The sequence below is a fragment of the Porites lutea genome, chromosome 1 (assembly GCF_958299795.1).
Source record: "Porites lutea chromosome 1, jaPorLute2.1, whole genome shotgun sequence".
Classification (NCBI taxonomy): Eukaryota; Metazoa; Cnidaria; class Anthozoa; order Scleractinia; family Poritidae; genus Porites; species Porites lutea.
In genome coordinates, this window is record NC_133201.1 from 6,815,916 (window position 1) to 6,888,004 (window position 72,089).

General features: G+C 39.3%; 3 protein-coding genes and 1 pseudogene across 3 annotated transcripts; 1 reads left to right on the plus strand and 3 right to left on the minus strand.

Moving 5' to 3' along the window:
• Window positions 1-7,016: 7,016 nt before the first annotated feature.
• Window positions 7,017-13,706, minus strand: LOC140943807 (uncharacterized). The gene is made up of 7 exons (XM_073392923.1): window positions 12,885-13,706; window positions 11,796-12,226; window positions 10,256-11,686; window positions 9,350-9,477; window positions 8,454-8,574; window positions 7,918-8,000; window positions 7,017-7,193 (listed from the first exon to the last, which is right to left on the minus strand). Exons 1-7 carry the CDS (start codon window positions 12,901-12,903, stop codon window positions 7,142-7,144), a joined length of 2,265 nt encoding a protein of 754 aa, XP_073249024.1. The 5' UTR covers window positions 12,904-13,706; the 3' UTR covers window positions 7,017-7,141.
• Window positions 13,707-32,288: 18,582 nt separating this feature from the next.
• LOC140943847 (uncharacterized) lies at window positions 32,289-41,585 on the minus strand. Its single transcript, XM_073392966.1, has 4 exons — window positions 41,365-41,585; window positions 38,914-39,015; window positions 35,980-36,068; window positions 32,289-32,382 (listed from the first exon to the last, which is right to left on the minus strand). Exons 1-4 carry the CDS (start codon window positions 41,557-41,559, stop codon window positions 32,328-32,330), a joined length of 441 nt encoding a protein of 146 aa, XP_073249067.1. The 5' UTR covers window positions 41,560-41,585; the 3' UTR covers window positions 32,289-32,327.
• On the plus strand, window positions 33,599-34,611 carry LOC140947745 (uncharacterized; annotated as a pseudogene).
• A 6,325-nt stretch (window positions 41,586-47,910) lies between the features above and the next one.
• LOC140943819 (uncharacterized) lies at window positions 47,911-63,482 on the minus strand. The gene is made up of 5 exons (XM_073392934.1): window positions 62,633-63,482; window positions 59,629-61,866; window positions 56,198-56,299; window positions 53,730-53,818; window positions 47,911-50,335 (listed from the first exon to the last, which is right to left on the minus strand). The coding sequence occupies exons 2-5, from the start codon at window positions 60,478-60,480 to the stop codon at window positions 50,281-50,283; spliced, it is 1,098 nt and encodes a 365-aa protein (XP_073249035.1). The 5' UTR covers window positions 60,481-61,866; window positions 62,633-63,482; the 3' UTR covers window positions 47,911-50,280.
• Between the last annotated feature and the right edge of the window lie 8,607 nt (window positions 63,483-72,089).

Sequence of the window (72,089 nt, forward strand, 5' to 3'; positions counted from 1 at the left end):
GAGTAAAAAGTTCCAGAAAAGACCAATATTTCATTTCCAAAGTGACCCGGTCTGGCCGGCCAGTTCTGACTCTTGGAAAGCGCCTTTAGTATAGCAACCGGCTCTTATTCCCTCGCAATTTGATGACGTAGTGTCTTGGCGATGCAGTTTATTTGACAATCATAACACCAATCGTACATGCCGATTGGCTGAAATAATGAGGTGTTCGTTATTCTATCTTCCTTCGATCGTGATCTTTCGTTATCTTATTGTCTTATTTCATTTTTACTCGTCAAAAAGGGGCCTTATTCACCATTCGCATGTCACCCATAATACACCTCCTTCCCCCTACTTTTTTCCCGGGTATTATAGTCGTCCCAAGAGAAAGTGAAGATATTGCTTATGTAAAATTTTGGCGGACAAACAAGGTGTATAATGGGAGGGTTGCAAATGTGGAATTTCATTGTTCCAACTCAAAAATGTTTGATATTCCATCATTCCACTACAAATGAAGATCATTGTTCCATTGTTTGAACCCGAAAACTCCCGTTATTTCTGTTCCAATAGTACTCTTAAGCAGTTGAGCTTAATCAAGCTGCTTAGAAAGGGAAGTGCAGGCAAAAATATACTGAGAATTATCACTGAAAAAGCCAAGCTAGTTTAGGCGAATGCTATTTATTAATACTCGGATTACTTATCGCGTGTAATCAACTAGTTCCAGGATCTTCTACTTCCTGCTCGCTGGTTAGGATTAGAGGAGGATCCTGGGAACGAGGTTGGCGAGTCATGAGGTTTCTGTGACATTTTCCACAGTCTTTTTATTAGCGCTAGCGATACAACAGTTAACTTTAAATACTTGGACATACTACTAAAACAATGAAAAAAATGGCATAATTTATTAAATCAAATAAGCTATTATAAAAACTCGAAAACTCGGCAAATGTCCATAACTATGTCATAGCTATAACAAAATTCTCAAAATGATGGGCTGACAATGTAGAAGGACAGTATGCATCATGCCTAGAAGGCACGCGCCATCGCGCGTGTACATCAATGATTTGTTTTTACTTTAGGGAAAAACTCAGAACATGTTATGTTTTCATTTCAAATAGGCTTAAAATATCCCATATTTTGTTATAGTTATTATTAATTGATAAAAGAGTATGCAGTCGTCCAATTCGGTCTGTAATTATACTCGTTATTAGGGGAATCGGCCTTCCGCTACACGGACGTTCAATTTTGTATGATTACGCTATCACGATTTAAGACCGAATTGGACCCCAATAAGCCTTATTTAATACCATTCTAATTTTTTTTTTAGCTACAATAGGATAATAAGCTTTATTATTCAGTCAAAATATTTCCCCGATTCCGGTTGGCTAAAAGCACACGCATAATTCACCATAACCAGCGACTGATGACCAAATTTGGAAGAATTTTTGCAGGTTAATGAAACGTTAACCGAGAAGACCTGGGGACGAGGTTAAGTTGTTTTGGTTGTGAAAACAAAAATGGCAGACTATAAACTAGTTTCAAGAGTAAGAACTAGGCGAAAGAACAGCTAAAAACATGGCAAGAACAGCAAGAAGACAACTCGAAGGGCGACATCTGCTATTCGGAGAATATTTGCGGAGCTGAACAACCCTAAACGTGCACTATCGAAGATGAACGTAACATCGATGGATCGATGGAGGTAAGCATGTTTTTAAAATAGGAATTATTTTGAAAGAATAATAAAACAATTATTGAATTCGGCTTTCGTATCATATGAAGAATTATGGAGATCTCGCAGGGCGTTGTCGGCCTCGACGCATAACACCCATAATTCTTCATAAGATACTCAGCCTCATTCATTAATTTTTAAATAACCTGATTATCCCACACGCAAAGTTTCATAATGTAATAAAAATCCACCATACAACTACTTGACTGTAACATAAGTGCTTTGATTAACATGTAGTGTTTCCTAGGTGATAAGTCAGCCCTACGTTTCTTGTTAAGAGAATGCCACTGAGATACAAACGTTAAAGGGAACCTCCACTTCAACAAAAAGATAACTTTAAATCACAGGAAATAACTGTTACAGTCAAGTCAATCTAAAATATTTTTAAAGAAAGCGTTTGTATCTTAAAGAAATAACTTTTAGATTCGCCTATTTTTGTTTTCAAATTTTGCGGGCGTCGCCATCTTGAATAATTGTGAAGTGTTACGGTTGCCCTATTGTTATTAAACAAAAGCTCTTTGTGTCAGAACAATAGAGCAACCGTAACACGTCACAATTATTAAAGATGGCGGCGCCCGCGAAATTTGAAAGTGAAAATAAGCGATTTTAATTTCGAACAAATTTGTTTATCAACATAATTTTATTCGATTTAAACTTATTCGGTAGTAAGAGTGGAGGTTCCCTTTAAAAAACAGGCTCCAGGTGCATAAAGCAACTTAAAATTTAGAAGGAGATTTTCGCAACCGTTTGTCGTGTTAAAAAGAGTTTCTAGTTCTATATTTATGTTTCATGTTCTCCTTAATCTACCTCCGCCCGAGTTATCCGAAAAACCTTGCGAGGGAAAAGGTTGCAGAAAATTCCAGTTGCTCTAAGCCACCAGGCATATCCTAATTTAAGATATTTCTTAACAACAGCTTATTCGTATGTTATGCGACTTAGGAATGCTTAAGATACATCTAAGTTAGATAGCTACGTAAATCCGGTGTTCACAGAAAGGGAACTGTTGGGTGCTGGCAGAACTCAGACATTTTTTAAAATCATAGTTAGGGAAGGTACGTTTTTTCTTGGGGGGGGGGAGGGCTGGGGAATTTTGGTATTTTTTCCAAAAGAAAGTGTTGGCCCTCCCTCACGTTTTGATTAAAAAACTCCTGACCCCCCACTTTTAGGTGACTGACAAAAGTGTGACCCTCCCCTCACTACCACATGGTATGCTCCATGCCATAGAAACCTCAGAGCATTTTGCTTGTAAACGCAAAATGTTTGAATATGAATAAATCACGATATTGAATATGTGCGCGCTGAAACAAGAAAATGCGAACGATCAGTGTGGGATCCCGGCTTTACTTTTTTTTATATAGATGAAGTTTGAATATGGAAGTATAAATTTCGAGGAATTAAAAATTTTTGACAGTGACAGTGACAGCGACAGGGTAGAGGGCATTGTTGGATCTTCTAGTAACTCTTCAGAGCTTAATGACTCAGGAGATCAGGCAGCGGATAGACAACAGCTGGAACAAGAAACCATACCTGAGTCAAGTACGTCACGACACGGACGGAAAAGGACACGAGTACTCCGAGAAAATTATGTGCCATGGAATAATATACATGTAGAAACCCAGTAACCTTGTAAAACTAGTACCTGCACTGAAATAAAAGAAACAAGTTGAGAAGAAAAAACTTAGTCTGTTAAAGAAAAATGGAAAATAACATCACAAAAATTCTCATTAAAAATTCTGGAAAAGGTAAGTGACCCTCCCCTTGAATAGCTGAAAAAGAGGGTATGGCCCTCCCCCTTTAGTGCTCACTTTCACTGATGACCCTCCCCTCTGAGGCCCCAGCCCTCCCCCCCCAAGAAAAAACGTACCTTCCCTTACAATAATGAGGAGAGTTTTTTAAATGTACGCATACGTACGTACCAAATAGAGGAAATTGTGTTTCTGTCGTTTCAGCTCTGTTAGTCATTTTCGCATTGTATACAGCAGGAAAATACTCGATCCATACAATGATCACCAATAAATTATTATATTTGCCCAATCGTGGGTAAATTGCATGTTTTTTTTTGCTTTGTAGCTTGTCATTTTAATTGATGTCCTATCATTGTTATGAACTCAGCAATGTAGCGGGGGAAGGGGTGAGAGGCAATTTACTTTCATTTAGGATGTGTATTAGTGGAATTTTTTCGCATTAGTGCGCATGACATCAGCAAAAAAGATTGATTTGTATTTTTTCTGTAGATAATTGTGCAGTCCTACATGGCTAGCAGAAAGCTATTGAATATCAGTAACATATTAGAACTCATATCATTTCATTATTTCATTATCCTAAGAATTTATCTATTCGAGTCACTAGACTACTACAAATTCTGCTAAAACTAGTCTACTAAACAGCAATTATATAGTCAACCTTCTGTTATGTGGACACACATGAGATCCTCACTAGTGTCCGTCTAATAGAGAGGTGACCGCTAATACAGGTTCGTTTAAAGGAGCTGTGTCACGAAATTCAGGCAAATTAGGAAATTACAAAATGCCCGTCAAATTAAGAGAAACATAAAAATAACCGCTTAAAACGTTAAAGGAAGGTTAAAATAACATAACAGATACAACAGATGTTATCGATGGGCAAAACTGGAGAAGATTGGAACGGATTGAAATTAGGATTTTTGAAAACTGTTCAGCCTAAAAGTTTTTCAAAGTTGATCCCTGCTGCTTGCAACTTCAAAAATAATGCTCAGGAGACATATTTGTTTGTCTCGGACCTCTGATTTTGTCATTTACATGTAATTTCTTTACTTACTTTACGATTGAGGGTGAGTAATTAGCGAAATTAAACAAAATGAACTGGACTGCCGAGACACAGCCCCTTTAACTACAAGTATGGAACAAGAAATTTGGAAATCTCTGAAAACTGGGCTTCGTCACAAGTTGCCCGGCAACATTTCCATAATTTTCAGAACTTTGCAGCAACTCGCTCTCTACCGCAAAACGAGACGCGTCAATTCTACTACAGATTCTTGATAAAATAATAATCTAAAATTAAAATTATATGTCATTAGAAATTTAGCCTTTTTACTATTGCGGGGGACAGAGGAGCCCGCAATCCTGATCTCCAGGTTGCTGTAATTGCGCAGCACGTATTTAGCCAGCATTTGTTAGCAATTACACTTAACTGAGCGAAAGGCAAGGAATGCAATCTGATCGCGCCCGTGAAACGTACGCAAAGCACCACAGTTGGAACAAAAGCGTTTTGAGCGTCTTTTTGTTATCCTTCTGAATTTAAATTTTTAGCCTAGAGAAAAATAACAACCCTAAATTTGTCTCACTGGGAGACTGTAAAGTAACGAGACCAGCTAACATCATTGCAAATTCATGATATATTAATATCACGAAAATAAAAAATAAAAGTGCTGCTAGCAATAAAAATATCAATAACATAAAGTAAAACAAAGATGTCAGTAAAATTCAACACTTGGTTGTATATTTCACTGAGAGACTAAATATTTGTCTATCAAAGCTATAATTTTAATGAAACAATAATTGCGCCCTATTGCATTCATTCCGTTATCATATGAATTAAATTTTTGTTGAGAATAGGATATTAGTCAAAAGAAAATTCTAAAACATCTGTTCATCTGAAGGCTATATTTACAATAAATTGAAAACATTCTATCACGTATTTTGTGGTGCAATTAAGTAAAATTAAGCCTAGGAATAAATATTAAAAAATTACAAACCAAATTCGTCTCATTGAGAGACGTTAAGAAGGGAGACTCCTCAACACTAGGACAAATTATTTTGTCCATAAAAGCCTCTAATATCAATAAAACATTTAGTGCCTATTCCATTTGTTTTATCGTTTATTTTGTTATCCCATGGGATTGCGGAAAAGGGAAAATGAAATGAAATTTACCTTACTTAGCCATCAATAATAATAATAATAATAATAATAATAATAATAATAATAATAATGATGATGATAATAATAAATTCATTACTTATATTGCGCAAATTACACATGATCAAATGCGCATGACATATAAAGGCATATTAACTATAAAAAAACTACATGATTAAAATTTACAAAATATCTAAAAAGCTAGTTTAAAACATGTGTCATAAGCAATATTTTAAAAGAATTAAAATGTTCCTAAAAAATTACATGATAAAGAAATTACAAAATACCTATTGGACCTAATAAAAAGCTAATTTAAAACATATCTTAAGCAATATTTAAAAGTATTAAAATTTTCCTAAAAAAATATAAAAATTACATGATAAAAAATTTACAAAATATCTGTTGGATCTAATAAAAAGCTACTTTAAAAAAACGTGCGTCTTAAGCAATATTTTAAAAGTTTTAAAATTTTCCACATTACAGAGAAAGACAAGGGAAACTCCCCAATAGTGTTACAAATTGAAATATATGTCTATCAAAAATGCCTAACATTACCTAAATTTAAGCACTTTTGTCACCTATTTGTCACCCTAAAGAATTTTTATTTCAACCAAAAAATATATAGGAATAAAAATTAAAGCAATTAGTTTCCCTGAATGAGCTCCAGAGAAAAGGAGACTCGCCAGCTAAGCTACATCGAATTTGTGAAAAATCTTTCTAACAAAATTAGTATTATTAACGTCTGTTATTTTTTAACTATTCCAGTAATTAAAATTCAGCCTTATACGTAGAAAATAAACTAATAAAACTAAATCACCTTCCACTACTACTGCACTATCGACTTATTTGTTCATGAAAAAAACTGTAATACCAAGAGATCAAAGTACCTTGATTTCGATTAATTTATATGGTATTCAAAAACCTTATCAATTTAAAATTTAATACAAATTTTACATTTTAATAATATGAAAATATTTAAAAAGTGCACTTTAGCATGTGGATATGACTAAATGCGCTCCTAACTAATACTTGAATAACAGAGATTTCAAATAAACAAAATTTGATAATGCTAAAAAAATAAGATAGCAATATATTTTCTAAGTAAACATAAGTACACTCAAATAAGACTTATAGAGCGGTTTTCACTTGACTGTCGAAAGGGATTAGTTTTGGTTTTGGTTTTGGTTTTATTACGCCCTTTGGTTGGCTAGTGTATTTACTTTGGTTTTGGTTTTACGACAGTCAAGTGAAAACCGCTCTAATAAAATTGCGATGTTAATATGTTAAAGGCTAAATTTTAAAGAATACGTTTTCAATAACGATTCGGTACCCCTTTCAGAATTTAGCAATTTACACTAATGCTATATCATTTAAGGTTTTGTCAGATTTGATAGCGATCAGAAAAAGATCATGGGTTGTGAAATCATGACCCATATGAGCTATTTATGACATGACGGACATGCAAAAAACTACGAGAAATTGTTCGACATATCTTTGCACCAGGTAAGTAGTAACAGTAAACTGAGTGATCTCGCCTCAGAACACTTACTCCCTTGGCTGACTGTATAGAGGATGACGACATATCGGGCAGGTACGACTAGAAAAAAAAACCAAACAGAGAGGAAATGGCATTTAGGTATAATTTTTCCCTGATACTTATTACCAACATGGTACAAGAAGGGTGTACAGGGTTCGTACAGATTTTTGGATCCAAAATTCAAGACTTTTTCCAGACTTTTTCCAAAACAATACTTTATTTTTCCAGACTCAAGGTTAACAAATAGGTGGTCAATAGAGAAACACAGGAATCAAACTTTTTTCATGATGCACTGCAAATGTACTGTAACCACGTTGCAATGCGGACATAGAGAATTATGAAACTAATTCTCATTCTGTGATTAAATATCTTGGCTATGGGCGAGATTGAATGGGATTTGACCACGAGGAAAAAATTCAGACTTCTTACTATTTTTCCAGACTTAATCTCCATTTTCCAGACTTTTTCCTGGTCTGAAAAATTGCTGGGCAAATTTCAAGACTTTTTCAAGAATTCAAGACTGTATGAACCCTGGTGTACTTTCAAATCACTTCCCCCTTCCCCCGGGCAGAAAGAGATATGGCGTCTCTGGGAACCTGTCAACAACACGGCGGCAACCGCCATCACTCACTTCACCTCCCTTCGAACCAGGTCGGCTGGGGACATTTGACTAAACTGTAAAAGGATAGCAGCTCAAACGCTTCAAGATACATTCAGGATTATTTGCCACTTAAATTACTATCTGTAACAAAAAAGTAGTACGTGAGTAAACGTGATGACTTACATGCCATTTTGTATCATAGCGATGGCACATTCTCTGTGGACTTTGTGTGAGCATGGTAATATCTGGCAACCACTGAATGCATCCTTTCAGTAAAAAAAACGAAACAATGTTTAATGAACTTCATTTTAACCAAGTCAAACAAGCATTAAAATAACTGTTATCCCACAATTAGCCCGAGAAAACAGCCAACATTTCGCGACGTCTAAGAAACGAGCGCAGAAATTCCATACTGATGAAGTGACACTATCTAGATCTGAGTAGTACTTCTGATCGATTGGTTGAAGCAAAATTCCAACGCGACAGGACCAATCAGGTGCGACATCAGTATGGAATTTCTGCGCTTGTTCTCGAGACGTTATTTGGTGGAGAAACCAGTGGTAGCGTCGCAAAATGTCGGCTGTTTCCTTAGACTCATAATTAATAAGGAAAACCTTACGTTCTTGTTAAAAAGGGGTTGCAATGAGCCCTTCCCCCCTAAAAAAACAAACAAAAACAAAAAAAGAAACCAAAAACGTAGGAATTAATTTTTAACTCACCTCCAAGCAAATACAGCATTCATCATGACCTGAATCAGGTCGACATTTGTGATTTCCCTCGAGTCGTTTGTCTAAACATACATTACATACTTCACAATGGAATGATTTGTCCTGATGAATCCTTGATCGAAACAAAATGGGAAAAATTGGTTACGTCGTGCGGTTCTGTAATTTCTTATTTCATTTATGCCTTACAAAAAGATGCTCTCTCCAAGAGAAGAAAACTTGAAAAAACTGCTACCGGAAATTAACATTGTTATCGGCAACATTTGCTTGATTTCTTATCATTTTTCATTCAGGAAGATCGTGACATATACTTTTCAAATTTATTTGTGACAAATGCTGTTTATAGTAAAAAACTGAAAGGACCCAAAACATCGTAAATTCTATTATATAGTGAGGCGTGGGAAAATTTTCGTGTCCTGGAAAAGCAAGAGTTGGGATTCTTTGCTATTCTACCCCTTTGACATGGCTGTGTTCTCCGCCTACTTGCTGCATTTCTAATAACGGCTTCCGTTTTGGAGGAATGATCCGTCTGACTGTATACGTCCGCCCATTTTGACGGATTTGAAGTATCTAGTGTAAACATGGCCAAATCTAGTACATGTAGGGAAAGGATTTCAGGTACTCAATTAATTCAATAAATCGTCTCGAAGTGATACTGGAGTTGGTTAGAAAACCATGGATGAATTCGAACTCAATCGATACACCCAATTTGTCCTTTTTGGGGTTGAAACCCATATAATGGAGGTAGAATATCAAATTTTGGCGTCTCCTTCGTGTATATAACTGCTTTTGTCACTCCCTGAAAGATTTCAATATTTTGAAGGTGTGAAAATTCTTTCTCAATTACTAATTATCATAATTTTGGAAGGAAAAAGTAATGTTTAACCTACCGGCAAATTCCACATTTATCGCAGTGGTACGGATTCTTGTCAATACTAGTAAAATGCTTGCAGATGGCACAGAAATAAGCAGACATTTTCCCTCCACATTTACGACAATGAGCACTGTCTTCGCCAATCTGTGAAAATAGAATTGCAGAACGCTTCACTTAAACTAGATTCATTCTATGGATTACTTAGAGCCAAGAAATAAGACTAAACAAACGCAAATGAGACTTGGGAAATGTGACTCGCAGGTATTGCTTTTAGTTTTGCATATGTACAGTCAAACCACGCTTATGGACACCTGCTTAATAAGGACAGGGGAAAGAAAACCCTTTTCAGTCTCCAACCAGCTGGACACGGATACCCCGTTAATACGGACACTTTCTATGGTTCCCTCTGTGTGCGTTTTAACGGGTTTTGACTGTACTTAAGTGGTACTGAACTCCTTAATTCGAGTACCTTCGTCGAAACAAGCTTAAGGTTGCCAAATCAATGAGGTCCTCGCCGTAAGGAATATTCTCCCTGGGAAGTAAGTGAGTGTTTTTAAAAGCATTATGGATTCTTTAATGAAAAAGAAATAAGCTATTGACAACAGGCAGCACAAGTCACAAAAAAGTTAAGAAGGGAGTAAGTAACACCGAAAATTTGCTTCTTCGGTTTTCTGTGTATGCAATGTTAACTTGGCTGTCCTGTAGAAAGTGTTGACCCTGTTGTTCAGGAAACTTACATTCGTATTTTCTCCAATCAACTGGAGTAACAATATAATGAGAATTTGAAAAAAATTAAGAATGAGTCTTTGCCAAAATAAGGTACTGCCTCATGACTTCTGATTGACAAACAGGCCTTGGACTTTTACAGATAACTTTTAATTTTACAGTTAGTCTTGAATTACTATGTCTAAAAAAACATTACCTCCTGTTCTTCCTGACAGTGAGAGCATTTCAGATGAGTGGCATGACAAGCCTTAGCCTCTTCATTTTCACAAGCTTTCGAGATGTTGTGACAGCGATGGCATGGATAGAATTGAGTGCAACAAGGGAATCGTACTCTGCAGTGCCGCTGATAATGTTCACATAACCACTGTGAACGTGCGTTGATGGCTTCTTGTTGTTGTGGCCAGTTTTCAGCCTCTCGCAGCTCTCTTTCTTCCTTCTCTCTCCTTTCTTTGGCCCTCTGTTCTCTGATCAACTGTTCTTTTCTTTCTATCTCCCGTCCAAACTGTTCACGTTCCTCCCTCTCTCGCAGGACTCTTTCAACAAGAGCGGAAGCTTCTGCAACACGCCGTTCCAGAGCAAGCAATGAGTTGTCTGAGGACTCGACTGAATCTGTACCAAAGTCTCTGTTGTTCCACACAGAACTTCTGTAGCTGTCTGCATCACTATAGCGGGGTTCAAGAATAGATGTATCGTGAGTAGATCCCTGTGCCAAACAAGCATCTTCAAAAGTTGTCGTGCATCCACTGGGACGGACCACTGAAACCCTACCAGGTATTGACCAGTGCTGCTGTGTTGTGTTCGTGGGTTCCGAATTAAAAGCTGAACACGAATCTGGTAAAACAGACTGATCCTTCACAAGCTCATGGTGATTGTTTCTTGCGAGCACATGGATATTTTCGACAAAACCACTTTGAAATGTATGGCTGTTTACTAGACTACGAGTACTTTTTGATGAGTAGTTCCTGAATCTTGAAAAGTTACCCTCTCCCAAATGGCTGTCGAAAGGTCCATCTGGTGCATCTGCATCTGTCGTGTTATCATAAAGGTGTTCATAAGAGAAATTACCCTCTGTGCGTCTTCTGTCAAACTCCTCACTCAATGACAAGAATGGGTTCTCTTTTCTTCTGTGTGGATCAGTCTCAGCTGGAAATGACGAACCTCCACAGTATGTCGTAGCTCGGTTTGGTTCAGGTGCATAACCATCAACATAGGAAGTGCCGTGCGAATTCTCGCTGAAAACGGGACTTGGTGTACCAGTACTTTGATAAAGACTGTCTTGAAGAGCCTTGTCTTGGGTGTGTCTTGCCAGGAAATTAGCAGCCAAGCCATCTGTTGCAGAGACGAGAGGCTCCCTTGGTCTTTCTGCCACCAGCGAATGTTGAGGTTGTTTAGGTCTAGCGCCAAGACGATCCCAGTTTGTTTCACAGGACGACGGTCTATTACCTACGCTTACAGCATCACCAACTGAATCAACAGCTCTTTCGACCCTTTCTTCTCCATTGGAAGCATGTGGTTCTGGCATTTCAACAATTTCGTCTTTCCAGTCCACGCCCGTACCTACTGAAGGCTTAGGATTTTCCTCAAAGCAAGTTAGGTTGTGGCTGTTGTCACATGAGATCTTGCTGTCCTGAAAAACGGAATAACAAAAGAGTAATATCAACATTGTAAGCTATTTCATTGATCACCTTAGGTTTGTGAAAGGTGCTGATAAAAGCTAACTGACTGTTTGAACTTACAGCTACGCATTGACTGGAATTTGATGAGACGCTAGCATGAAAAGGCTTGGATGTCCAAGGGTAATCGTTGGCAATAACAGCGCCCTGAGAGGATGAGAGATGACAATCTGCGTTCATACTCGATTCTGGGGGGACGTCGTCGGCTTTTTCTGAACTTTGGTTGCAAGGTAGTAGTGTACACTGTTTGTGTTTGAGATCTGCTCTCTCTTTACTTGATGTTGTGTCGTTTTCTTGAAAGAGTTCAGCATTGCTTGAGGAGGGAAGTGAAGTCCCATAAAAGATAAGCCCATTCCGATCTTGTCTATTTAGCTGCTCGTCGTCTACATGTTTGTCTTGCAAAGCAACGGAATCATCGGGAGCTGAACCTGGAGCTTGCTCCTGTGGTTCAGTTTTTCTTCCTGACAAACTCCTTACTTGGGAATGCTTCGATGCTTTGAGAGAAATAAACACATTAGCTTACGTTACTACTTCTGGATTGATTCTGGAAATGGAAGGCATTTTCTTCACATCGAAACTTACTAAAAAATTCATTTCGATCAATCCAGCTTTGAGTCAACTCTAGCATAGTGGACACTTTTCTTATGGGTACTGCTTGTAACCTTTAGCACGTAGAATACGGTACCGGAAGCTATGTCACAAATAACAATGATAAAACGATAAAAATATAACATAATAGAGGTCGAAGAGTATTAAAAAACAATACCGTAAATCCTTATTTTGTGTCTCCTTTCAGATCAAGCAGTAGATATTGTTCTGTCCACTGTAACGTATGAGCTGCGTCAGCTAGTAAACATGCTATATTGAAGCTTTTACTGTTCTTCAAAAGTTCATCTCAAAATGTTTTATTTTTTGAAACAAACACTAATAGAGAAGACTACAACAATACCCTGGAACCTCAAGTTCAACTCCAATTTGTGATACAAGATCAAAACGATTAATTCCTCCAAGCAGCTTCCCAAAGTTAAATAAAGTTAATTGAAATTTAACACAGGTAACGTAAAGGAGCGCCGTCGCGAGCTGTCGGTCAGCGGTCAGCCTTTCTTGCATCAGCTCGATAGAATTACTTGGAAAGGATGATTAGCTGCTTACCTTCACTCATAACAGACATAGTAGAGTCTGGTGGATTAAATGAACATGATCCATCATCATAATCTGTTGTGGCTCCCCCTGACACAAGATGGCCCAGTAACTCATTTCTTCTGCCTAACACTGCTGACAAACGCTTTTCTTTCTCTTCAAAGAACAGGTATTTTCCAAGATCAGCTTGGAGCTTATGGTTTTCCTCTTGAAAGAGCTCCAGTTTCTCCTCTAGCCACTTTATTTTTTGTTGCAATTTGTGGCAGATGTTCTGAGAAGCTGCCAACTCATTTTCCAAGTTTGCCAAGGCAGGCCCAAAACAATCCTCAGTCTGGGTTCCAGTGTCAATCTTCCCCGAACTAGTCAAAGGTGATTGCCCCAGAACACTTTGACGACATGCATCGGAATAGTCCTGTACCTCGTTTTGGTGCACAGAAAAATCTTCATCCCATGCATTACACTGCACTTCACAATGATTCCCAAGACTTGACTCAAAATCGCTTGCATCAATATCCTGAGGATTACAGATGGGATCGACAGGCCCATTAAATTTTTCTTTTTCACTGTCTCCAGGGATGGATGATTGCAATGACTGCAAATACTCTCTTTGGTCGTGGTGGTTCGTAACAAAGCCATATGAAGATTCGCTTGTAGTTAAACCCTCTTTACGATTTGGCGGGTAGGATGCATCAGGTGAAGGCTTTTCTGGTAGTTTTGCATAAAGACATGCGATTTGACTAGAAGATGGGCACCTTCGAGGACACAGGGGTACGTCTACATCTGTATGAAACTCTTCGAAGAGATTACCAACAATGTGGACTTCTTCATCTTCCTCGTTCTTTTGAAAAAAAAAAAGGGAAAGTAAAATTTGGTCGTTAATTGGTTGAATGTAATAGAGAGCTTTAGATTTGAGGATAAAGACGAGTACGAGTACTGGATTTAACTTTAAGTTTTTCCCCGTATTCTCGAAAAATATTAAACCCGGAAAGCTTCATTGTACTATTTTCATCTGAAAATTTAGTGAAGTTATCTTTATTGGCGAACGTTAAGCCCTTTCCCGGTCGCAATATGATTAAACTCCTAAAATCTGATAACTTGTTCCCGCCACTACGACACTCTCTCTAAAACTTGAAGTAGAATGATGACTACTATCACGTCTTCTCGCCAAAAAGACGCTGGTTTACGCGCGCGAGCACTACTTAATTTTGCCGGAGAAAGTCTCGTTCTGGTAGTCGTCCTCGTCTCAGAATCGAAAGCCCTCTAATAAAACGGCCTCAAACTATGCACGATCGACCATCCATAGAAAAACTGTTACACAGTAAAGGCAAGTTAAGGTTAACCCCAATATAGAGAGAAATTTGAGGTAATTCGAAAAAAGGATTATGAAGAATGAAGAATAGAATGTAGAATTTAAACTCCTAAACGATCGGCGATTTTACATCTTTCATTTGCATTTGATAATGGTGACATGTCTTCGCCGAAACGCCATGTTTTAATAGCGTGGCTTTTTATCTTTAAATGTTTTACAAAATCTGTCCTTATCAGTAGTATAGCAGACACCGAATTATCCGTCATTTGGACATGAGTCTCCTAAAGGATAACAGGATCGATGGCGCCTCAATAGATGTAATCACGTTACCTCATCGGAGGAATAAATAACCACTGGTGGCGTCAGAGGGGTCATGAGTGTGGCTGAGACACTTGGGCTTATTTTACTACAGTATGGTGAAGGAAAGCTTGCTCTGGTAAAGAAGTTTTCAAATGTGATCGGCTTTATATTAATTACCATAATAAACTCGACCAGTTGCAGTTTAGCTATTTATATGCTTTCCGGATTTTTTTCCACAACGTGGACAAGATTGGGTTTTGACAGAATTTTTTAGAGCTCTCTCTGAGGTCTCGGATAAGACAACCCCGCTCGCTGCCTTTACACTTGCCATTTTTGCAATTAAATTGCTCACAGAAGGCTACAATATACACCAAACAACACGTTCTTTCGCTATTTCTTGAAATTTGGAATATAATCTATCACGAGTTACCGTTTGATTGACATAATGCATTCTAGTTCTTATTTTTTTCTATAGTGTGACCTTGACCAATGTCATTAGCACTCATGTTCTGTTGCGGTTGACCAACAAGTCTTTTTAAAACTAGTTTTACTATTGTCTACTTTATTTTTTTGGTTCGATGCTGACAGTTCATCGTGCTGCTTCCTTGATTCTTTTTACAGAAACACTTCATAACGAGAAGAGAGAAGAAAAAAGGAAACATTCGGTTTCCTGCTCCGCTTTCTCTTACTTACCCTGCGAGCAGAGGCCCTTCGATCTTCCTAGATAATCGAAGGGCCTCTGCTCGCAGGGTATCTCTTCCTACTCCTTCAGGGACAATTCTATCGTCGTCCAGTTCCTCCTCAACGAGATTCGTACTACCCAAAGATATAAATCGGTGTCAAAATGTCTAGGAAAGGGACATCAGATATACTTCCTGTACTCTCGAGATTGTCAAAGGAGCAAGAAAACCAAAATTACTGTGTACCAGTAATAATTTATTCAAACGATGTCACAGGTCACCACTGTAAGTGAATCTTAACCGTATGCCCAGGGTAGTCGTTCAGCAGGATCATAAATCTAGGGATTAAATTCAGGTTAAGGTCAAGCAGCTTACCGAGGGCATCATACGCAAATGTTGACTAAGAACCTTCTCAAGGTGATGACCCTAGAATGCTAAAAGATACTTCAGCTGGATCCCCCCAAATAGATGACCCTTCACGGCTCAGACGTCTGCGCAATTGAGTGTTCAAATCGGTCAAATTCTAGCAGAAACTTGCGGCAAAACGATTTACCTAGAATCTGTTCCTAGTCAGAACGTTATGTGTCAGCAATTGATTAATTTGTAAAACAAAAAAGGCTAATGATGTTGCTTTCCATGTAATTTTTTTTCTTGCCCTAACTGGAGAATTAAAAACAAAACCTAAACATTTAATAAAATTAAGGTGAAGAGGGATTCAAAGATTACCTCGTCTTGCAATACTTCCTCCTCAGATGATAATATCCTTAAATCTGAACCTTGTCTTTTGCTTCTTGGAAGAAGAATTGAATCGGGCGTTCCCAGTCTCAATTGTACGTTGAAGTGGTCACTGTGTGCCACCAAGACACAGAAACTCGTTTTTGAAGATTCTGCGAAACCATTACCACTGCTAACAACTTTACAATGATGCCATGAAGACTGTTCATTTACTTTGAATCTGAAGGTTCCGTTTTCTGGAATAGCTCCTTTTGAAAAATAAACGCTATTTAAATCTGTGCCTTTGGAGCCACAACATTTTAAAATATAGGCGATATTTCCAGTGACAACAGATACAGGGGAACTGTTTCTGGAATTTTCTGTAAAGAAGGAAGCTGCTTTCTGTAAAGGAGAAACACCGTTAAAAACGCGTCCAGGAGGTTTTACAGATCTCACAGAGCACGTCCAGAAGGGCACGTTATCACTGTTGGAAATGACGTCTTTTATTTCTTGAAATCTATCAGGAATCCTCAAACACAAAATGGAATGTGATTTCCTTGAAGATAAAGGTAAGAACAGCCTAGAATTGCGGCCTTCAGGTGATTTACCACTTAACGGACCGTATTTTTTCATTGGATTACAGTGTAAAGGTTTCTTTAAGAGTATACGTCTGTCAAACATAGGCATCCCGTGGAAACCATAATACTGTGAGTCAGCCAAAAAAATATAACAAAACTCGTCGTCAGGATCACTTAGCCCAGGATTAAGAATGATTCCAACGCTTTTCTTTGTTTTGGAAAAAGAATTAAGTTCGAGACACCCATCTGAAGGGTGGAAAGTGCCACTTCGAAACTTCCTTATCATCCCGAAACGCTGCGTACCGCTCTCTTCTAACATGGTAAAGCCAGTCAATAATTTTCTTGCAGATCCTGTGTGCGAATACAAAGGACAAGTTCACAATATCAGCAAAGTGAACAGAATAAGGAAAGTTTTAGTTGCAGTTAAAAAATCACTCCTTCAATGCATTGCATAACATGAAAAAAAATGGTTGAAGGTTAAAGATGACGTAAATTACGTAAAAGCGATAAGAATATTTTTCTGGCCAGGAAGCTCAAATTAAAACCATGGAAGCTTAATACTACGAGCTTCCCTCCTAACTTAAGACTATAAATACGATAAATGAGCAGTGAAATCATGTTAAAAGGATTAAGAGCCAGCAAAACAAAACACACTACGCGGACAGACAGCAGCAAAAAACAAATCATATATTTCACAAGTGGGAATCAGCTAAGGAGAAATGCTTTCCGAATCTAGATTTAAAAGAGAGATAGTAACAGCACTTTTTATATTGCGAATTGTATTTAACAAAAGAAAAGTCTTCTGAAAAATTTTGGACCCTGAAACTTTTACCAAAAAGTCCTACATGGGATACATATTTTTATTTATTTAACTTAGAGAAAGTCAATCAGGGAGTACTTGAGGACCAAATTGACCACGTAAACCGCATCTCGCTCTGCAAGTACGCAAGAGAAAGGGTCCACCACTGACAACTTGATCTTCAACTCTTTCTGAGCGGTACGTGATTTGACGTTAACGTACTAATCGAGGCCAATATTAGTGTAGAAGACCGGCAAGCAGCTTCAATGTGTTGCATTTTGCCAAGGGCGCAATCATCTGTGCTGGGACTAGCCTGCGAATACAGTCAGGCTCTCCTCTCTCGCTCCTCGCCACTAGAGACGCACTACCGGCGAGGAGCAAAGAGAGAGGGCTATATTCGCAGGCTAGGCTGGGACATGATATTCACTCCCAATCAGACTAATCTTAATTTCTAAACCAACATCTTCTAAAGTCAATTCTTAATATGTAAGGCTGGAACTTTAAAATTAGTATGAGTACAACTATTTACCGGAAACTGGCCTGCTTTTCCCCCGAATTCTTTTTCCTACGAGTGAGGCAACGCGAAATATCTCCATGTACTGACAAATTCTCGGTTGTGTCAAGCCGTTGGACTTCCTGTCACCCATAGACCAAGACAGCTGTGTACGTACGTCGTCAATAAAAATGGCAAGGCATTTTTTCCATCGAACAATTTTGACTTTACTTCTAGCACAAATCATTTGCAATCGCTTCTGGTACTCCTCGAGGCATGCGAAATCTGTTAAGAGGAAGAAGAGATCTTACATCTTATTTGTTCAGACCGTCCATTTTGTTGCCCTTTATGTCCGGGGGGGGGGGTTACTCCTTAAAATGGCCTATACGAGGAGGTTCCGAAAGGGGTACCTTTTTCAGGCTTCAGGTGTAGGAAGGGGCAGGGATTTCACTAGTTGAAGTATATGAAAGGGTAGGGAAATCTGTCATTTGGGTCCGTTAAAGGACCAAAAAGGGTTAACAGATGCATTTTATGGCTGTGAAAAAGACACGAAAACTTTATGGTTTAGTGATCAGTGATTTATTCTTATCAAAAGACGGTGCGTTAACAGCAGTTAAAAAGGATGCAGTTTTCTAAACTACATTGTAGGTAACATTCGTCAATGGAAGTATAAGAAAGGGGTACCGTTTCTGCCAAAAATGGTAAAAAAAAAGAACGGCAAGGGGTTGGACTTCGGGGCGGAGCCTATCACTGTAAACTTCTTTTCGCTACTTTCGGAACTCTACTATAATTATAGTACTTTTGTTAGAATTCGTGATATAACCATCAGCTTTGTACCTGATAAATTTTCCATTGGATCAATGTTCGGGTGAACTATAAATAAAAAGATGAACGACTGCACTGTGATATTTGCTTGAAAATAAACGAGAAAAATCAATTAAAGTGTATGGGGTTAAAGCACCTTTACCACCGAGAACTGTTATGATCACCTTGTCGGTGATGTATTTGGTTTCAATTGGTAATTTGATCCCAGAGCATTTCAACGTCCGCAAAGCTAAAAAACGGGAGAGACCACCGACACTAAACACGATGGAATGGCTTCCATCACCCTTATGAAAATTAGTTTGGCACGTTTTATTGGAGACTTTAAGGAATTTAAAGGCTGACAACTTTTAAAGTAAAATAACTACTGTGACCATAGGAAGTAACATATATGAGCACGTAGAAAGCTAACCGAAAAATCATTTTTAAAAAATGTTTCCCCCGAGTTTTCTTCATGTGACAGCTGAAGGAAGTGAGGCCATCCGTAACTTAAAGTAAGGCTAATGAGGTGTCTGCTAGGTGGAGCAAGAACTAATGTGCCTGGCAAAGAATTCCAGAAACCTTAAAAAATAATGATCATGTTATGACAAGAAACAAAGAACAAAAGGGCCTTAACGGTGTTTTTAGGTGGTAAGACTACTTTGAACTTAACTCAATTTTGATTGGTTTTTTTTAGCCATAACATTTTAAATTAAAGATTTGTGGGAACGCACACATTTCAGACACTAGCTTTCAGAAAGCAGTGCTTATACTGTAAATGGACAAAATATGACATAAGTGAAAATACCAGAACCATGGGATGGAACATACCTTGAAAGTGAGGCCATTCTTCGCAAACAAATGGGTCACTTAACACGTTAAAGACAAGTGAAGCTGCCATTATATAAGGAAAGATCTTCCAGAAATTATTAGAACCACCTTAAAGAAAGGAGAAACCCCTAAATTAAACACCAATTCGAACTGCAGCTCGTTTGCTGTCGCAAAAATGTCTACCAAGATGTAACAATGATTAACAATTATTGGATGAGGTTAAGCATGATAACGAGAATTATCAAGGTTGAAGTTTGCGTTACCTGCCGAAGCTGAAGGTTGCATGAGGTGGAAAACACAAAACACGAAAATCGAATTCTATAATTGTTTTAACATGCACACACACGTAACGTTGCCAAAACACACTGGAGAAACTATTTTCTGAACTACACATCAACTTGTTTACAACTTTTTAAAGCCTTTAACAAACTTTTGTCAACATTTCATTGACTTTTCCACACGTTAATTGCATGTAAAAGACTTTGGTTTTGTGAAATACTCGTTGACAGGTCTTTCAAAGGGTGAAACTATTTACAGCTTGTTCAGTAACGTCGTACTAAAACTGTTATCAGCAAAGTGACGCCAGTTTTGCTAGTACAAAAACTGTTGTCTTGAGAGATGATCTCATCTCTACATGAATAAAACTGTCATCGTTAGGAGTGACATAGCAAAACTAATGACAGGTGGAATCAGCCGTACTTCTATAGCCAATCGCAAAAAATCATAAAACCGATACCGAAAAAAAGTGTCCGCGCTTATGGTACATGGTCGCTTACGAGAGGTAGTAGGGACTTTAAGATCCAAGGACGCGACGGCGACAAGAAGGTTGCTCAAAAAGTGAATTTGCGTTATTCCAGTCTTTAAAGCGATTATTCCTACCCACTTACTCTGTCAATTGTAGGCGAACCCTCCTGACGCTGAATTTCAAGGGACCAAATTCAAGCTCACAAAGAGAAATAAAATTTCGTCGTTGCTTGTTTACGTCCTCCATAAAACGCGAAACTAGGCATTTTCACGTGGCAGTCGTGCAAAAACGGGAAAGAAATGTACAAAAAAGTGTGATGCAAATGCGAAGTTGTTGTTTTGCTAATTAAACCAATAGACCTATTCGGCTAAGGGCCTGTTTACATGGAGTGGGGGACCCCGGTCTAGTGGGGTTGGTTTCTTTTGTTTTCACGCTCTGGGGAACACAAAACAAAAGAAACCAACCCCACTAGACCGGGGTCCCCCACTCCATGTAAACAGGCCCTCACTCAATGTTGTACCCAATTCAAATCTCCCGGGATCAAGATTCTTTGTGTATTGTATTTGCAACATAATGTGGCATTCTCATTTAAATGTATGGAAATTCCTGAAACAAAAAGTTTTATTCCCAAGGGTTTAGCTGGGTTTGAATTGGGTACAACATTGAGTTAGCCGAATAGGTCTATTGTTTTTTTTGACGTTCTCGTTGTCGTCCGCGTCGTTGGATCTTAAAGTCCCTAATAACAAATGGAGTTTGCTCCTCACTGGAGTAACCCATATCCATAATAAAAATACTAGACTTGCAGCAGAACAGTCTTGCTATCTTCCTTATGCCAGAACAAACAATGGTAAATTTAACATCCGTTTTTTAGGCTCTTCAATCTGGAATTCCATTGATAATGAAATAAAGCTATGAATCATCCTTTTCTATGTTCAAGAGCAAAAGAAAAGATTTATATTTTGAAACATACTAGATTAGTGAAACTGTTTTGTACGATAACTATACCACTGCTAAATACTCATTAATGAATCTATTTATTTATTTATGGACATTTTAATTACATAATACTATACTTTTGTTTGTTTGTCTGTTTTTTGTTTCTCATAGCGTTAATATTTTTTTCTCTTTTATCGCCTTCCCCCGCCTCGATTAGATTTTTATATTTGCGGGGGAACATTAAACAAAAGTATAACCAGAGTATAATACCTTCAACTGACGTGATACAACTCACTTTGACTCTGAAGATGACTACCGCACAGGTTGTCGAAACGTCAGCCAGTGTCAACAACAACAGTCCTAATCAGGACCGTACATTCACCCGGACGATCAAACTCAACCTACTTTTAAACATTAAACTCTATTGTATTGCTGATGTGTTCCTGATAAAGTTTGTTGTTGTTGTTGTTCGACTAAAGTAACATAGAATGCTAAAAAGACCCAACTTTACCTTCTATTCTCGAAGCAATTACTCCAGAGCTTGACTGCACACGTTTGCTTCTGACTGGGTCTACATTACTCAAAAATTTGCCATTATCATCTCTGTTGAGAAATGGCGAATTCCGGCCATCGGCGGATTGCCTGAGAAGGTCACTGAGATCTCTTGTCGCTGTGGTTCCTAAGTCGTTAACTGCCAGGACATCTCCTAACTTGGTGTCTTCAGGGTCCAGGCTTACACGGTAGCTAACAGAGAAAACAGCCTTTGGCCTCAGTTGCATCACTGCATTCCTGATAGTGATCTGAGAATAATCTGGGCAGGAAGAGCCTTCCGAACATCTTGTTAAAGCAACTTTAAGTTGTTCCTCACCACCTTCACCCATTGTTCCAAAGTAAACAAAACCAAGATCCTTGTGGTAACTTTTATAGGTATTTCTTAAGTGCACATAGCAAGACAAGAACTTGCATTCCTCCAGTGTCAACAGAGGAATGTCAGCTGGAAGCTTTACGTCAATCCATGGTTTCGTCTCCTTGGGTAGGTCACTTCTTTTACACAATTTAACACCTAACGTGGGTAGATTTGTTTTTTGGAGCACGTGCTCACACTTTTGGCTTTGCATCATTGAACTGGTTACCTAGAGACTAAGGAAAATAAAAAAAGGAAAACCAAAAATTTAGAGGGACAATATGCTGGTCACAGAGGACAATGATTATAATTTTTATTTTCAAAAATTGCCAAAAAAAAAAAAAAAAATAGAAACGAACTGACCAAATGGAAAGGGCGTCAAAATCAAGAGTAAAAGCTAGTCTTTTAAATCAATCAACGAACGCTTTTCATTCTGCGAATATATTTTTGTTTTTCACGTTACAATGTTCCCACAAGAAATGATAATTCTCACCAATAACATCGCTACAACCTCTGTCGAAGGGTTATCGGTCGAAACGTCAGCTTCAAAAACTCATTAATGATTCATGAGCTCAACAACCGATCACGTCCGCTAAAATCCGTCACGTGCTGCTGTTTTAAACCCGGGTAAAACACTGTGAAACTTTAAAAATTTCATCCTCATTAGCATCCTTTATGTAAAACAATACTAACAGGGATAACATTTTATTTCATTGCACGTGACCTATGAATATTAATTATCAGCACAGCAACTGACACAACAAATGGTGGGTGAATATGTAGTGTTCTTTCAAAATAACACAAGCAGTTAATTGACTATTGCAAAAAAATTAAACTTTGTTCTTTCAACAATTTAATCAGCCAAAAGTTCAGCGACACTGCGGTAATATTGGCTATAGCAGTGTCCAAGCATTGCACTTAAGACTCGCAAGTTGTGAATACTCAAGGCTCTAGTACTGGATTTTTGTTCACCTACCATTCGGCCATTCCAGAAAAATTTTTTCAAAGTATACTTTTTCAGTGGAATAGTTGACGTTGGGGTACCATTTTCAATTAACTTCCTCTCTTCCTCGGCATTTGTAGGCTTCCGAAAATCTCTGGAACAAGACACTTTGTCCTCTTCGGTTAGTGTCGTTCGTAGACTTGAAAATTTGTAAACACGTGTGGGATTTGATTTTCTTACATAATAATTTAATACGTAATGTTTTTTTCGTATGCTAATATCCAACGTTCACAAGATCGTCATTGTTATCAACTCCATTGAGACACGCTTTTAATTTTAAGGAATGTTTTTGAAGTCTTTCAATAAACTCGCGGGTCGGGTTTTTTTCGCCTCGTGGCTTTAAAACGCTCCCCCTGGTTTATTAAACATTACTTCCCAACTCAGTTGATAAAACCAATTCTTTGCAGTGCCTTATTTGCCAAGGCTAATTTTCTCCAGGCCTAATGCTTATTGGCTAGTACAACATTCCCCCTACCCTCTCCCTCAGCCCTTGTCATATCTGCTAATTGAGAAGCAGTACAGTCAATAGCAAAATAATCTGCACGACCACTCCCCTGTGGCACTGAGCAAGCCCATACAATCCTTCTGTTGAACGACCTTGTAACACAACTCCTCACACATGTTAAGTTAGAAAATTAAATTGAGCTTGGGCTGCCTGTGGATCACATTGCGTTCCACGCCTAGGTATTCTCGGTTTTTACTCACGTGAAGAAAGCAGAAACAAAAAATGGAAACCTTTTAATACAGAAAGTCTAGAATCTGGGAAATGAAAGAAGATAAATATGCAAAAAGCCTTGCCAAGAATCAGGTCTATGCAATAGTTCATATGTGAGATATTCGGAAAAACGTTTTACCTAAATTTATAAACTTTGCCATGGAGACGCCAGGAATGTTTAGATAGCAAAATCTCCAAAAATCCATAATGTTTTTAACCCACATAAGAGCTTCCCGGCCGCCAGCTAAATGCCGCGTCACGCAAAAGCCTGGAAATTCAAGCGTCCTGTATCGCAAAACAAAGAACCCTTTTGAACCGAAAATTTGTTTGTGTAAAGGTTTTAAGGTGCTCTTGTATCACATGAAAGTTAGTTTGAATTGGTGACGTCATCTGAAAACCAAGATCGGGGAATTAGACGATTTGCGCCGCAGGCTAATGGTCCACCGCAACGACAAGGACTACTCTGTGAAGCTTTTGTGATTTTAGAGTATATCCGTTTATTTTTGCTATCGTTGTATTTTATTTCGAATCCAGTTTACAGTTTCAATTTTTGAAAAAATTATGTTGGTGGTGTGTATTCAGAAGAAAAACAGAACCTTTTTAAAGGTCAAGACACGACGCTATCTTTTTAGTAGATTAAGCTTCACGAGGCCTCACGAGTTCAATGATGAAGTACCTATATTTACTTCCTGGGTTGCAGTTCAATTTTAGATTTATGATTGTGTAAATGTTGATTTGCGGATTTTTTTTACGACACTTGATAAGGCACGTTCTTGTTTGAGGCCAAAGCTGTGATCAAGGAAATATACTTTTGGATTTAACACGAATCATGCAACTTTACGACAACGCAATTTAATGTGGATCTGTCTGTTTTGCTTTATTATGTAACCACGTGTTAATGTTGCATTCCCTTCGAAATCAGTTTAAATTAACGACGACTACAAGTAAAGTGGACGGAAGCGACATGACACCCTACCCCGGGCACCCTACACTTGCTACAAGTGACGAAGCCCCAAGAACATCTGCGTGAGAGGCTATCCTCGACATTTCATAAATAGCGTTCATGCTTTCACGTTCACGGATCTTGAAGGGAGAGATATTTCACCTTTATGAAACCTTTCAAGTGTGCATTCAGAATCTAAAGGTCTCTACTGTCAACAACAGGACTACACTTTTCTCATCTCGTCCCAATCCCTCATAGTAACATAACGTCGTGGTTTGCAATCGCGCTGGCTGAGATAAGAACTAGACGGATTTTAACAGAAAAGGAGGACTGCACGTAGTCTACTCTGGGGTGGACGATCATATTCCACCAACTTATGAATCAACTCCTTGGTTTCAGTGTTCTACCTAATTTAGCTGACTAACCGTTAGTTACCAAGAGTTTCAGCCGCATTAACAGATGCAAGATTTTGCACATCATTGTGAGTAAGATTCATCTTAACGTTTAACATTTAAGAATTTCAAGTGTAAAGAAAGTATCGTAACTTAACCTCTATCCAGTGGCAGCAGTTTGTAGAACAGGAGTTGTATCATAGCAATAGATCCATGGTATGCACATTCAAAGACTCATGAAAGACGAAGGGAAAGTTATAAAAGCGGTCTAACTCCGCTAGATTTAGGCCTTAAGCGATCACTTTGCAAAGCCGGAAATTCAGTAATAATCTCGGTAGGGGTGCGTCTCGTAATTTCATTGGCCGTCTATACTGAAAGTGATACCAGGTGATGCGATACAACAGGGATTGGCTAATCAAATAAGACAAAAGGCACACGTAAACATAAAAATTGATCGAGATTAATTAAACTTTTAAGTTTACGCGTGACTTTCCATACTTCGCCTCTATTTTAGTTACGCGTGTAACGTACGCAAGTGAAATTACGCGACAGTGGAAATCCATCCCAAGGTTTGCGGCAGCACGATCTTCTCGATCTTCAATGTGCTGGCTCAGCAGACGTTTAACATTATGTGGCGCTGGCGGTCATGGGTGCGTTTCAGCTCAAGGGACTTTCCCTTTTCTAAATAAATTTTATTCATAAATTATGCATTCATAATTATACTAGAAGTGAAGTGCGGTCCAGCGTTGCGTGACGAGACAAATGTATAAAATACAATGTGGATGATTTTCAAGTTATGTTGTATATCTTAAGCTTCTTAGACCTAGTCCAGATGTCGTGCTTCTGCCGTGCCGAACTTAATTGTAATTTGGTTCGACTGCAGCACGGCAGGAAAACAACTTTGATTCAGACGTCGTGCCAGAGTAGAACCAAAATTAGGGTTTACTGATGCCTCGTAACAATTCTTCTCCCATCTCCCCGTTGGAACGCAATCTCGCCAAAATACATTAATATAATTTATAAATTTTGTTTAGCGCGGCAGAAGCACGACGTTTGAATCGCTGCCGTGCCAGTGCCGTGAAGCACGGCAGCGCTTGTCGAACTTAATTGCTGGCCGAACTTAATTCAAAAGTTTGATTCAGACGCCGTGCTTCTGCCGTGCTTTTGTCGAACTTAATTCCTGAATTTAGTTCGGCACGGCAGAAGCACGACGTCTGAACCGGGCCTTATAGTTGGGCAGTGTTCCATCTGCTTGCGTGAGACATAAAAGAATCGAAAATGATACTGAATGTCCTATTTACATGTTGGAAAGTAATAATTACTATCAGTCTATGGAAAGAACTCGCGGGAACGTTGTATAAAAAATGATCAAGTGGTTATCAACTCTGGTTTTCCCACAGTAAATAATTAGAAATGATAGAAATTCAGATTGTTTATCCATAATTACGGTGTACTATCTTTTCTCTGGAAGCACAATACTTTTCTTGCTGGTTATTGCACTTTATTAAAAAAACAGTTAGGGACCGATCGTTTATTACGTCCCGGGATGGGGTTTCAGAAAAGTGTGGTGTATGAAAACTGTACCCCCCTAAAATAATGTCATATGAAAATTGTACCCCCCCTTGGCGACAAGAATTTTAAAAAATGCACTCCCCCACCCCCACCTTTCCTAGACCAAGGGTGCTTACCATTTGACAGAAAATTTCGGAAATTCCGGATGGAAGGTAAAGGGTAAGGTCACTTTTCGGAAATTCCAACCGAAAATTGAGGAGTACGTTTTGAGGTAGTCCGTTCATTCCTGTTCGTGTAAACCAAACGGAATGTTGCTTACCATTAACCAATTTCTCGGTTTCTTCTCGGTTCCACACTCACGCTACACAAATTCGCCCTTTTTTTGGTTTCAAACTCTAACGGATGTAGCAATTCTGCGGTAAACTGGTATATCGCTTACCATTATGCTTTCGACTCCCCGAATGGATTTTTCTGTCAAATGGTAAGCACCCCAAGTTTTAAGATGACTCGATTTTCTCTCCTTCTTTGGACATTGGCTTCATATTAAAGCTAGATGGGGTTCTGGTAGTCTGGTTAGGTAAAAATAGTTGATAGGGTCCTGGGACAAGCTTGGTTACATAGCATTCAAAATGGCGGCTACAAAATCAAGTAAAGATGCACGTCACGTGGGGCTCAGCAGCTGGCATGAGAAACGGTGTGAAGTCCGAGAAAAGTCAACGAAGGGAAACTATTTTAGATCTTCACTCCAGTGTCTTGATAATAATGAAATTTTGTTATTGCTGGAGTCTATTCTGCTAAGGGCAAAGCAAGGGACGCAGGCGAATTGTACAGTTGGAGGTCTGAGAGCAGTGCAAGAACGTTTGATGCATGGATATGGATACTTACATTTGGAAGAAGCCTACAATCTATATTCTTCATTCAGTGAATTTTCCTGTCGAAATAAACAAGCCTTCAGAGATAAACTGCTTGATCCTCATCACGGTTTGCCTGTCTACAAAGAGTCGTCAGCGCGACTTTTTGGTTTAGTAATGAAGGGAGTAGGACTCGACTCCTGTACTTTCGGCTCGGCTTGACGCGACTACACTGCACCACTACACCACAGTTGAGGCTGATTACGTAAACTTGGGGAAAAGTCTTTAATTCAATGCCTTTTCCATGAAGTACAAACATTAACCACGGACTGCAAAGGACCGGAAACGAATATGCCGGAGAACGTAGGATCTATAAAGACCTGATCAGCAAAAATGAAAAGTAGACATATTAAACAGCTGTCTATGGCTACAATACCGCTCTGTTTTGAGTTCTTTCGGTGTCGTGTTGATGTCTTGCAGAGTTAATTTTCACGTAGTACGATCAGCCTTGCAGTATTCTGCTTGCAGAATTTAATACTTTTCCATGAAACTTCCGCCGGCAAACGCCGTTTAAAGCAACCTCGTTCCCAGGTTCTCTCTCCTTCCCGTCGAGACTCGCTTCGCTTGCCCAAATAGGAGACCTTGCTCGCAGGCTACAATAGCTGCTGTCAGTGATTTCAAAAAAGTGATTTCGAAATAAACGCAGCCCTTCATTAAACGCCGCATTGGAAACGCTAAAAATTTTTAAAATAAAGGCCGCGGCGTTTAATCGAATAAATACGGTACTTCAGATATGCCCTATTAATTAAAATCCTCTATTAAGCCCCACCCCCCTCCGGGGTTTACCTTTTTTCTAGGCGCTTTGATGAAGGGGGTTTAATGGTGAGGGGGCTGAAATCGGTGCCTTTGGCAAAGAGGAAGAACCATACTGGAGTTATGACCGGTACCCTAATTCCTGTTTTGGAGGACGGAAATAACTAGCTAAGATCGATATTATTACAAATTGTATTATTCTTTGCTTCAGTCAGTAATGATAGATGTCAGTTTTTGCTTGCGAAACTCAAGAAGGAAGGGAAGGGGGTGAGGGGGAAGTTAAAAGGGAGGGGTGCCTAATAACTATGTTTGTCTAAAACAGGGGCCTTATTAGAGGGGAGGGGGTGGGGGCGTCATAGCAGATTAACGATAAACCAAGGCTGCAAATCAAGAAAAATTCAAAATGTTATTTCGTAAAATGATGAAATTCAAATAGTAGCATACAGAGGACGTGCCGAAAAGGTTTATCATGGGGCTTCCTGCATGAGGCTCATCTTTTGGGAACATCCAAATCCGGATTTCCGAATCCAAAAAAAGATTTTGCGTTTCTTTGGGAAAAATCGAACAAGGGATCTTGAATCCATAAAATCCACACTCTGGGTGGCTTCTTCGGATCAAATCCAAATCGGGATGTTCGAGATTCACCATTTGACCATTTTTTCGGTTTTGCGAATAAAACAAACAGTACAACACAGATGCCGTACATGTATGGCATTAAAACTGGACCTATATTGGTGGCGCCATTTTGCCATTCCATGATTGTGTACTTTCGTCTCCTTACCTTTATTGTCCATGTAATTAGAGGGAACATTTATAACCTTTAATTTTATATTATGCTACGATCCTACCGTGTATTCTAATTTTCTTTTTAGCCCCCGAGAAACGTTTGGAGGTATTTTATGTTGCTTTTTCTTTTTCTCTTCGCAGGGAGAATCAGTTGATTGTTTCTTTTTTTTCTCTTCATCAAGAGGAGTACGTGGACGTGACGTTTTCATTGTAAAAGATCCTTTTTCAGACCTCCTCGTTTTGGTAGTTAAGAATCCATCTGAAATCACAAATCCGTTTTTGGACTCTCCCAATAAAACGCACCCCATAGTCAGAGTGGGTTAACATTTCACCAATGAAGTGATCGCGTTTCCGTTGCCGCTCGACAAAGCTTTTTCATGTTTCGCGCAACCTTTGGACTACGTATTTTTCCTTGTAGTGCAACACCAATCAACATCTAAAACGTTGTAATCGCTTTTTACAGTGGAAACCCGTTAATGCGGTCACCAATGGGCCAAAAACTTTGGCCGTATTAACGGGTGACCGCATTAACGAGGTTTTTTTCCAAGAAAATGTATAGCCGTTTTGCCAGGAGGCCAAAAAAAATTGGCCGTAATAAGGAGGTGACCGTGTTACCGAGGTGGCCGTAAGGCGGGGTTTCACTGAACACAGAATTCATCAACGTCGTCAAAAAATGAAAAAAAATACTGGAACGTCAAACTTTGTCAAAGGTAACGAGATCATAACTTTCTTACATGAGTTACTCTTTCAAATCCGATTCCTTAACATGAATCGAACCCACGACCTTCCAGGTACCGGTAAGAGGCTCTAACCACTGAGCTATGAGGACCTCATATGGTGTAACAGTTCGCAAGCTCGACTACTCGACTGGACCTCGCATCTCGGGAGTACACTGGACACTAATCTAAATAACACACTAAATTACTTACATCTCGCAAGCACCTTATAGGTGTTGTGTACACTTGGGTAAATTCATCAGGAAATTGTTACAAGATAAACTATTTAAATTCACCAGCAAATTGTCAAGAGATAAACTATTTAAATTTATTAGCAAATCGTCATGAGATAAACTATTTAAATTCATTGGCAAGAAGACCGTTTTAGCTCGAATGATTATTTTCCATTTCAGATCATGTGATTTTACCCCTGAGAACTTTTAAAGTGTTGCCCTATCCACGTGCATACGCATGCATAATTTGTGAAAAACAAATGTCAATTCCCTTGAGAACATCACCTGATTTAAAATGGAAAAACAAAACAAATAAGCTAAAAAGGTCTATCACTATAAACTAAACTAGCTATTTGATAGGGTAAGGAGACACAGGTGATCAGGTTGCGAGGACATGACGGAGGGATCTGTTGAGTCTGCTTATCCGTGATAGGTATGTTGCGTGGAAAAAATGTTGCAAAGGTGTCATGTATGAACCTTCGTGTACACGGGCGTCGATTATGTCCCGATATTTTTTTATTTGAGGACATTGTGATTTCGTTTCTGCTACATGTTCTTGATACAAGTCTGTGTTTTCCCGTCATTTGGTCGCTGATGACCGTCGTTGCCAAATGTCCCTGCAGTTGATCCCAGGTGTCTTCTAGCAGTTTTCTTTTTTTAATGGGCGTTTTTAGTTCATGCTTTTTTTTCCCTTCACTATGGTAATAATTATTAATACTGTAGTAAGATGTTTCAGGACCTATCTTGTCATATGTGACCGGTTAAAGGCAGGTTTACATTTTGTAGCGCTCTGGCCAATGCAGCCTTTGTCAAGTGTAAACTAGCGGTGATTATAGACCAGAACAGGAGCCTGTTAAGCTGCGCACCAAAATTAAGTTCCATTTCCCAACCTAATTAAGACTGCCAGAATGATCCAGCAATATTTCACATGGTTTTTTAATATCAATTAACTCCCTTATATCCCCTTCGAATAGAAAAATAACATATTAAAAAAATAAGACTACTACATAAGGGCGCTTTCCATTTGTCAGAACTGACCGGCCAGCCCATTCCCATCGTAAGGAAATTTTCACTTTTAATCAAAACTAACCTTCCAGATCAGTCAAATCCTAAATGTTATGCGCAAAAGAGATGATTTTTCAGCAAACCCTCTTGGAAAAAGCCCATTTCATTGCCAAAATGTCTGGCCCGGCCGGCCCGTTCTGACTTTTGGAAAGCGCCCTAAGATAAAACATTCATTATCGTATATATCTACAAATCACTCTAGTATTCTTTTTAATTCCCTGAACTATTCTCCGATTTACGTTTTAATGCAGAAACCCACTTTGTTTTTATTTAATTTGATATTATAAAAGCATTAACCAGAACTTTGTAATGTTCTATCCGACCTCCTGCCCCGAGGGCTAATCAACAACGCTTTACTCGGGGAGACTCCCCTCCGAGGTCCGGCCCCTAACCGTTTTATATACCATTTTTGACCAAAACGGTACCCCTTTCGTACACCTTCTATCAAATGGTACCCCTTCCACATACCTAGTTTAGAACTTGCATCCCTTAACTAACTGCGAGCGTATGGGGACGCGGCAGATGGTTTACCGGCAGAAGAAACCTTGTTGGAAGGTTAAAGAAAACACTCCAAGGGGTAGTAAGTCTCGAATTAATTGAGTTCTCCCAGCAGCACGCGTGGGCTACTGAACAGCGGTAAACCAACACAAAGTTCAGTTAATATTTCAGTCAATGTTTTTGATCAATAAAATATTTATAGTGTCTTTGTAGTGGTAAAATATTAAAGACTGAGTCTCAAAAGGTTATAATGTTAACCGTAAAGGGCACCAATTGAAAATTTAATTTATGCACAACAACAGACATAATTATTCACTCAAAATATTTGTCCATTTCTGACAGGCCTAATTCTTCATCAACAGTTAGCGTTGACCAAATTTGGAAGGTGTTTGTTGTCAAATTACGATATTGAAGTCAATCGTACAATCGTAATGTCATCGACTGAAAAGAAGACGCACAGATGTTACGCAAAGAAGCGGCGTGGTGGCTCAGCTGTTTTTGGCAGTGCAGAGCTGAAAAAGGTGGCGGAACAACTCACACGTTATGCGAAGACGAAATAGCTGAGCTACTTCCTCAAACACTTACAAAGAATAGACAAAAATACCACTCGACAGATGACGACTGCTATATGAAGAATATATGCAAGAATAACATTCTTCATATTCGAAGACAAGGCAAATGTCTTAAGGATGGGAACAATGCATAGAAGTGAGCATGTTTTGAGCTTGGAAATATTTTGATTGAATAATAAAACAACTATTAGATGAGACTGAGTACGATATGAATAATTATGCATATCGAGCCATTAACACAATAATAATACATAATGATGAAGTCCTTACTCCTCGGCTGGTTGGTCGAACAAAGAATGTCCACATATCGGACAGGTATCACTGCAAGGAATTAAACACAAGATTGATTATTTTTAATGTATAACAGCGTTAGTCATGAGGTCTCTATTGCGTCCATAATAAAGACCTGCGGCTACTTACATAAGACCTATTCTTACTATTCTTTCAAAACATTTTTTTGTTTCTGATTGGTTCAAATCTCCTGTTAATTCTTCATAACCAGCTAGCATTGACCAAATTTGGAAGGCATTTGTGTAATTCAGAAAACAAAAAAAAGGAACGACAACCAAGAAACCCTGGGGCAGGGTTGGCGTTAGCTCAGCTGTTTTGTTTGAGGTGGAAAAAGATATCGCAAAATTTCACACGTTTTGAAAAGAAGAAATAGCCTAACTACCACCTAAAAACATAGGATATCCTCCAATGAAGTGAAGGCAAGCTTTGAAAAAGCCTTTTGGAAGCTCAAGCCTAATCTGCCTGATGACCTTAAAGAGTTTTCATCAGCAACCCTGCGATCCGTAGCACTTATCTACACCCATCGGAGAGGACCCAAATCCGCACTCGTCACTCCTTAAAGCCATCCACAAGTTAAAACGACGTGACGATATTGTCATCACAAAACCGGACTAAAGGTCAGGAGTAGTCATAATGGATAAGTCGGAATATCTACGCTTGTTATGCGAGGCATACATTAACGATACAACGAAATTCAGAGTGAGCGATCCTGAGAGGCCGAAGGCTAGAGGGTACACCACCCAAACACTACCATCCACTCCGCCTACAGAAGGAGAAGATCTGGAATCTATAGTCCGCAGAATTCTACCCAAACCTATAGCTGTTTCCTTGCGCCTCACAGGCTCCCGGTCGGCTGCCCAAGACCCACAAAAAACATTTGGTACGTGACCCCATCTCATCTCCCACACAAACGTACAACTATGGGTTGGCGAAATGGTTGGAGGAGAAATTACAGCCGTTCGCCAACAACCAGTACACAATAACTGACAACTGTGCGTTTGTGTACGAAATTCGCAAACTGAAAATCAACAACGGTGATATTCTTGTGTCGTACGATGTTACCTCACTATTTACCAACGTGCCCGTAGATGAAACCATCCAGATACTAGCTGACAAAGCCTTTATCAACAACACTTGAACCTCAACAAAGTGGACCTTGTTGATCTTCTAAAAAGCCACCAAAGACCAACTGTTTCAGTTCGATGGGCAACTGTACAAATAGGTCGACGGAGTCGCCACGGGCTCACCACTTGAGCCACTGCTCGCCAATGTTTTCATGGGATCCATTGAAAAAACTCTTGAGCGTGAAGGCAAAATGCCTTAATTCTACAAGATGATGATTCTACGTTGATGATACGTTTACCAATATGCTGGACACAACATCAGCGGCTTCTTTTCTTCAGGTCCTGAACAACTGCCACTCTTCAGTTAATTTCACTAAGGAAACGGAAAACAATGGCGTGCTTCTTTTTCTAGGAATGTATTGTTTGAACAGAGCATCACAAATCGAGACCAAAGTTTACGTCAAACCTACCAACACAGGACTTTTGCTTCACAACCACAACCATGTTGATATGCGCTATAAACGTTGGCTGTTGAAAACCATGCTTGATCGTGCATATCGCTTATCGTCTTGCTGGTCGTATTTCTCTGTTGAATGTGACCGATTGAGACGAATCTTTTTCCTGCTTAAATATCCGCAACGTCTTATCATTAGTACCATCAGGGATTTTGTTGCTTCAAAGGCGAAAGACCAGCCACCGAAACCTGTCCCCGCAGAGAGCCCTCCAGTTCGTGTAGTGAGTCCTGCTGTTTAAAGACCAAGCTTCAGCAGATTTAGTTCGTAAAAAGAGTAGAGAACTAAGCCAGAAGATTCACACAGTCGTTCAATCAGTTTTCGTTAGCCACAAGATCCAGGAGGTACATGTACTTAGAGTTCATGAGAAAAAACCGCCCACTGTAAACCAACAGTATGTAGTTTACCAATTCCAATGTGACTAGTTTGATGCAAGTTATGTAGGTTATACGCTGAGGCACTTAGCGCATGGTTGAACGCAAAAATATGTCTTCCTCCATTGGCAAACATTATAAGGATAATCGCTCTACTGTCCCGAAAGATCTTGACAAACAGTTCTCTGTCCTTAAGAAGTGCAATAACAAGTTCGATTGCTTAGGGCACGAAATGTTGCTAATTATAGGGAACTATCACCTTCTCTAAGCGTCCAATCGGACTCAATTCGAGCAAAACGATTTGCGTAACTTTGCATATTTCATATATTCTAATCATCAGCCAGAAAAACTTTTTATCAGTTTATCGTCTTTATCAGCAATCATGTTGAACTTGAAAATGGCGTCAAGATGACACCAAAACGTCGTTCGCTCTTATCCGCGTTATTTTTTACTTGTTTCTGAAAAATATGGAATAACGCCAAGAACAAAACTAGACTAAGAGTTTTGTTGTGTAGCTAGTTGTGAAGAATATCTCCCATACCAAGCATTCCTTTATCTCCAGAGTTTGCCGAGACACAGGCAAATGCAGACGAAAACTTAACACCGATCGAGGTAAGCATGTTTTAGCTTGTTTTTAAAGTATATTGAGTTATTTTAAATGAATATAAAAAAAATTGGATTCGGCTTTCGTATCATCTGAAGGATTATAGTGATCTCGGAGAGTGTTATCCGTCGCGGCCAATAACACCCTCCAAGATCTGCATTTCTTCAGATCATACGGAAGCCTAATTGCTAAATATCAGACATAACAGACCGTCTGGTGTTTAAGCAAAGAGTTGACTGAGCTGAACGTCAGACGTTAGTAATTACGACGCCTGGGTATTTCCTCAGGCTCTCCACTTTGAAACCTCCTAGGACACCAAGCACACAATCGATCTACATCTTTCTGTGCTGCCAAAAATCTTACACTTGCAGATATGTAAGCAAATTGTTGCGGCTGGGTTCCCCGTTTTCTTGTTTCCCGCCCTTTTGGATCAAGTGATGAGTTTTTTGTTGTTGTACGGAGTTACTCGATATATCAGTTGGAGCGATTCACAAGAAGTAACGACGTTTTAACTCTTGACAACGAATATATACCTTGTTTGTACGGATTGGTTTGTTTCGTCCAAATAAAGTGTTAACGCCAGTTTACAAGTGGATTTGCACCTTACACAAATGTTATTTCTAGTAAGTGATCCAAAAAACAGGGTGGAAGGCTCTGTAAATTTAAATGCACAGATGAGACATAACCCGGAGCCTTGAGTAGACTAAAAATAATGCACATTTTTGACCTTGTAGTACATTATCTAGGTTATTATACATTATTTTTACATTGAAAGCATCTCGAAAAAGAGAAAGTGGTCTATTGACCATCATGCCGGCCGCTTGAAAATCATCAAACTATGCTTGGAAAATAAACATGAAAAGTCAGTGGTCTATGGTCGATCATGCTTTGACTAAAGAGGCAAGACCGCGACTATTTAAAAAATCGCAATTATTTCATTGCCCTCACTTTCCTTAAATGATTTAACTGCTTATAACTAACCTGTCCGCCTAGCAATTAAAAAGAATACTTCCTCACGCAAAAAAGAATGGATGGACGTAAACCAGATAAGAATGCAGAATTTTAAGACTTACTTGCCACGCTGAATCCAATCATTAGCACATTCGATGTGGACCCTGTGCCAACATGGCAATATGACGCATCTGATCGATGGATCTATCAACTGAGAACAACATTACAATCAATTTATGGACAAATTTATTATAAGAACTAAAATGGACTGAATATAAGTAGGCCATAGACCTTCATACAATGCTACACCACCACAAGAAATGATAACAAAATGGTCATAAAAACAGCATGTTATACGACATTCAGTGCAAATAAGTTTATAGTGTGTCCTGGATGAGTTAATTTTATTTTCCAGATAAGATAGTAATGTTTCTTAGGGAAAAAAACCTTAACTTTACTTTTAAAGTTTTAAGGAAAGAGCAAGACGTAAAGTTGTAAGGTAAAGCAACCCAGACATTGATGAAACAAATGAGTAGGAGATTACGGTCAAGCCAAAAAGATGTCCCTTCAGGATCAGTGTAGCGTAGATATGGCTGACGTCACCTACTGATTGATATCAATGTGCCAACCAGAGAATTATTGGCTCTTAAAGCAAAAGATTTTTTGTTTCAGTGCTTGGCACATTTAAATAACAAAAAGGTTTGTTTGTAAACAGATATCTTCTCTATAAAGCCCCGTGCAAACGGACGCAATATTGTCGGCCAACAGCTTCCAACATTGTTGGAAGTTACATGTTACGTCCGTTTGCACATCCTGTTACATGTTGTTTCGCAAAGTTTGAAACCGGTCAAACTTTTTGCCCCCTGCAAACGGACGCAACATTTTTGGCCAACAACTCCCAACATTGTCGGGAGTTGTTGCGTCCGTTTTCACGTGGCATAAGATTCTTAGCCTGAGGGCAAGCTATCCATTTCGAGTGTCGAGCGAAGCGAGCCACGCAAGAACGCGTCTCCTCTCGCGTGCCTTCTGAAGATATTCCCGACCTTCCCCTGCCCTAACCATAAAATTCTAAATTGCACATATCCTTATATTCGCTTTTACAGTTATGGGACACAGATAGCAATTCTTCGACTTCACCCTAAGCGGTCAAGTAAACTTTACCATCCTGATACAATGGTCACGCAATCCCCTCCTTACTACGTCATTATAAGCAAATAAATAAAATTAAGTTTTTAAGTAATGATCCGGATAAGGCGGATAGCCATTTCTTTTGTTATGTGGCAACGGTGCTTTCCCCACATAGAAATATTCTCATTTTTACACAGAGAATGCATAAACCTACATGAAGGCCGTTTATGCAATAAAATGCATTACACTCCACTTTGAAAGGGTGTTTTTTTGTGTTAAAAGATTTTGACCAATCACAAGAGTTGAAAACAATAGCCAAGGAAAGTTTACAATTTTACATGTTCCCCGCATAGGATTTCTTTGTTATTCAAGCTGAGACCAGATTTTGTTATATGGAAGATGGTTGGAAAGTAAGGATGAATATATGTACCGCTTTATGAAGTTTTGTTAACTTTTGCTGTTTAAGCCAATCAGAAGTAAGTACAGACAAGAGAAAAGTTAGCACTTTTTTTGCATTCCAACATGTTCGTTGCCGTTGTTGCTATCGTTCTTATCTGGACCGTTTCTTAAAGTCCCTTTTGGGCTTACAAGGAGAGCTCCTGTTACAGCGTACAACTTGTACTTTTAGTACTAATTTGTTACATGTCAAACTCGAAAACGATGACCAGAAAGTTTAAAGCTTTCCTAAGTCAGAGACAATATTTATAACAGTTTCCATATACGAGTATGGTAAAATTTAGAAAGATCAGGCCACTCTTAGCAAATTGCCGTTGATATGCGTCACTGACCAAGCGTGAGGTCAAGATGGCTGAACATTGACCGAATTGTTTTGTGTGTTCTCGGATCGAGACGAAATCGAGGTCCATTAAAAAACACACACACAAAAAAATACAAGACCAATCTCCAGTCACCTTGACCGAACAAGCTTGGTCAATGAAGTAGTTTAATAAAGGATTTATTATACGGTCACGAGAACTTTTTTCTTGCGGAACCAACGCCAGAAAGGGCGGAGGCGCTTACTTTCAGGGTTCGTACAGATTTTTGGATCCAAAATCCAAGACTTTTTCCATACTCAAGGTCATGAAATAGGTGACCAACAGAGACCTTGAAAAGCGCAGAAACCAAGCTTTGCTCATAATGCACCGCTACAGTGCAGTAGCCACGGTGCAATAGACATAAGAGAGTTCTGAAAATTTTCATTCTGTAACTGAATGTCTTGGCTACGGACGAGATTGAATAAGATTTGACCATGGAAAAATAAATTCACTTACTAAATATTTGTTATAGCTTTTTTCCACACTTTATCTCCATTTTCTAGACTTTTTCCAGGTCTGGAAAATTGCTTTGGAAATTTCAAGACTTTTTCAAGAATTTAAGACTCTGTACGAACCCTGAAGGTGACAATTGGGATTCTTATAAACCCTGTTATGTTTGATTTAAATATTAGTTTCAGCCATTTGCTTCGCCCCACCAGCCTTTACGCTTTAATACTGCCGAGGGTAAATAAAGGAATTATTATTATTACTATCATTCATTATCATTATTATTATTACTATCATTCATTATCATTATTATTATTACTATCATTCATTATCATTATTATTATTACTATCATTATCATTATCAGTGTCACTGGAAATCCCGAGCGCACAAGACAGGCTCACTTGGCTCGGATAGCCAGTCAAAACATGGGATTAACTTCAACTTGCCCCCTCGCAGAAGCAGCTGTATAATAAACGTACTTCTGTTAGATATTCAAGAAACACTCCATCATAGTGACATTACGCCTTTTATGTTAATGGAAAGCTTATGGGATACAGAGAACTTACGCGCCACTAAAGATCACACTCGCTATTACCGCGGTGAAAACAACACTCAGTCGACTGTTCTATGAAAGTTAAGCACGACAAAAAAGAATTCCAACTTACCCCCAGGCAAATACAGCATTCAGCTGTTTGACATTGGTGAGATGTTCCCTCTAACTGTTCATAAATACACAGGCCACAAATCGCACAATTCAAGGTGGGTGCCTTTATTAAAAGCAGACAGCAACAACGATAGTCAACAAAGAAGATTGCCTAAGCATTCAGGGGCGGTTTAAGATCTTTTAGTTAGTGAGGGGCCCGATTATCCAGACCCTAAGATAGAAGGGGGCCCAAGCCTCGGCCCCTGGGGTTTTAGTTTAGCCACCAAAACAGGTGGGGACCCGGGTCAGACCCGCCACTGCCTTTTAACAATTTAATAAGCAAAGAAGAAGAATTGAAATTATAAGACTACTAAAGGTCACTTTGATCTCAAGGAGGTCTTTCATGAGTTTAACAACAGACTTGTCACTTTCAAGAAAGGTGAAAAAAACATTGTATTAATAAACAAAGACTAAAGGCACACTTAATTTGGAGCCTCGCTCTTTTGTGTGTCCAGCACCTTCGTCGCTCGTTTTTGTGTCTTGTTCAAATGTATTGTTTTTTCCCTAGTCTTTTTTAGCATTGTAATCATGGTGAAAGCGATTAAATAAATAAATAAGGCTCTTTTCCAGTAAAGCAAGTAGCCAGGTGATCCACTCCTAAAATATGACAAATTTATCAAGTGAAACTACCGCCAAAGCTCTGCTTTGAATGATCAAACTCAACTATTGCACCCAATCCCCAGTTTTCCCTGACTCGAAATAAAATTCCATGATTTTTTCCTTCGCTTCAAAAATTATATTTGGAAATCATATTTAAAGTACCAATATTAACGGTACAATATTAAATTCATGGCCAATTGATGAGCCCGTTAACTGCCTTTCAAGTTGGTGGGGACCATGTGGAGAGACCAGGTTCAGCAGGGAGGTTTCCCTGGCGACCCTGTAAGCACCATCACAATCAAACTAAGACCAGTAGAAAAACTTAACCGGATCAAATGGATACGTCTTTGACAAACAACCCAGAGGGAAGGAGGGTGGGACCTAAGAGAGTGCAATGAATCCCTTATGTCAGCTGCAGTGATCCCCAACAAGTGCTTAAAATGCAAATGATAACAGCAGACATGACAGGCTACAGGCTACTGCTGTGAAATCTGACTGGAAACTCACACATAATGTGCAGGAAATGTGAAACCACCTTGGCTGCTAACAAGCCTTTTGTGTAGCAGATACTGAATTTTAAAACGAAAAAGCTAGTACTTACTTTAATTTACTTTAAGTTACTTCGCTTTCCTTTACATTAGATTACTTTACTTCGCTTCACTTCACTTTGATTTACAAACATATCCAAGTAACTCTTAACCTTTAAGGTGGCTCGACCCTGAATTTCTGTAGGGACACTTTCCATCTTTGAACTTCTTATACCTTAACACCTTGATATTTATTGTAAACACTCCTTAACACATGGATTACACAATAGATTGAACTAAATTAAGATGTTAACTTTTTCGAGATAGAGATGAATGTCACGTGACAATGACGTCCCAATTGTTTGATCTCTAAGTAAAATTTCAGCCCTTATCCACGTCTGTGGGTTCTTACCTTCTGCTGTGCGAAGTTTCACAAAAATATGTAGAAAGAGTTTCGAGGTGTCTTGGAATTTCCACATGAAGGGTATAATTTGTGCGTGAACTGAAGACTGGACTTTAAGCAAACCAATTTGCTACTTCTTGGAAGTTTCCAGAAAGTTTTAACCACTCATTCATTTTAAAAATGCCCCTCATACATTCTTCAAACCGCAGGAAGCAAGTAGACTTGCGCGATTTCGGAAAACACAAAAATATATGAATCAGGGTAAAACACAATGCTGGGCCCTTTTTTGCGCTCTGTCAGGCTACTTTCACAAAACAGCGATTCAATCAAACTTCGTGGATAGATTTCCCAGAAATGAATTCAGAGCTGCCATTGGTCAGTGTACTATATAATCCCTGAATTTCATGTCCACTGAAAACTTTTATGGTTGTCTAACGTACGCGCAAAATTGAGTAAATATTGAAGCGATATCATAGATTTGACTAATTTTGTGCTCTGGAACTCTTTGACACGAGCTAGAGGGCTATTTCTTGCCTTACGATGGACAACCATTAGCGGTTTTTTATCTTTTTCTATTCCCTTGATCTTTTCATGCTAAACTCATCAGAAAAAGACCACCAGTTAGAAAAACTGATGATCATAAATGACACTTTTTGTTCTTTTTTATAATTGATATTATAGTTACGTTCAGTCTATGTGTAATCCATGTTCTATAATAGATTTACAGTAACGATCAAGCTGTTTAGGTATAAAAGATTCAAAGATGGAAGGCGTGCCTTTACAAACTTGCTTTCTCATCAAATCAAGCAATGGACATTCTTGTTGAACATTAACTAAAGAGAAGGATCACGAGGTCTGAACTAAATGACCACATTTCACTTACCCCTCTGGAACATTGCTGAGATGGGTCTTGTTGCTGTGGCACCCATGCCAATAAGTTCCCTGTTGTGTCTAGAGAGTCGGGAACATAATCTCTTATGGAAGCACCTCTGATGTTGTTTGCACCACCAGAACGTGGTTCACGAACAGGTTCACAAACAGGTGCATTTTCTTGTGCCAACACTTCACCACCAATCATAGCTGCATTAGATGGGGCACAGAGCATTGCCCGGCCTGACGTCTTGCTGAAGAGTGAAGTCCTGTTACAGAAGAAAAACCGGGACTGGAAACAGAAACAGACTGATTCGGCATATATTCACATAGATTATCTCTTGCATTCTCATTGCCTGCAGCACTGTTTACATTTCTAAGAGTCAAAGTTGGGTTTTGAGCTCTGTGACTGGTACTCTGCTCACCACCAGTCTGAGATGTAGCTTGGTTATCCCCAAAGTATAGATTACCTCTGTCGGAATGTGATACATAACCGTCCATATACGAAGTTCCCTGTGCTGAAATGCCATTGAGCAACGACACATCTGTGCTAGTGCTCTGATATAGACTGTCATAAAGAGCCTTATCTTGGGTGTGTCTTGACAAAAACTCATCAGCTAAACCATCATGTTCTCGATAAGTTGCTGTTGATGGTCTTCCTGCATCTACAAAGGTATCTTGCTGTGACCAGGGAATGTTTCCCACAATTCCTTGGGTTCTTGATGAAGTCAATGAACATTGACCGTAATAATATTCACGCGGATGCTGTGAGCATGCAGCAGTTTCTTCTTGTGACTTCTTTTCAGCTTCTTGCATCCCCCTTACTTTTCTCCCTCCTCTTTCTCTAGCTCCCTGTTCTCTCATCAGCCATTCTTTGTTGTTTTTTATTTTTCTTTCCAACTGTTCACGTTGCTCCCCTTCCCTTACAATTCTTTGAACACGTTGTTCTTCAGAAAGTGATGGGTCATTGGAGCTCTCTATTTAGTAGTTCCCCTGTTTGTGGGAAAAGGTCACATCACCATGACGCGGTTTTTATGCTGTGCAATCAGAGTTTACCCTTTAGCATTACCAGTAGTAGTCCTCGTCTTTTTTTTTTCTTATTCATTTTTTGTTTCAACCAACATTTATCCAGTAGCATCCAATTTAGCAGAGCTAGCTTAAATGGAACTCTGTCTTAGAATCTAAAGGTCTCTTCCTATTCAGGACTACAATCTGGGGCGGACGATCATATTCCACCCACTTATGAATTGACTCCTTGGTTTCAGTGTTCTACCTAATTTATCTGACTAACTATCAAGAGTTTCAGCAGCATTAACAGATGCAAGATTTTGCACATCAGGTTGAACAATAGAAATAGATTAGAGGAACTCCTTGTGAGTAAAATTCATCTTAACGTTTAACATTTAAGAATTTCAAATGTAAAGAAAGTATCGTAACTTTACCTCTATCCAGTGGCAGCAGTTTGTAGAAAAGGAGTTGTATCATAGCAATAGATCCATGGCATGCACATTCAAAGATATGAAAGACGAACGGAAAGTTATAAAGTGGTCGCCACTAAATTAGACTCCACTAGATTTAGGCCTCACGCGATTACTTTGCAAAGACGGAAATTGATAATCTCGGTAGTGGGTGCGTCTCGTAATTTCATTGGCTGTCTGCATAAAGCAATATCAGGTGATGCGATACAACAGGGAACCCGAACGCTGAATTGGCTGATAAAATAATCAGTCGTTATGAACCCGTGTTTCCTGGGTCTAAAGAGGCTATAGAGGCTATATACGAAAAGCCACGCGTAAACATAAAAATTGATTGAGGTTAAACTTTAAACGTTTACCCGTGACTTTCCATACATCGCCTCTATTTTAGTTACGCGTGTAACGTACGCAAGTGAAATTAGCGACAGTGGAAATCCATCCCAAGAATTGCGGCAGCACGATCTTCAATGTGCTGGCTCTGCATATGTTTAACATTATATGGCGTTGGCAGTCATGCGGTCATGCGTGCGTTTCAGCTCAAGGGACTTTCCCTTTTCTAAATAAATTTTTTTTCATAAATTATGCATTCTTAATTATACTAAAGGTTCCATATTGGAAGTGAAGTGCGGCCCAGCGTTGCGTGACGAGACAAATGTATAAAATACAATATGGATGATTTTGAAGTTGAGTTATGTTGTATATCTTAAGCTTGTTATAGTTGGGCAGTGATCCGTCTGCTTGCGTGAGACTTAAAAGAATCGAAAATGACATTGAATGTCCTATTTACATGTTGGAAAGTAATAATTACTATCAGTCTTTAGAAAGAACTCGTGGGAACGTTGTTTAGAAAATGATCAAATGGTTATCAACTCTGGTTTTCTCACAGTAAATTGTTGGAAATGGTAGAAATTCAGATTGTTTATCCATAGTTACGGTGTACTATCTCTTCTCTGGAAGCAGGATACTTTTCCTGCTGTTTATTGCACTTTATTAAATAACAGTTGTTTACTGGTATATATTTATAGAAAACAACAACACAAAAAACAAAAAAGAAAAAAAGAACGGAGGAAAAAAAGATAAGGTACTCGACCCCCGCACTTTCGGCTTGGCTCGAAGCGACTACACCTTACCACTACACCACAGCTGAGGCTGATTACGTAAACTTGGGGAACAGTCTTTGATTTAATGCCTTTTCCACGGAACTTCCGCCGGCAACGCCGTTTAAAGATGATCGAGCCCCATAAACCGAGCTGTTCGGTAAAAAAACAATGTAAACGCATATTTCATGGCAATGAATGATTGAAAGAACGTAAGTATGCTTTACAAAACGCCGATACACGTCCTCGTCTGCAAAGTAGGACGCAAAACATATGTTCTGTTATCTCGATTTCCGCTGTTATTTTGAAGCTGATAGTCAAAATCACATCTATTTTCGGCTCATACAGGTTCTTAAGAATAGTAATGGCATGACATTTTCTCACTTTCACATCGCCTTGTAGCAAGCTGGAATTTGTATATCGCCCGTGTTGCGGAGTCGAAGAGCAAATGCTCATCTTCTCGTCAAGTTTAACGCCTCGACGAGTCAAAGGCTCTTGAATTGAAATCCAATCCCTAAGTTAACCATCGTACCCATCTGAAAGACTCCTACGTGTCTTAAATTTGGTACGACCTCTTACCCTGCTGTAGAAAATTTGCCACAAAGAAACCTCTGAGTCTGAGCAGCGAACGATGCACAAACTATTTGAGTTGTTCGTGGCCCAAATGCATTCTGGTAAAAAGTGGCGCAGTGCACTCTGGTTAAATACAATGCACTTTGGTCAAAAGTGATGACTTCGAGAATTCGTCCCAGCTATATTTCGCTGTTGCCGCGGAGCGAGCGAAGCGAGTGAGCAGCAACATAATACGGATATAGTTCTTTTAGTTGTTCCAGGTGACACCTTCCCAGACAGACCCGAAGCTTGTTTGAATAATCGGAAACCTGCGGCTTGACGAACTCGGTACCACAGCGGGTTGGAGGTGCTAATTGATCTGCCGGAAAGAATGAAATTTCACTAGGATAACGACGGGAATAGTCAAAGGAGCTATAGAGAGCTATTCTTCTAGAATAAGCATTTTCATATGCAGTAAAGATAAACTGAAAACTTCATCTTTTAGTTCCATCGTTGCTTTTATTTTTTGCATTAACACGCCGCGTGCGTAGACTTTCTCCCGATACTTTTATGCTGTTACTGCGAAGATTTTAGTCATAGTTATCCAAGCGGCTGAGAATACGTTCTCAAACAACCGGCTTTCTCTTTGCTCGACAACGCGCATTGAATAAAACAGCTGTGATCTTTTTACTTCATATAAAGCGAACAGTTGCGCATTATACAGCACTTGCATGTACTATAAGTTAGCAACAAGCACGTCTGGTTTTTACTTACGGAGACAATTAATTTTATCAGTAAGGGTTGATTTCCAGTGTCCCATAACTTTTACGTGCGTACGTGCGTAAAATTTACGTTCGAAAGTAAAATGGAGGCGATACATGAAAGGTTGCTCATAAGCGTAAAAGTTGAACCTCGCTCAACTTCTCGTTTAAGCTCAACACTTTTTATCAGTTGCTTTTTATCTTGCTCTTTATTATATTAAATTAGACAAAATGCTTACATCTTTTTCAGTACAGCGTTAGTAATAATAATAAAAAAAGAGCTTGGAAGCCTCTTTTTTTGTTACACCAGAACTTGGTTACTGTATTTATTCGATTAAACGACGCCCTCGATCAAACGCCGCAGATGGAAGCAAAATTACCAATAAACGTCGCCCTCGAATAAACGCCGCACCTAATCAGAAAAATGCGGCGTTCACTCGAAGATATTGTTAAGAAAAACCTCGGTACAACTTGGTAACTTACACCATCCAGGCATTTACGATTCTATCTCAACAAAATAAGAGAGACATTGAAACCTTTAAATTACATAATATTCACAAAAGATTTACAATAACTCTTGTCAGTTTCAAAAAAGTGATTTCGAAATAAACGCCGCCCTTCTTTAAACGCCGCACTGGAAACGCTAAAAATTTTTAAAATAAAGGCCGCGGCGTTTAATCGAATACATATGCCCTATTAATTAAAATCCTCTATTAAGCCCCACCCCCCTCCGGGGCTTACCTTTTTTCTAAGCGCTTTGATGAAGGGGGTTTAATGGAGAGGGGGCTAAAATCGGTGCCTTTGGCAAAGAGGAAGAACCATACTGGAGTTATGACGACTATAAGCGGTACTCTAATTCCTGTTTTGGAGGACGGAAATGACTAGCTATGATCGATATTATTACAAATTGTATTATTCTTTGCTTCAGTCATTAATGATAAATGTTAGTTTTTGCTTGCGAAACTCAAGAACGCAAGGGAGGGGGTGAGAAAGGAAGTTAAAAGAGAGGGGTGCCTAATAACTATGTTTGTCTAAGGCAGGGGCCTTATTAGAGGGGAGGGGGTGGGGGCATAATAGCGGATTAACGATAAACCAAGGATGCAAATCAAGAAAAATTCAAAATGTTATTTCGTAAAATGATGAAATTCAAATAGTAGCATGTAGAAGACTTGTCAAAAAGGTTTATCATGGGGTGCGTCTTTTGGGAACATCCAAATCCGGATTTCCGAATCCAAAAAAAGATTTTGCGTTTTTTTGGGCAAGTCCAAAAACTTATAATGAATCCATAAAATTTTATTTTATTTTATTAGATTCGCCAATTATTGGCAGGGTCACCGCAACAGCATGACGCCAATTACTGCGGGCCCGTAAAAGTCCCTCCCCCAATGAGAGGTAGACCACCACACCGGGGACTAAGTCCCCTACTCTTTAGGAACAGTGTGTGGGTTCTTTAACGTATCACAGAATTTATATATGCAAGGGCTTGTGAGACGGGGCCTACGGTTTCTCGTTCTTATCCGAGAAGACTAGAAAGTCTAACCGTTTGCAGATGTCTTTACAAAGGCAGCACTTTCTCCTCAGTTATTTAAAGACCCTGAGTGTTGGTCCGGCCGGGACTTGAACCAGGGGCCTCCCGTTCGGCAGACCGGCGCTTATCCAACTGAGCTAACCGGGCGGCGGGTGGATTCTCCGGATCAAATCCAATCCGGACATTCCAGATTCACCATTTGACCATTTTTTTGGAAGGGATTTGAAAAGAGTACTTTTGCGGGCGGTTTTGCGAATAAAAAAAAACGGTACACAACAGATGCCGTACATGTATGGCAATATAACTGGACCTATGTTCCTGGCGCTATTTTGCCATTAGTACATACCATTTTCATGCTTATATACTTTTGTTTGCTTACCTTTATGGTCCATATAATTAGAGAGAACGTGTATCATCTTCAATTTTATATATTCTTATGTTACGATCGTAACGTGTACTCTAGTTTTTTTAGCCCCCGAGAAACGTTTGTGTGTATTTTATGTTGCTTTTTCCTTTTTCTCTTAGCCGCGAGAATCAGTTTGTTGTTGTTTCTTCCATTTTTTGTTAATCACGAGGAGTACGACGACGTGACTTTTTCATGGCGAAAGATCGTTTTCGGACCCTCAGTCGTTTGGTAGTTAAGAATCCATCTGAAATCACAAATCCGTTTTGGGATTCTCCCAATAAAACACGGGCCCATAGTCAGATTGGGTTAACATTTCACCAATGAAGTGATCGCGTTTCCGTTGCTCCTCGACAAAGTTTTTTCATGTTTCCTGTAACCTTTGGACTACTTTTCCTTATAGTGCAACACTAATCAACATCCAAAATGTTTTAATCGCTTTTTCTTTACAATTGAACCCCGTTAATACGGTCACTAATGGGCCAAAAAATTGGCCGTATTAACGGGTGACCTTATTAACGAGGTTTTTTTCCAAGAAAGTGTATGACCGTTTTGCCAGGAGGCCGAAAAAAAATGGCCGTAATAACGAGGTGAACGTATTACCGAGGTGGCTATAAGGCGGGGTTTCATTGTACACAGAATTCATCAACGTTGTCAAAAATTGAAAGAACTGAAATCGTCAAACTTTGTCAAAGGTAACGCGATCATCACTCTCTTACATGAATTACTCTCTCGAATCCGATTCCTCCAGCAGAAATCGAGTCCACGACCTTCCAGGTACCGGTAGGACGCTCTAACCACTGAGCTATGAGGAACTCATATGGTGTTACAGTTTGCAAGCTCGACTGCTCGACTGGACTTCGCATCTCGGGAGTAGACTGGACACTAATCTAAATAACACACTAAATTACTTGCATCTCGCAAGCACCTTATAGATGTTGTGTACATTTAGATAAATTCATCAGCAAATTGTTACAAGATAAACTATTTAAATTCATCAGCAAATTGTCGAGAGATAAACTATTTAAATTTATTAGCAAATCGTCATGAGATAAACTATTTAAATTCATTGGCAAAAAGACCGTTTTAGCTCGTATGATTATTTTCCATTTCAGATCATGTGATGTTACCCCTGAGAGCTTTTAAAATGTTACCCTATCCATGTGCATACGCATGGATAATTTGTGAAAAACAAATGTCAGTTCCCTTGAGAACATCACGCGATTTAAAATGGAAAAACAAAACAAAGAAGCTAAAAAGGTCTATTACATTAAATTAATCTTATTAATAGGGTTAGGAGACACAGGTGATCAGGTTGCGAGGACATGACAAGGGATCTGTTGAGTCTGCTTTTCCGTGATAGGTATGTTGCGTGGAAAAGATGTTGCAAAGGTGTCATGTATGAACCTTCGTGTACACGGGCGTCGATTATGTCCCGACATTTCTTTTATTTGAGGACATTGTGATTTCGTTTCTGCTACATGTTCTCGATACAAGTTTGTGTTTGCCCGTCATTTGGTCGCTGTTGAACGTCGCTACCAAATGTCCCTGCAATTGACCCCGGGTGTCTTCTAGCAGTTTTCTTTTTTAATGGGCGTTTTTACTTCATGCTTTTTTTTTTCTATCTACTTTTTTTTTCTTCACTATGGTAATAACTATCAATACTGTAGTAAGATGTTTCAGGACCTATCTTGTCATATGCGACTGGTTAAAAGCGGGTTTACATTTTGTAGCGCTCAGACCAATGCAGCCTTTGTCAAGTGTAAACTAGCGGCTATTATAGACCAGAACCGGAGCCTATTAAGCTCCGCACCAAAATTAAGTTTCCATTTCCCAACCTAATCAAGACTGCCAGTATGATCCAGCAATATTTCGCATGGTTTATGAATATCAATTAACTCCCTTATATCCCCTTCAAATAGAAAAATAAAATATTAAAAAAATAACACTACTATATAAGATAAAACGTGAGTTATTTTTACTATCATTATCGTATATATCTACAAATCACCCTAGTATTCTTAATAATTCCCTGAACTATTCTCCGATTACGTTTTAATGCAGAAAACCACTTTGTTTTTATTTAATTTGATTTTATAAAGGCATTAACCGGAACTTTGTAATGGTTTATCCTACCTTCTGCCCCGAGGGCTAATCAACAACGTTTTACCCGGGGAGGCTCCGCTCCGAGGTCCAGCCCCTAACCCTTTTATATACTATTTTTGACCAAAACGGTACCCCTTTCGTATACCTTGTATTAAATGGTACCCCTTCCACATACCTAGTTTAGAACTTGCATCCCTTAACTAACTGCGAGCGAATGGGGACGAGGCAGATGGTTTACCGGCAAGAAAAAAACCTTGTTGGAAGGTTAAAGAAAACACTCTAAGGGCTTGTAAGTCTCGAATTAATTGAGTTCTCCCAGCAGCACGTGTGGGCTACTGAACAGCAGTAAACCAACACAAAGTTCAGTTAATATTTCAGTCAAGATTTTTGATCAATAAAATATTAATAGTATCTTTGTAGTGGTAAAAAATTAAAGACTGAGTCTCAAATTGGTGCCGGACACCAATTAAAAATTAATTTATGCACAACAACAGACATAATTATTCACTCAAAATATTTGTCCATTTCTGACAGGCCTAATTCTTCATCAACAGTTAGCGTTGACCAAATTTGGAAGGTGTTTGTTGTTAATTTACAATTGAAGTCAATCGTACAATCGTAATGTTATCGACTGAAAAGAAGACGCACAGATGTCACGCAACGAAGCGGCGTGGTGGCTCAGCTGTTTTTGGCAGTGCAGAGTTGGAAAAATGGCGGAAGAATTCACACGTTATGCGAGGGCGAAATAGCTGAGCTACTGCCTCAAACACTTGGGAAGACTAGACAAAAATATCACTCGACAGATGACGACTGCTATATGAAGAATATATGCTACAATAACATTCTTCATATCCGAAGTGCAGGCAAATGCATAGAAGTGGGCATATTCTGAGCTTGGAAATATTTTGATTGAATAATAAAACAACTATTAGACGAGACTGAGTATGATATGAATAATGATGCATATCGATCCATTAACACAATAATAATACATAATGATGAAGTCCTTACTCCTCGGCTGGTTGGTCGAACAAAGAATGTCCACATATCGGACAAGTATCACTGCAAGGAATTAAACACAAGATTGATTATTTTTAACGTATAACAGCGTTAATCATGAGGTCTGTATGGCGTCCGTAATAAAGACCTGCGGCCACTTACATAAGACCTATTCTTACTATTCTTTCAAAACATTTTTTTGTTTCTGATTGGTTCAAATCTCCCGTTAATTCTTCATAACCAGCTAGCATTGACCAAATTTGGAAGGAATTTGTGTAATCCAGCAAACAAAAAAAGGAAAGACAACCAAGAAACCCTGGGGCAGGGTTTGCGTTAGCTCAGCTGTTTTGGTTAAGGTGCAAAAAGATATCGGAAAATTTCACACGTTTTGAAAAGAAGAAATAGCCTAACTACGACCTGAAAACATAGGACATTCTCCAATGAAGTGAAGACAAGCTTTGAAAAAGCCTTTTGGAAGCTCGAGCCTAATCTGTCTTATGACCTTAAAGAGTTTTCAGCAGCAACCCTGCGATCTGTAGCACTTATCTACACCCATCGGAGAGGACCCGAATCCGCGAAGTCACTCCTTAAAGCCATCCACAAGTTAAAACGACGTGACGATATTGTCATCACAAAACCGGACTAAAGGTCAGGAGTAGTCATAATGGATAAGTCGGAATATCCACGCTTGTTATGCGAGGCATACATTAACGATACAACGAAATTCAGAGTGAGCGATCCTGAGAGGCCGAAGGCTAGAGGGTACACCACCCAAACACTACCATCCACTCCGCCTACAGAAGGAGAAGATCTGGAATCTATAGTCCGCAGAATTCTACCCAAACCTATAGCTGTTTCCGTGCGCCTCACAGGTTCCCGGTCGGCTGCCCAAGACCCACAAAAAACATTTGGTACGTGACCCCATCTCATCTCCCACACAAACGTACAACTATGGGTTGGCGAAATGGTTAGAGGAGAAATTACAGCCGTTCGCCAACAACCAGTACACAATAACTGACACCTGTGAGTTTGCGTACGAAATTCGCAAACTGAAAATCAACAACGGTGATATTCTTGTGTCGTACGATGTTACCTCACTACTTACCAACGTGCCCGTAGATGAAACCATCCAGATACTATCTGACAAAGCCTTTATCAACAACACTTGAACCTCAACAAAGTGGACCTTGTTGATCTTCTAAAAAGCCACCAAAGACCAAGTTCGATGGGCAACTGTACAAATAGGTCGACGGAGTCGCCATGGGCTCACCACTTGGGCCACTGCTCGCCAATGTTTTCATGGGATCCATTGAAAAAACTCTTGAGCGTGAAGGCAAAGTGCCTTAATTCTACAAGAGATACGTTGATGATACGTTTACCAATATGCTGGACACAACATCAGCGGCTTCTTTTCTTCAGGTCCTGAACAACTGCCACTCTTCAGTTAATTTCACTACGGAAACGGAAATCAATGGCGTGCTTCTTTTTCTCGGAATGTATTGTTTGAACAGAGCATCACAAATCGAGACCAAAGTTTACGTCAGACCTACCAACACGGGACTTTTGCTCCACAACCACAGCCATGTTGATATGCGCTATAAACGTGGGCTGTTGAAAACCATGCTTGATCGTGCATATCGCTTATCGTCTTGCTGGTCGTATTTCTCTGTTGAATGTGACCGATTGTTCTGCTTAAATATCCGCAACGTCTTATCATTAGTACCATCAGGGATTTTGTTGCTTCAAAGGCAAAAGACCAGCCACCGAAACCTGCCCCCGCAGAGAGCCCTCCAGTTCGTGTAGTGAGTCCTGCTGTTTAAAGACCAAGCTTCAGCAGATTTAGTTCGTAAAAAGAGTAGAGAACTAAGCCAGAAGATTCACACAGTCGTTCAATCAGTTTTCGTTAGCCACAAGATTCAGGAGGTACATGTACTTACAAAAAACCGCCCACTGTAAACCAACAGTGTGTAGTTTACCAATTCCAATGTGACTAGTTTGATGCAAGTTATGTATGAACGCAAAAATATCTCTTCCTCCATTGGTAAACATTATAAGGATAATCGCTCTACTGTCCCGAAAGATCTTGACAAACAGTTCTCTGTCCTTAAGAAGTTCAATAACAAGTTCGATTGTTTAGGGCACGAAATGTTGCTAATTAGGGAACTATCACCTTCTCTAAATGTCCAATCGGACTCAATTCGAGCAAAACGTTTTGCGTGACTTTGCAGATTTCATATATGCTAATCATCAGCCAGAAAAACTTTTGGTCCGTTATCGTCTTTATCAGCAATCATTTTGAACTTGAAAATGGCGTCAAGATGACACCGAAACGTCGTTCGCTCTTATCCGCGTTATTTTTTACTTGTTTCTGAAAAACATAGGAATAACACCAAAAACAAAACTTGAGTAAGTGTTTTGTTGTGTAGCTAGTTGTGAAGAATATCTTCCACTGCCGAGACACAGGCAAATGTAGACGAAAACTTAACATCGCTCGAGGTAAGCATGTTTTAGCCTGTTTTAAAAGTATATTGAGTTATTTTAAATGAATATAAAAAAATTGGATTCGGCTTTCGTATCATCTGAAGGATTATAGTGATCTCGGTGAGTGTTACCTGTCGCGGCCAATGACACCCTCCAAGATGTGCACACGATTGCTCTACATCTTTCTGTGCTGTCACAAATCTTACACTTGCAGATATGTAAGCAAATTGTTGCGGCTGGGTTCCCTGTTTTCTTGTTTCCCGCCCTTTTAGATCACGTGATGAGTTTTTTTGGTTGTTGTACGGAGTTTCTCGATATATCAGTTGGAGCGATTTACCCGAAGTAACGACGTTTTAACGCTTGACAACGAATATATATATCCTTGTTTGTACGGATTGGTTGGACTCGTCCGAAGTATATATATCCTTGTTTGTACGGATTGGTTTGTTTCGTCCAAATAAAGCGTTAACACCAGTTTGCGAGTGGATTTGCACCTTACACAAATGTTATTTCTAGTAAGTGATCCAAAAAACAAGGTGGAAGGCTCTGTCAATTTAAATGCACAGATCAGGCATAACCCGGAGCCTTGAGTAGACTAAAAATAATGCACATTTTTCACCTTGTAGTACATTATCTAGGTTATTATACATTATTTTTACATTGAAACCATCTCGAAAACGAGAAAGTGGTCTATTGACCATCAAACCGGCCGCTTGAAAATCATCAAACTATGCTTGGAAAATAAACATGAAAAGTCAGTGGTCTATGGTCGATCATGCTTTGACTAAAGAGGCAAGACCACGACTAATAATTTAAAAAATCGCAAATATTTCATTGCCCTCACTTTCTTTAAATGATTTAACTGCTTATAACTAACATGGCCGCCGGGCAATTAAAAAGAATACTTCCTAATGCAAAAAAGAGTGGATGGATGTAAACCAGATAAGAATGCGGTAAGGAGAATTTGAAGACTTACTTGCCACGCTGAATCCAATCATTAGCACATTCGATGTGGACCCTGTGCCAACATGGCAATATGACGCATCTGATCGATGGATCTATCAACTGAGAATAACACTACAATCAATTTATGGACAAATTTATTATAAGAACTAAAATGGACTCAATATCAGTAGGCCATAGACCTTCATACAATGCTACACCACCACAAGAAATGATAACAAAGTGGTCATAAAAACAGCATATTATACGACATTCAGTGCAAATAAGTTTATAGTGGGTCCTGGATAAGTTAATTTTATTTTCTAGATAAGATAGTAATGTTTCTTAGGAAAAAAAACCTTAACTTTACTTTTAAAGTTTTAAGGAAAGAGCAAGACGTAAAGTTGTAAGGTAAAGCAACCCAGGCATTGATGAAACAAATGAGTAGGAGATTACGGTCAAGCCAAAAAGATGTCTCTTCAGGATCAGTGTAGCGTAGATATGGCTGACGTCACCTACTGATTGATATCAATGTGTCAACCAGAGAATTATTGGCTCTTAAAACAAAAAATTTTTTGTTTCAGTGCTTGGCACATTTAAATAACAAAAAGGTTTGTTTGTAAACAGATATCTTCTCTATAAAGCCCCGTACAAAAGGACGCAATATTGTCGGCCAACAACTTCCAACATTGTTGGAAGTTACATGTTGCGTCCGTTTGCACATCCTGTTACATGTTGTTTCGCAGAGTTTGAAACCGGTCAAACTTTTAGCCCCCTGCAAACGGACGCAACATTTTTGGCCAACAACTCCCAACATTGTCGGGAGTTGTTGCGTCCGTTTTCACCTGGCATAAGATTCTTAGCCTGAGAGCAAGCTATCCATTTCGAGTGTCGAGCGAAGCGAGCCACGCAAGACGCGTCCCCTCTCGCGTGCCCTCTGAAGATATTCCCGACCTTCCCCTCCCCTAACCATAAAATTCTAAATTGCACATATCCTTATATTTGCTTTTACAGTTATGGGACACAGATGGCAATTCTTCGACTTCACCCTAAGCGGTCAAGTAAACTTTACCATCCTGATACAATGGTCACGCAATCCCCTCCTTACTACGTCATTATAAGCAAATAAATAAAATTAAGTTTTTAAAGTCCCTTTTGGGCTTACAAGGAGAGCTCCTGTTACAACGTACAACTTGTACTTTTAGTACTAATTTGTTACATGTCAAACTCGAAAACGATGACCAGAAAGTTTAAAGCTTTCCTAAGTCAGAGACAATATTTATAACAGTTTCCATATACGAGTATGGTAAAATTTAGAAAGATCAGGCCACTCTTAGCAAATTGCCGTTGATATGCGTCACTGACCAAGCGTGAGGTCAAGATGGCTGAACATTGACCGAATTGTTTTGTGTGTTCTCGGATCGAGACGAAATCGAGGTCCATTAAAAAACACACACACAAAAAAATACAAGACCAATCTCCAGTCACCTTGACCGAACAAGCTTGGTCAATGAAGTAGTTTAATAAAGGATTTATTATACGGTCACGAGAACTTTTTTCTTGCGGAACCAACGCCAGAAAGGGCGGAGGCGCTTACTTTCAGGGTTCGTACAGATTTTTGGATCCAAAATCCAAGACTTTTTCCATACTCAAGGTCATGAAATAGGTGACCAACAGAGACCTTGAAAAGCGCAGAAACCAAGCTTTGCTCATAATGCACCGCTACAGTGCAGTAGCCACGGTGCAATAGACATAAGAGAGTTCTGAAAATTTTCATTCTGTAACTGAATGTCTTGGCTACGGACGAGATTGAATAAGATTTGACCATGGAAAAATAAATTCACTTACTAAATATTTGTTATAGCTTTTTTCCACACTTTATCTCCATTTTCTAGACTTTTTCCAGGTCTGGAAAATTGCTTTGGAAATTTCAAGACTTTTTCAAGAATTTAAGACTCTGTACGAACCCTGAAGGTGACAATTGGGATTCTTATAAACCCTGTTATGTTTGATTTAAATATTAGTTTCAGCCATTTGCTTGGCCCCACCAGCCTTTACGCTTTAATACTGCCGAGGGTAAATAAAGGAATTATTATTATTACTATCATTCATTATCATTATTATTATTACTATCATTCATTATCATTATTATTACTATCATTCATTATCATTATTATTATTACTATCATTATCATTATCAGTGTCACTGGAAATCCCGAGCGCACAAGACAGGCTCACTTGGCTCGGATAGCCAGTCAAAACATGGGATTAACTTCAACTTGCCCCCTCGCAGAAGCAGCTGTATAATAAACTTACTTCTGTTAGATATTCAAGAAACACTCAATCATAGTGACATTACGCCTTTTATGTTACTGGAAAGCTTATGGGATACAGAGAACTTACGCGCCACTAAAGATCACACTCGCTATTACCGCGGTGAAAACAACACTCAGTCGACTGTTCTATGAAAGTTAAGCACGACAAAAAAGAATTCCAACTTACCCCCAGGCAAATACAGCATTCAGCTGTTTGACATTGGTGAGATGTTCCCTCTAACTGTTCATAAATACACAGGCCACAAATCGCACAATTCAAGGTGGGTGCCTTTATTAAAAGCAGACAGCAACAACGATAGTCAACAAAGAAGATTACCTAAGCATTCAGGGGCGGTTTAAGATCTTTTAGTTAGTGAGGGGCCCGATTATCCAGACCCTAAGATAGAAGGGGGCCCAAGCCTCGGCCCTGCGGGTTTTAGTTTAGCCACCAAAACAGGTGGGGACCCGGGTCAGACCCGCCACTGCCTTTTAACAATTTAATAAGCAAAGAAAGAAGAATTGAAATTATAAGACTACTAAAGGTCACTTTGATCTCAAGGAGGTCTTTCATGAGTTTAACAACAGACTTGTCACTTTCAAGAAAGGTGAAAAAACATTGTATTAATAAACAAAGACTAAAGGCACACTTAATTTGGAGCCTCGCTCTTTTGTGTGTCCAGCACCTTCGTCGCTCGTTTTTGTGTCTTGTTCAAATGTATTGTTTTTTTCCTAGTCGTTTTTAGCATTGTAATCATGGTGAAAGCGATTAAATAAATAAATAAATAAGGTTCTTTTCCAGTAAAGCAAGTAGCCAGGTGACCCACTCCTAAAATATGACAAATTTATCAAGTGAAACTACCGCCAAAGCTCTGCTTTGAATGATCAAACTCAACTATTGCACCCAATCCCCAGTTTTCCCTGACTCGAAATAAAATTCCATGATTTTTTCCTTCGCTTCAAAAATTATATTTGGAAACCATATTTAAAGTACCAATATTAACGGTACAATATTAAATTCATCGCCAATTGATGAGCCCAATAACTGCCTTTCAAGTCGTTGGAGAGACCAGATTCAGCAGGAAGAATGTTTATGGCCACTTTTTTCATCCTTGGCTGCTAACAAGCCTTTTGTGTAGCATATATTCAATTTAAAAACGAAAAAGCTAGTACTTACTTTAAGTTACTTCGCTTTCCTTTACATTAGATTACTTTACTTCGCTTCACTTCACTTTGCTTTACAAACATATCCAAGTAACTGTTAACCTTTAAGGTGGCTCGACCCTGAATTTCTGTAGGCACACCTTCCATCTTTGAACTTCTTATACCTAAACAGCTTGATCTTTATAGTAAATAGACCTTAACACATGGATTACACATAGATTGAACCATATTAAGATGTTAACATTTTCGAGATAGAGATGAATGTCACGTGACAATGACGTCACAATTGTTTTATCTCTAAGTCAGAGGAGGATCGAATAGTATCCCATGATGCATTTTTCCGGAAGCATCACGCAACATCGCAGTCATAGCAGATTCCATCTTGAAATAAGGTCGTTTTCTCGTCGGCTTTTTTCTCACTCGATTTCCAGTAAAAGTAAAAAAATTACATTATTCCGTTATTTGACATGATTTCTCCGATTTGCAATGGCTTAAGAGCGAAGTTTCCACTTAGAAACATTTATTTTCACGGTTTCAATTAGTCTTCCCATCACAAAGTGTTCAGTGACCCACAACCAGGTCATGAATATTCAAGATTTTTTGGAATATATGTTGAAATCTTACAAATGTGGACCTCACGCCAGCAAAATGAAGTCCTGAATATTGTACAGGCCAAGAAGTACCCAGAAGTACCCACATTTTAAAGACTTTTTTGTCGACCAAAGATGGCTGAAATTTCGAATCTTTTATCACATTTCAACGCCATGTGTCATAATACATGTGTAAAGCCTGATGAAGGCTACAATCTGTCGGGCGCTTTTGAGGGCGCTTTATGCCGAAGCAATCACTTTGTATTTTCAAAGCGGTTATTTTTAAAAGGAATTTGACTGTAAATATTTTAATTCGAAGAAGGAGCGGTGTATAACGGTGTGTTTCAGTGTGAAAAGAACCCAAAGAAAGGTACCACGCAGCATGCAAGCCGGCACAACGTAAACTGAAGCCTGCTCAGAATTTGAAAAAGAAACATCATGCAGAAACTTTATTTATTCAAAAGAACAGATCAGTATTCTGGCCAGGAAATTTCCTTCAAGATTGCTTGAGTCAGTACCGGGTAGACTGTGCTTCAGAGAATTGTTTGTCGCATCGATAGGTTAAATTTTATTTGTAACTGCCATTGTAAACTTCAGCTCCTTTGAGCGCGAAGCTGTAATAAATTCTCCTTTGGTAATTAGCTTCACAGCGTAGCGGATGTTTCATGTGTTGGAACCACTTTGTAGATCAGTCATAGTTTTGGTTCTCCTCTGGCCTGGGTTCTCCTAGTGAACCTAGCGAAGCTTATCAATTGCGAGACTTATAATTTGTGTTTACAATGCGACCGAGCGCGACACAAGTAGTTCTCGACAGATCAGTGAAATACATGTAAAACCCTTCTCAGTTAAAGCAACGCTGAAATTCTCCTTTAAAGCAAAGTGAATATAAGCCAACTCGATAATTTCAAAAGCAGAAGCTGCTGAACCGAAAAATGTTTGGAAACCGTCGACATCGAGCACCGCAATCGATGTTCACTTCGCGCGTGCTGAAGATTACTGATCATGATGTGTCACGTACGCAGTGATAATATAACATGAATCGAGGTGCATCATGGGATACTATTCGATCGTCGTCTGTCTCTAAGTCAAATTTCAGCCCTTGTCCACATCTCTGGGTGCTTACCTTCTACGAAGTTTCACAAAAATACGTAGCAAGAATTTCGAGGTATCTTGGAATTTCCACGTGAAGGGTACAATTTGTGCGTGAACTGAAGACTGGACTTGAAGCAAACCAATTTGCTACTTCTTGGAAGTTTCCAGAAAGTTTTAACCACTCATTCATTTAAAAAATGCCCCTTATGCATTCTTCAAAGCGCTCGCAGGAAGCAAGTAGACTTGCGCGATTTTGGAAAACACGAAAATAATTATATGAATCAGGGTAAAACACAATGTTGGGCTCTTTTTTGTGTTCTGTAGTTGTCTAACGTACACGCAAAATTGAGTAAATATTGAAGAGATAGATTTGGATAATTTTGTGCAATGGAACTCTTTGACACGAGCTAGAGGGCTATTTCTTGGCTTACGATGGACAACCATTAGCGGTTTTTTATCTTTTTTTATTCTCTTGATCTTTTCATGCTAAACTCATCAGAAAAACACCACCAGTTAGAAAAACTGATGATCATGAATGACACTTTTTGTTCTTTTTTATAATTGATATTATAGTTACGTTCAGTCTATGTGTAATCCATGTTCTATAATGGATTTACAGTAACGATCAAACTGATTAGGTATAAAAGATTCAAAGATGGAAGGCGTGCCTTTACAAACTTGCTTTCTCATCAAATCAAGCAATGGACATTCTTGTTGAACATTAACTAAAGAGAAGGATCACGAGGTCTGAACTAAATGACCACATTTCACTTACCCCTCTGGAACTGAACTGCTGAGATGGGTCTTGTTGCTGTGGCACCCATGCCAATAAGTCCCCTGTTGTGTCTAGAGAGTCGGGAACATAATCTCTTATGGAAGCACCTCTGATGTTGTTTGCACCACCAGAACGTGGTTCACGAACAGGTTCACAAACAGGTGCATTTTCTTGTGCCAACACTTCACCACCAATCATAGCTGCATTAGATGGGGCACAGAGCATTGCCCCCTGACGTCTTGCTGAAGAGTGAATTCCTGTTACAGAAGAAAAACCCGGACTGGAAACAGAAACAGACTGATTCAGCATATATTCACATAGATCATCTCTTGCATTCTCATTGCCTGCAGCACTGTTTACATTTCTAAGAGTCAAAGTTGGGTTTTGAGCTCTGTGACCGGTACTCTGCTCACCACCAGTCTGAGATTTAGCTTGGTTATCCCCAAAGTATGGATTACGTCTGTCGGAATGTGATACATAACCGTCTGTATAGGAAGTTCCCTGTGCTGAAATGCCATTGAGCAATGACACATCTGTGCTAGTGCTCTGATATAGACTGTCATAAAGAGCCTTATCTTGGGTGTGTCTTGACAAAAACTCATCAGCTAAACCATCATGTTCTCGATAAGTTGCCGTTGATGGCCTTCCTCCATCTACAAAGGTATCTTGCTGTGACCAGGGAATGTTTCCCACAATGCCTTGGGTTCTTGATGAAGTCAATGAACATTGACTATAATAATATTCACGCTGATGCTGTGAGCATGCCGCAGTTTCTTCTTGTGACTTCTTTTCAGCTTCTTGCATCCCCCTTACTTTTCTCTCCCCTCTTTCTCTAGCTCTCTGTTCTCTCATCAGCCATTCTTTGTTGTTTTTTATTTTTCTTTCCAACTGTTCACGTTGCTCCCCTTCCCTTACAGTTCTTTGAACGCGTTGTTCTTCAGAAAGTAATGGGTCATTTGAGCTCTCTGTTGAAGAATCAGCGAACTGTGGGACAAGAGGATCATTTGGTATCTGTACCACCTCGGAACGAACTTGCTTGCTGGCCTACTTTAGTTTCGCACCTTCACGCTCCCAGTCTCTTGCCCTTACTGTCCCCCTTGCATCTGGAGAGGCACCTTGCCGTAACAAAGGAATGTCTTCCACAATTCTATCACTCTGGGTTCTGGATGAAGATAATGATGAGCTTTGGTTGTTATAATGCTCACGCAACTGCTGTGAGAATGTAGTTCCCCCTGTTTGTGGCCAACTTGCAGCTTTCTGCTTCTCCATATCTTCCTTTTCTCTCCTTTCTTTGGCTCTTTGTTTGCTGCTTCCTCTTTTCCCTCCAAACCGTTTATGTTTATCCTCCTCCCTATGAAGTGGTTCAACAACGGAGGTTTCTGCAAACACTGAGTTCTCTGCCGACTGTTCTGACACACCATTTGCTAAAATGTCACTAAATTGGACCAGGCACTCTCTTGGTAGCTGCCTCTCTTCTGAATGTTGCGATTGTTTTGGCCTAACACCTTGGCGCTCCCAATCCGTTCCACCTGAAGGTCTGCCAACGGTCAACTCAACATCTGGAACGACAACTTGTGGGTAAGAAATATTTCCTTCATTTGTACCACCTTGAGTTCTGACAAGACCATGACCAGAATTATCTAAACTATTTGTTTTTGCTTCGAAGAAAGTACCTGTGACAGCTACCTGCACTGTTCCTTGGTCTCTATCAAATAAATCAAAAGATCCTTTTAGCCCTTCTTCGTCTCCATTGGTAGGACACGCTCCTTCCACTCTATCATCTTCCCCGTTTGATACTCCATTGGCGCTAACCAACGACTGACCCACGTCGCTTGAGAATGCGCCATTATTTGAAGACGAAAGACAACTGACTGATGCTGACACTGGTAAACCATCCATTAAATTGACTGAGGCTTGTGAAGACCAGTCAGACAGTGCTTCTGTAGTATGTGCAGCAGAAGAAATGGTTGAGCTGTAACTGGATGAAATTGAAGATAGGTTTTCACAGTGATCTGTTTCCTCTGCTCTTAAAGATTGATCATTTTCTTTACAGCCTTGCAAATGGACAGGATTTCTTGAAGATGGAAACATAGTTGCATCATTTTTTTTGCTGCTCGTTGTCAGGTGTGTTTGCCAGCAAACCACCTTGTGCAGTCATGGAGTCAGGTGGTTTTTCAGCATTATACAATTGATTTTTTCTCGCTGATAAACTGTGGTCCGCCGAATTGTGGTCTGATACTGAAAGAAAAAGTCAGAAAATGTTACAAAACATTTAACATAAATGAGTTGCAGAGATATACTGCCTACAAATAAATGGCTAATATGTTTCCCACTGAAACTTAAAGAAGTCTGACCTCAGCAAGCGCATAAACATGTCTTCATATCACGTCTGCTACTTGAACCATATTTAACCATTACTATGATCGGGGCTACAAATCTATTAACTTTTCTTCAAAGGACAGATGTCCGACTAAATCATCATTTTACCTGAATAAATCAAAAATGTGGTCTGACATGACATTATCTCAAAATTTATTTCCTTCATTTCAGTTTCATATCTGATTCGTAGTTAGAGAGAGGTAGAAAGTGAGGAGTTTTGATCTGTTTAATTGTTCAAGACAAATTAAACTCATTTTCAGCAGGATCATAGTTGTTGATTTAAAAGCCGCACATAATGTCTGACGATGGTTGAGATTTCATCGGACCTGGAAAAAATTGTCTTAGGCCATTGTGCGATGACTGCCTGTTATTTGCAGCCTTGGTAGAGAAAGTACTAGCTGCTATTTTAACTTTTTGTTGAGCACAATAATCAGGCATTGCCTCCCCCTGCTATTTCAAAACACTCAGCCCTACCCATTGTAAAACATCGTCAGAAACTTCACCAAGGCCTTATTAAAAATTCGCCCTGACATTTCCCGGACAGTTTTTTTTAATGCCCAAAGGAAAGTAGTTCTTTTTCTCAAGCTGCTACTGGTAATTATTATTTTTAACGACTTTCACTGACCGAGATCCTGGACTGAAGCTGGGCTAACAAGGAGTCTTTCCACTGCACTTTTCTCTTTCTTCAAGGAACAAATATCTTCCCAGATCAGCTTGAAGCTGGCGTTTCTCCTCCTCACTCTGCTTCAACTGCTCGTCCAGTTTCCTCATCTGTTGCTCTAATTCAACGCACCTCTTCCGACAAGCTGCTAACTCATTCTCGGCATTTGGCTGTATGGGTAAACGAAAAACGTCAGGGAAAGTTCCTTTGTCCATATTCTCTGAACTTGCTGCAGATGGTAGTCTAGGAATACTTTGATAAGGTTTAGCTGAATTGCATTGCCCCTGGTTTTGGTTCACTAGCCACTGTTTATTCCACTTGCTCAATGGTAGATTGCTGTTATTCACAGCAACAAACTCAGTGACACTTGTATGAGTATCGTGTGAAGCACCTCCTCGGTGATCATTAATGAGACTGGACCTTTCTTCTTTTTTCACTCCTGTGGTGGTCGATTGTATATCTTTTAACAGCTTTGCATTCTTTAAGTCGCGATCAGGACTGCCTTCTTCCAGTCTGCCTGCAGATAACAGGCTCTCAGGTGATGAATTCTTTCGTGTGAAAGAAACGTCTGCAGATGTGGCGGGGCTTGCAGACAAGGATTTTTGAGAAGATGCGGTCGACTCATTCCAATTTACATGAACGCTATTATGATAATCACATCTGTCAAAGGAAGATGACGACACTGTGCAGCTCCCCAATGCTTCCTCATTAGTGGACTCAGGTCTGACTTTACCCAACAGGCACTTCAGAAGATTGAAATAAACGTCCATGTCTGGATGTAACTCATTGCAGGAACGGCTAAGAAGAGGCCTGACTTCCACAATCTATCAAAGAAACAGATTCGAGTCATAAGTCCTGCCAACCCTTGTACCAAGAAACTGGCAGGCCACGAACAAGAACAATTTACATTCCAAATGCAAAGTACTATCTACAATAGCCTCTACAAGCAAAAGCTTCAATTTAATTCTGACCAATTTTTGTCCCACTCTCAGGTTGGTCATTAAAGTATCAGCGAAGAAAAAACAAAATAGGTGAGAAAAATTGACTACTACCACACAAACGTGGTCAGTGTTTTCTACAAGGATCAATAGCTGGAGAACAACCTCACATAATGGTTAGGGGGGAAAAAAGCTAGCTATCAGCAGCTTCATGTATTACCATCAATGCAATCTCCAACAGGTATGTTTCTTATTACAAATGTTGTTCAATAGGGATGAAAGTGAAAAAAAGTCGGCTATTGCCGATTATTTGTAGAGGATCCAAAATATAAGAGCCAGAGACAAAAAAAAATCCCTTCTCCCCAGTCTCTTGTGGTATCTCCCGCTTTTATAAGTGAATTAATTACGTTTTAACACATCTCCAGAACTGACTCTTAGGGAATTCAAGAGTTAGGTAATTTATTATCAATAGAGGCCTTTTGTTGTAAGTTTCAGAAAAATGCTTACCTCATCCTTTACCACATCAACAGTTGGCTGCTTCTTTATATCCGATTCTGGGTCTCTGCTAACTGTACATGGGACTAAATCCCCAGTTTCCAAGGTCAAGACAGGGGAGAACACCTCACTAGACACTGGTGGTGGTGGTAAAAAATCTTCAACAGAAAATTGCATCTTGGATGTGGCAATATTATTATAAGAAAACCATGAAGATTGTTTAATGTTCAACCCAATAACATCACACAAACTTTGTACTGGGTTTTGCAGAGCATTTTGTATTAATGAACAAACAGACTCTAAATCAGATTCATTGGAGCTGCAGCATTTCACAACAACAAACTTATTCTCCACAACAACAGATACCGAGGATTTTTTAAGGTTGGTAACCACAAGGAAGGCGGCATTGTGCATCGGGGAAATAACACCATAACCCTTCTTTACAGCTAGGTTTTCTTCTAATCTGTGGCTTAAATGACCAAACACAAGCTCCGCCTCGCGCTGGTTGGAACATTCAAAGGAGGAGTAACAGATCAGCAGCAAAGGTTTGACAGATCTCACTGGAGATTCCCAAGAATTTGAGCAACTGATGTTCTCACATTCCGTTAGTTCTGAAAGTTCCATTGCTACAAGAAGTGGAAGGCAGTCAATCAGCCCACGAATGGAAGACATATCATGTATTGGCACTGTAAGCTCCCTGTAGAAATCTTCATCTGCCTCCACGAAATATTTTCTGGATCTTAGTTGCAGAAACAGCATTTTAGCGCAGTTATGGAGGGAACAAGCCAAGGAATTAGCATCATCTTGAATGTTACGTGGAAACCTCAAAAACAGGACAAAATGTTTCTTTTTTGCAGATGACAAGAACACACCAGACTCATTTCGGGCATGTGATTGTATTGCATCATGCACTGAATGAGAGTTCAACCCTTCATTGGCCTTCAAAGAGATTGGCTTTGGGTCTGTGGATAAAATGAGAACTACAGCTCTATCAGTTTCAGGCGGTCTGTGTGACATATAACACACGTCTTGGCCTGCAAAATCCCTTACATGTACTTCCTCTATTTTCTGTTCTTGCAAGCAATTAACAAGGACATCAAGATGCTTGTGTCTTTCATTGCCAGTCTTCATCTGTACCAGATTCACAAGAGACACAACCTTGGCACAGAGATCAAAAGATCTGTCTAGACCAGCTGTTAGCGATGACACTAATAAACTGACTGAAGGAAATAAAAAAATTCTGGATTTAATCCAGCGGTCCCACTTCAACTCTAGCTGCCGTTCAATATCCAAGAAACACTTTCCTGCCTCTTCACTTTTCCTCAAAGAGAGTTGCAAGACACCAAGTAAACTGCGACAAGCAATGACATGAGCATGTGGGCATTTCAGTCCTAGCTTTTCGAAGATGTCAATAGCTTTGATCAGTTTTTCCTCGGCTAAACAACACACTGCTTCATCTTTCAACAAGACCATGGCTGACTGGAAATATCCGGTGGCTGTCACAACACATAGTTCACCACAAGCTGAGATGAACACGTCTAAGGCTTCTTGCATGGTGTCAAGGGCACACTGAAACTTTTCCTCTTTAATATGAAAAAATGAGAGTTTCAGAAGAATTCCTCCCAATACTGGATGGTTAGGATTTAGCTTTCTGTACCTTTCCAGGGCTTCATTCAAACACCTCCACGCTTCTCTGGTGTTACTCTTTAGCAAGAAACAAGAACCCATGACATCCATGCATGATGCAATTGTGTGGTGTCCTTGCCCAAAATGAAGGCTTAGAATTTCCAATGCAAGTTTGAGTGCATCCAAAGCTTCATCAAACAATCCACAGGCAAACTTGAAACAACCAATTCGGTATAACAGCAAGCCATAGAGAGAACTTTCTCCACCAAGATTAAGATAGACAACCTTCTGCAGCTTCTTTAATAAATGGCAGGCTTCATCATTATGACCACTATCGTGATGAAACTTTGCTACAAGGATAATGGTTTGTATGAAATCAATATTCATCACCTCTGCATCTGGCTTATCCAACAGGGCAAACAACTGAAGAATAAACTCTTTCACTTCTTCAGCTGGAACATTTTCACCAGTTCCCTCCCTAAGTTGGAGTTTCATCCACTGCTTTGTTAAAACCATCGAAGTAGGTTTACTTACACCACAAAATTTGTCAAATTCAACAAAAATCTTAAAAGTCTTACATAATGTCTCATACTCTCCAAACTCTTGCAGCATATTAAAAATTCTTCTTAAAAGCTTCTCTGGAAGATGACTATCTTTTGTTGTTCCTAACCAGACATTGTCACACAAGGAGGCTGCAGTGACAGAGAGACTCTGTGCACTTTTATAGTCCCCCAAGGCTCTGTGGAGAACTGCTAGATTCAAAGTAACAACCGCTTTTCCCAAGTTGTCTTGTTGGCGATGAAAACACCTCTTGGCAATATTAAAACACTCATTACTCTTCTCATGTGATCCACGCTCACTTAACTTCACACCAAGGTTATTCATCAGAAAGCCAGCACTGGGTTGCTCTTCGTACCGAACTGCAATTGTTAGTACTTCTTCCAAACTTTTTGTAGCACCTTTTTGGGAAGCACACGCAATTAAGGCATAAAGAAAGTTGATTACATCAGAGCTCTCATCTTCTTGATGAGTAATTACCAGAAACTTATCTTGAGTGTCACTCCAAGATTTCACACTTTGATGCTGAACATGGGATAGTATTAATTTCAGCGTCATTTCATTTATTTCTTCAGCTACATCCGGAGAGCTTCCAAAATTCTGAACGTGGTGAGCTCCTTGTGAACGCTCCCCAGTGCATTTGGAGTGTTGAAGAAAATCTTCAAGGAAGAGTTTAAGGTCTGAAGGTGGTGTGTTGCCTTTCTTAGACATGACCAGAGTGAGGCAGTTCCCCGTACACTACCTGGAGAAATATGGAAAACAATTTGTCACTTAAGGTATATAAATCACTTAACTGTGACAAGCAGAGGAAAAACATATTGTAATAAAACATTTACCATCATTAAGAAACAGTGGGAGTTCATATATGCACCTTGATGTCCCAAAGAGATTCACAGAAACTAAATTAGTTAATAGTGCATAATTGTATTCAGTACCTCATTTATTTACCAAGTACTGCATTATCTTCCAACCCAACCCCAAGTTTAGAAAAACATACACACACAACCAAATAAAATTAAATAGAAAATATAAGTGAATTGTCGAACCTCGCACATTAGAGGCTAGCTTATGGCCACAGAAGAAGGACAAGAGGGAAAGAAGCCAGTTGGGAAAAGAAAAAAAAAACAAATAAACAGACAAAAGAAATCAACAATGGGTTATTCCAGAAAAAATCAACACCCCTACGACGCCAAGAACGGTTTTTGACCCCCTCTTCCACCTGAATTTCCAAAACTGCTTGAACGCCCCCTCCCCTCAGGATTTCCAAGTTCAAGGACCCCCCACCCATCTGGATTTCCATAAAATTGTTAGACACCATAATTTTAATTTTCACTCAATGCAAAAGAATCCTTTTAGGCACTTAGATGATCTTTTTGTAAAATAAGTCTCAATTTTCCCTGAATTCTGTGTTTGTTGTGAAAGTTAAGATTCCATTTTCACATTTTTTAAACCGGCTTACACTTTTTACAAATAAGCTCATATTTGAGTCAACTCTTTTTTTCTAGAACAGGCAAGACATACAGCAATATAATATATACTACAATACAGCTCAAAACTTACTAAACATATGTACTTGAATCAATGGTTCTCTTTCTGTCAATAGTCTGGATTAATAATTAATTGTTATTAAATGAAAATTTGTTTTTAAAAAAGTGTAACAAAACAAAACGACGAAGAAAAAAGAAAGAGTTTTCCTCCTACGGGAGTCGAACCCCAGACCTTTGGCGTGTAAGAGCAAGGCGATATCTATTGCACCACGTCAGCTAACAACACACCCTAATGTTAAACTAATCATTGCGTTCGAGGTACGAGAACACAACCCCTAATTGTGTTGGGTGCTCTGTGAATTATTGGGTGTCCTGTGCAATTAATAAGGGAGGTTTTCTCGAGATTGCATTTGTCATCGTCGTCGACACACATTTGCCTCGCTTTGAGGCGCTTGCTTACGTTTCCCCTCACTTTCACATGCCAACTCGCGTGATGATTCGTTTGTCCTTGGCGTTCATCTTTCAAACGTTTGCTGAGGTCTGCTATTCTGTCTTCATAAATCGTTCATCTTTTAAAAGTGTGGTGAATCTTTGTAAAGCGTACATATTTAAGAGTTTGCTGAAGGTCTACTATCAATCTGTGTTTAATGAATCTTCCAAAGCGTTCATCTTTCAAAAGTGTACAGAAAGTTTACACCCTGAGTAAAATTTTACTTTGGATTAAGCCTTCACATTTTTCTTTGGAAAATGCATGCTACTCCTGGTGCATGCATCAAACCGAGTTGTTTAGCTCAACGTTTGTTGTGCCACAAAGTAAATTTACCGGCGAGTTGTGAGGCTCAGCGTCTGTTGTGCCACAAAGTAAATCTACTGAGTTGTCTAGCTAGGCGGCCGTTATTCAACAAAGTAAATCTTCAGAGATGTGAAGCTCGGTGGCGGCCGTTATCCCACAAAGTAAATCTACCCAGATGTGAAGCTCGGTGGCACCATTTCATCATGACTTGTGATATTTTCGGTACTGGACAAACGGACATTTTAGCTCTATGTTATTTATTAGAAAAAACGTGACCAGCCCACAGTAGCGCCACTCAAGCCACTGAAATCAATACACTCGACCAAATTCCTGGAAAAGTTATTGACGTGAGCCGCACACACACTCCATTGAAGGCTTTGATGATTCCCTTGAAACGTGTGAAATTGAGAAGTGTAGTGTCAGTGTACCAGTGTTTAAACACAATCATTGTGCCCCGGCATTCACCACAAAAATGTGGTCTTGGGTCGTTCTTTAACATTAACACAAGTTAAGAAGACTTGTCAGTAACGGTTTCCGGCATTTTATAGTAAATTTCAGTAATTGTCTACATGTGAAATTCCCAATATTAAATAAAATTTATGATTACATCTAAAACTTTGTCAACTGTTTGCTTTTTAACAGTACCTGGGACGGGTTGTTCAATTAGCTGGGTTAAGATAACCCACGCGAGGAGGGTTAGTGCGAAATTCATTTCTTCAGCACACAACCTCTGATATGTATTTACCGTCGAATTATATCCATCTATCAGTCATACGCACAATCACTCTTATATACTTGAACACTTAGCTTATATAGTCGTCTCTTTAGAATTTCCCTTCCAGACAGATATAAACTCAAGCTTTGTCTCCAGGTGTAAGGTTCCAACCAAACACTCGTAAAAACAATTCTGTACATCGAAGGCGCGTAAAATGGTTTTGTTTATGTTGTCGTGATTGCTCCCTGCCAAACGATTTGATGTAATCGACCATTAAACGTAAGTAAGAAGGTAGAAACGCGAAATGATGCACCCAGCATTGGCCGGCTGAAACTGTGGTGTTTTGATCACATGACAAGCTGGTCTGGAGGCGGGGCGAGGGCGGGGACGAGAAACAATGGACTGTAGAGGAATTCTGGGAGATTCAAAATGGCGGCTTGTTGATACGTTTTCCTTTTGGGTATGTCTCCTTTAACTGGAAATTTCCTAGATTATAATGGCAACGTTTACACTTGGTACTGCCATCGGTTTAAACATGAACGCTTCTTTTTATGCTGACAGCGTAAACGCTGCCGCGCGGAACAAAGCTAGGCTGGTTGTGTTTTTGCTGGTAATGTATTCATGCAGATTCATGAAATCAACCCGACTGGAGAGTTTCCAAAGAGACTGTGGAATTTATGGAAAGCGAGTGCGGTTCACGAGCAAAGCAAGTATTGGCAATATTGGAGTTTTTTCTTTGATTGAGGTAGGAAAGGAGCAATATATTGTGGCGAAAAAGGCCAACTTTAAGCTTGTATCCGAATGCAATTGGAAAAACACTTTCTTTTATTTGCCAAACGTACATGGATGACTGTATGAGGACAAACATTGGCAGAGCACTTGCCACGACATACAATGGGGATCGTCATTTCCACAATTTTCAATATTGATAAGTGATTTAATATTAACCATTTTAATGTTTGTTGTCAAATTATGAAGATAGACACTTTAATATCAGCTCAGAGTTTTTTTTTTTACAAACCAGGTCTCTCCTTTACAGAGGTGCATTGGAATCAGGGGCGGATCCAGGATTTTTTGTAGGAGGGGGTGCACTCGTCTCTTGCTCTACTTCAACACCAATAAACCACATCGTTATTTATTTTTTTTGCAGAATACCAATTCTATTAGAATACCGCAGGTCATCCCAGGGGAGGGTGTGCACCCCCTGCACCCTCCCCCTAGATCCGCCCCAGGGAATAATGTACTCAGGCACATGTAATCTCTTATCTTTTATGTGACATTGCATCATTGTAGGTCACCTGAAGTTGCCTAAAGTCGCATTAAATCGCCCAAATTTGAACAGATTTTCCTAAAGTTGCCTAAGTTACGGCGACTTAAGGTCCCAGAGTAGGCCCTGTTAGAGCCAAATCAGTTTCGTTGCTTAGAAATACCACGACTCTTACCTTATAATAATTGCTCTAAAAAGCCTCTGATTAACACAACAAACACCCTGATTTTGGGCAATTTTTTCCTTTGAAAACCTAGTACCCATCATAGAACACTAATGATGATGTTCTGACCTAGTTATAACAATATTTTTACCAGATGCTTAAATTTTTCTTTGATTTATAGTCAGTTCCATGTCATATTTCTACGTATTACTCCAAGCATTCCATTTTGCATCGCCTTAGAGGAAGAGTGTTTTTTTTTTCAAAAATTCAATAAACCATAATAATATAAGGGGTTGTTATTTTGGCACCATTTTGGCCAAACTCTAGCCCCACGCTCCTCTCTGTCCAATACCTTGAGGACAAAAGCACATGCATGAACTGAAAGCTCTGTTATAGTAGAGTTCATGGTCAAATTCATTTGGCAGCACAATTTACCATTGGGTTTTACGGCACTTTCAAAATGCCCCCCCCTGGAAGGCTGGATTTTTGGTGCTCAAAGGCCAAAAAATGAGACCCCTCTGAAACTCCAAAACTAAAAGTCAGAGAGGCGAGTCAAAGTGGGTTTTCTCTTCACACATAACTTGTGCCAAGTTTCAGCTAAATCGGTTGACCAGTAAACTTTCGGCCCCTGGAACACTTTCTCAGACAGAGACACTTAAAGCCTTATTCCCATGGAACTTCCACCAGCAAGTGCTGTTGAAAGCTGATCAAGCCTTATTGAACATGAATTCAAAGATATCTTTCAGGAAAATAACCACAGTTTTGACAGCAAAAAACAGTGCTTCAATGCATTTAAATCACCCATTAAAAAAACATTTATGCCCAACAAAGCTGATACAACTTGTCTGTGAAGTAGGATGCAAAACATGTTTTCTTACCTTGATTTTCTATCTATAGTCGAACCTCCCGTAAGCAACCACACAAAATGGGAAGGCTCTGTGGTCGCTTACAGGAGGTGGTCGCTTATGAAAGTTGGACAGCAAGGTTGAAATTTTTAAGTCAACCTAGTTAATGGAGTGGTATATTTATTCTAAAAAAATAATGACAGTTTACTTTGCCCTGCCAATTACTGGTAGTTTTATTGACAAAATCATTAGCTATTCTATGTTACAGTTCATTTATGGAAGTGCACTTAATTAGGTAACGCGCGTTATGAATTTGTGGTGAAAAAATTTTACTTGTGTACCCGACTATAATCTTGTACAGAAATGTCCCCAAAACGTCTGAGGAATGAGAACTTAACTTCTTAAACCGAAACCTGGAAATCTGAGTCTTTTTCTTAAGGGTAATGGTTAATAGTGTAGTTATACATCGAACTAATCAACACAGTAATACAGTCAACTCTCTCTAAGACAAACACCTTTGGAACTAGCACTAAG

Coding starts and splice junctions, on each gene's coding strand:
- LOC140943807 (XM_073392923.1), bottom strand. Junction 8,575..9,349: donor GATAAATGTGGAATTTGCCG/GTAGGTTAAACA, acceptor GTTTCGATCAAG/GATTCATCAGGACAAATCAT. Junction 7,194..7,917: donor GCTATGATACAAAATGGCAT/GTAAGTCATCAC, acceptor TTTTTTTTCTAG/TCGTACCTGCCCGATATGTC.
- LOC140943847 (XM_073392966.1), bottom strand. CDS start 41,559: ATGATTGGTGGTGAAGTGTTGGCACAAGAAAATGCACCTGTTTGTGAA. Junction 39,016..41,364: donor CTCAGCAATGTTCCAGAGGG/GTAAGTGAAATG, acceptor CTTTTAATAAAG/GCACCCACCTTGAATTGTGC. Junction 32,383..35,979: donor GATTGGATTCAGCGTGGCAA/GTAAGTCTTAAA, acceptor AATTCCTTGCAG/TGATACCTGTCCGATATGTG.
- LOC140943819 (XM_073392934.1), bottom strand. CDS start 60,480: ATGAGAGAACAGAGAGCTAGAGAAAGAGGGGAGAGAAAAGTAAGGGGG. Junction 56,300..59,628: donor AGCAGTTCAGTTCCAGAGGG/GTAAGTGAAATG, acceptor CTTTTAATAAAG/GCACCCACCTTGAATTGTGC. Junction 50,336..53,729: donor GATTGGATTCAGCGTGGCAA/GTAAGTCTTCAA, acceptor AATTCCTTGCAG/TGATACTTGTCCGATATGTG.